Raw genomic sequence first — 72,089 nt, forward strand, 5'->3', positions numbered from 1 at the left:
AAAGTGTGGCTATGCCACTGTGTAGTTAGAGCTGTACTTGATCTCGTCCCTGTCTTCACTTTGTCTTATTAAGTGAAGGTAGAAGTGGGGAGTCTGTGAGCACTGCTCCTAAAGGTTGTGATATCTGTGTGACACAGGGCCTCACCCATGCAGGGCTCTGATGGGAAGGCAGGATCACATGGGTGTCACTGGAAACAGCAGTGGTTTTTCCCTACAAACGAACTAGGTGGAGTCAAAAATTAGATTCTCCACATGCACTAAACTATTTCCCATGAAACTCTAAATTATTAATATAGTTTGAAATGTTTGCAACATCTGAACCTCTGTGTTGAGTAAGTTTTCTACATATTATAATCTCTCACAAGGAGAGCTTAAGCACTGCACTGAACAGTACATAGGATTCTATGCTCCATTTTGTCTTCTAAAAGCCGTCTCATACCCTGCCCTTCACTCCTTCAAAGAGTAGGGCAAAGGCTGACTTTTATACTTGCTTTACTCATAATTAATTCTGATTTTTTTAAGTCTTCAAATTTTTTTAATTGTTTTTACATTTGTTTTTATTTGCTTTGTGATAAGATCATTAGCCAAAATCCTAGCTACCAGGGGGAAAATGCAGTTAGAGGTTAGACTAGAGCACCGAGGTCTTCCCGCCTGCAGTGTTCACAAACACAGAAGTATGTGCGAGCAGAGACTTAGATAGGGAAGGGGCAGATCCAAAGGACGCAACGTGTTCAGTACTCGGTAGCGTGCAAGCCATGCAGATCTGAAGCTTGTGGGAATTATCAGAGGAGCCAAGAAAGCGTGACCAAGTCTGGATGTCCCTGCTGTGTGGGCGCTGCCTGGCAGCTTCCTGGGCAGTCCTCTAAACAGAGCTGGGAAGGAGTGCGTGCGTCTCCTGTCACCTGATTTTCTACAAGTACTGTAAAAAGGTTTTATATAAATAAAAACTGTGAATATATACAGACAAATTTTAAGTATTCCCCCTTTTTATTTTTCAAAACCAAAGGCTTCGTGTGCTGGGGGTAGGGTGGGGCTAATACTGGGTAAAAATTATTTTGAAAACAAAAGTGTTTAGTTCCATAGTTGGGGTAGTAAGAGAACATTAGAACATTTATGGTATGTACACTGAAGTCATTAGTAGTGAGCTGCCTTTGCTTCTTTCTTCTCCATTCACAAGGAATATGAGAGAGCCAAGTATGTGTGTCCATATATATTTAAAATCGAAACACTTAACAATTTTAAAAATATCTTAATCTGATACTTGGAGAGGAAAAAAGAAAAAAGCTCAGGTTGATAACCTGCTTCGAGTTTTGCTTTTTTATTTTGTTTTGTTTTAAATCGTGGCATGTAATTCCAGAGACTCGCAGTATTTAAAGTGGTACTCTGCAGAACCTACCTTACCCTCGCCTGTGAAGACAAGCAGAAAACAGCACACATTCTTACTCGATGTGAGATACACCACGACATAATGAAGATTTCATTCTCAGCTTCTTCCTGCCACCTTTAACGTAGACGATGCGCTTCAGAACCAGGCCCCGTCACACTCCCGAGGCTGGGGGGCCTGCTCTCTGTGATGCTGGGGGCACTCACTGTCTTCCCACTTGGCTAGAAGGCAGTGTGATGGCCATGTACCTCTCATCAGACTGGGACCATTTGGGAGTGAAAGGAAAAAAATTCCCAAATTAAGGGGTTTAAGGCTCTGTTTTTCAAGTTAATATTTCTTTGAATTATTTTTCAAATTAGGTTGTTGCACCTTAAGGCTTACTTTTTGTGTTCCTTCTGTAGTTTATTAAATAATCAAAGATCCTTTACCTCAGGTTTTCCTATCCTATGCAAATTCTGATGGTGAGCTGTTTTGTCAAATCTTAAAATTCAACCGCAAACAGGCCAGAAAAATGCATCCTGTGGGTAAAATGCACCTTGCTGGTATGGCTCATCACTGCACATCACAGAAGGGACCTGTCCTGATGTCAGTGTCGTTCAGTCTGTCTGCGTTCATCTGAAAGGGAGCAGTGAGAGGCAGCCTGCCGTAGCCCGAGGTAGAGAGACGCCTGAGGAGTGGGGAGAATGGCAGGCAGCCGTGCACTGCTACAGGGTCTGACAGAAGCCTTCCCAGGACACAATGTTTATAGATTTGACTTTATAGCTTAAACCTATGTGCTTAGAGATCTGGATAAATAATAACCTATGTCAGACTTCTTTTCTAATATTCACTAAGGTATTTCTAAATAAATATGGTCCCAAGGATTTTTAAATTGACTTTTCTAATTTTAAAAAATGGAAAAATGCTTTATTTTTTTAACATCTTTTAAAATGGACATAAAATTTTAAAAAGCTATTTTGATTAACTATTTCATTATGTGTGCTGTACTAGCTACGTAATCTTGGTAATGGTGGACTTGAGTTGTCAATAGTCTTCCCCAGGACACCATAGTCCCTAATCTACAACACAGGTACAGTTGAATCATCCACAGTGTTTTGACAGAGGACCCAGAGCAAGGAGTGTCTTCAGAGGCAAAAATGGTAAATGCCCGCCCAGAATGCTTCTGTGTCTAAGTATTAAGCTGTGACTGGCATCCTAGACAGCTTAAGGCAAAGGCTGGCCTTGTCACTAGAACTTTGTCTTTCAAAGGCTGCACTGGAGAGAACGTAGAAGGTATTGAATCTGTCGGGATTTTGTTACTGTTTGATTTTTTTTTTTAACCTGATACATTAGGGCATTGGTAATGCCTCATCTACCTTTTGACAAAGGTCCCATTTGGAGAAGAGGAATTAAAGATTGTCTTTCTAATTTCAGTGTGTCCATGTAGAAGTTCTCCATGACACTGAGGAGAAGCCATGGCCGAGCCCCTGTAGGTCCTGCCACAGCACCACGTGTAAGGATCTGAGCCCCTTAGGTTCCTGGAGAAGGCTGCTGTGGCTGTCCCCTGCCACACAGCTTCTTACACTCTGGGAGCTGCTCTTGGGGCTTTCTTTTCTGAAGCTGTGTTGGCACTAATTCTTCTTGGTGATGACTCATAAAACAAATGTTGGTTTTCACATAGTTCCTGAAAAAGAGAGAGAGAGGCGCTAATGAAAATGTCATTTTTGGTTTATATTGTACTTGAAAGAAATCTGCAGCGTTTTAAAAATCTCCCTAGGGCTGTCATGGTTTAGGTCATGGAAAAACATTTTCATGGTGAAGCCTTAATGTGTTAAGAATTCTGATATGTACCTACAGCCTTTGGGCAGTCTCCGACAGAGAACAGAGTTAGGCAGCTGTCCTCAGAACGGGGCCACAGCACCCCTCATTACAGGCCAGGACTCCAGGAGTACTTTTTGTTACCCACCGAAAAGGAGTCATGATCGCCCCAAATCCAGATTCGTTGTCTTGTGTTTGTCTAGCTCCCCGTTGTGCCTCTATTCTGCCTTGCTCCTCATCAACAGAACGTTGTTTCCACCGGCATAAAGTATGCTCTCCCTTTTTATTTAGCAGAAGGGAAGGCTTTGAACCTTCCTCTCTTCCACAGGGAACGGAACGGGTCATAGCGGGCACTGTGGGTGGAGCTGGATGTTACTCTGGCTTCTAAGGGGCTTGTGCTTTCATAGGACAAGCTCAGAGGGACGTAATTTGAGGGTGTGCTGGTGAGAAAATAAAAAGGGAGACAGGATGGTAGCTGAGGCAGGAATTGCTGATCTGTTGTTCAGCAACTGGAGTTCAGGTTTGGAATCCTTGATTCGCAGAATACACTGGGCCAGTGCTTAGAGGGACTGTGGTCTCCGGCCACGGTACAGGGGCTACTGGAAGCATGATCTTCACAGATGCCACCAACTAGAAGTCATAACAGAAAGCGAGAGGTGGTGTGGAAGTATCTCAATGAGTAGGAAAGTCAGACTCCTTGGGAAACTGACCGGTGGCAGTGGGTCCTAACCCTAAAGGAACTGGTCAAATCCCATTTGTTCTAAACAAACTGAGAAGTCTTAAAGGATTTCCTAAATGATAGACAGGATGGAGGGTGGATGGTTCGAGGAGCAATGAATCTAAGCCAAGGAAGAGAAGTGAGGCTGTAGGTGACAAGCACTCTGGGGCTTCAAAGTCCTGGGCGGGAAAGGCTGAAGATCTGTCAAGCACAGCACTAGAGAAGGTCGGCAGGTTCCTGGGTGGTCTGTAGCCATGGTGAGTGGAAGGCCAGCCAGAACCTTTGTTCTCCACAGCAAAACCACAGGGATGTCTTCACTTGGGTTCTCTTTCCCGGCCCTTCAGTCAGCTTGGCCCCTACTTCACTGAGACTCCTGGAGTCTCAAGCCTGTCTTTTCCAACCCATACTGTCCCGGAACACTTGACTTCAGTAATACTTTGTTCCTTTGGCTTTTCTCCATCCTCACCATCGGCTCCTTGGTGCTCAGTTACCTCTTTCCTTTTTGGGGGAGCTAGGGGGGCAGTTCAAGACAGGGTGTCTCTATACAACAGCCCTGACTGTCCTGGAACTCACTTTGTAGACCAAGCTGGCCTCAAACTCACAGAGACTTGCCTGCCTCTGCACACTGCCCAGCAATCTCTTTTATCTCTAAATATTGGCATAAAGGAAGGTTTGTCCAGTCTCGGGCCCCATTCTTCTCTGCTTCTGTTTCATGAGGTCAATGGCCTCCCACATTCAGCTCTATACAGACTTACAGACTTGCACTCATAGCTGCCTATCAAATGTGTCTCTATTTAGTGTCTTAAAGGACATCTCCAAATTAATCCATCCAAAATGATTCTAGCTACCCCTGCACCCTGAAACCTGGGGCCCTCCAGGCTGGCCCATTTTACTGTTCATTCAGTTTCTCAGACTTCAAGCTTAGATGTTATCTGGACCATGCCTCCCTCCTATATGCGGTTCCTTTGTCTGTTTATTCATGCATTCGACAGTGTGCTTCCATTACAAACCAGGGGATCATTGTTCTAGGTTTTGAGGAACAAGAATGAACACAGTGAAAAAAATCCTGCTCCTCGGGGTTTCCTTGTTAAGATTGTTTTCTCTGCAAGAGAACCTGGGCATGCTTCCCAGTACAGGGCAGTTCACAACTGTCCGTAACTCCAGTTCCAAGGGGATCTGATGCCCTCTACTGGCCTCTGCAGGTAGCAGGACTTTGTGGGACATATACACTCATGCAAGTAAAATGCCCCCCCCAAGAAATTAAGCGTAATGAGAAATAGTTAATAAGCCAAAGGAATGTTTCAACTCTTGTTAAAAACTGAAATGAAGTAGATGCAAAGTCTGATTTAGAGTAGGCTGGCAGGGAAAGAGGGAGGAGGCAGATACCTACCTAGGGGAAGGGCATAAAAATAGTTGCTGCCTTGAGTATGCCTGCTGAGTTCCTAAGGTCAGGGTGGCTGAAGCCACTAAAGCAAGTGGAGGGGAGTACAAAGCACAAACTATATAGCTTTTCCTCTACATCATGAATCCCTAGGGGACTGGAACAAAGGAACAGAATGGGGTGGGGGGAAGGAAGGAAAAAGGGACCAGGTAGGTGACCATTACACCAATGAAGAAAGGAGTTCATGGTACCTCAGACCATGATAGCCTGGAAGAAATTGATGCCTATGGAAGGAAGCAAGGCTTACTAGACTGGAAGCGGGCGTGAGAGGGAGAGATTAGGGCTGACATAGGCACACAAGGAAGGAAACTAGGTCTGGAGTCAATGTGTAGACGTACTTTTCTGGGCTGCCATGGGTGGAATTAGCATATTTAGCTTTTCTCTTAACCTGAGAAGAGAGGTAAGCAAGACCTGAGCAGCCACACCTCAAGTTTAGGAGGGAGATCAAAACAGGTGGATTCCAACTCCTGGCATATGGTCCAGAGGGCATGATCTGACCCGGATGAAGTAATGAGTGTGACAGAGAAGTTGCGAGAGGAAGCCCAAGCTCACAGAGAAAATATGGAACCAGGTGTGGACAGGTGTCTGGTGAGAAATGCGACAATCAGAAGGGAGGTACCCACATGTGGCAAAGCTATTACTTCAGGAAGGCATAGTCCACTAAAACAAGCACTGACCCTTGCGTTAGCCCTATTCAGGGAAGTGGTAGCCATAGGAGGCTCACTGGAGCCGTTCATGAGAGGGGGAATGAACAGGACTAGTAAAGGACTTTGTTAGAAATAAAGAAGTGGCAAATTCAGAAGAAAAATGGCACCAACACTCTCTTTTTAGGAGATGGGAGAAATGGTGTGTAATTCAGTTGGCAGAGATTTGTCTGGCGTCCAGGGAGCCCTGCATTCAACCTCCAACACTGTGTAAACCAGGTGTACACATGGGTATGCTTGGTATACAATCCCCTGCCCTTGGGAGGTAGAGACAAGAGGATCTGGTGATCTAAGTTATTCTCAACTACGTAATGAGTTCAAGACCAGGCATGGATTCATAGAGCCCTATCTTTAAAAAAGGATGGGGTAAGTGGGGAGATCCCAGCAAGTTTCTATTTATACTGGTGGAAAGTACACCAGCAATAAAATAATAAAATAAGGAGAGTGAAGATGTAAACAGGAAGTCTTGGAAAAGGGAGAAGAGATGAGGAATAATGTTGAAAAGAGAGAGGGCCTGCTTTTCCTCTTGGCCACCCGGCTAGCTTACACACGAAATAACCACACAGAAATTGTATTAATTAAATCACTGCCTGGCCCATTATCTCTAGCCTCTTATTGGCTAACTCTCACATCTCGATTTAACCCATTTTTAATAATCTGTATTCACCACGAGGTCATGGCTTACAGGGGAAAGATATAGCATGTCTGACCTGGTTTAGCTCCATGCTGGTTCTCTCTGACTCTGCTTCCTTCCTCCCAGAATTTAGTTCTGTCTTCTCCACCTACCTAAGTTCTACCCTATCCGGCCAAGCGGTTTCTTTATTGATTAACCAATAAAAGCAACACATAAACAAAAGGACCTCCTACACCAGAATGATGGGGCTGATGTCACAGAAACAGAGCTGACTCTTGGAGCCTGAGTGACCCCTGCTAGAACAGAAGACTCTAAGGGACTAGTGATATCTGCCCCTGCCAGGTAGCATGAAGGGTCATCTGAGGCCAGCCCTGTGCTTGTGAATCTCCCCAGCTTCAGGCTGCCAGGTGGTTGCACATGCTCATATCTGGCTTGAAATGTCGATCATGTCATGTCATGTCATGTCATGTCATACCACTGTCCAGACTAAAACTCTGGGTCCTTTCCCACCCAGCGCTAACTAACCAACTCCTTACTCAGCCTGCTGTATCAATCACAGTGGCTCTGACCTAGAGCACTTTGCCCTTCCAAAAACAGGTCGAGCCTGTTCCTGAGTTAGCCTCTACCTGCATTCTCTGTGCCCCTACCTTCCCGGCTTGTCCCCTTTCCCAGATTGTATCCTAAAGGTTATCCCAGCACAGCCTTCTGAAGCCTGCCCCACCCCAACTACTTAGGAGCTAATAGTTGTCCTGGGTGTATTTGTTTTTCTCATTGCTAATTTGGTTGCAGCACCTACACCAGTGGCTGGGGCATAATAGATGCTCAATTAGTGTGCACTTTTCCCCCCCATGCTTCTGTGGAGGCAGAGGTCAACACTGACCGTCATCCCTCCCAACACCCTCCCTCCACAGGGCCTCTCACTGAACCTGGAGCTCACAGACCTGGCCAGCTTCCTGTCTTTGCTTTCCCAGTGCCGGGATTACAGGCGTCCGTGGCTGTCAGTCCACTTTCACACTTATGCTGGGGATCAAGCAGGTCCTTAGGTTTGCATGGCAAGCATTTTTCTGACAGAGCCACCTCCCAAGCTCCCATGTTTAGAAGCTGCCCGTTTGCACACAGGAATGGACACACAGCCCATTAACTGCTAACAGTACAAAGGCTTCGGCACTAAACTCTTTATAAAACACTCACTCATTTGTTTTTGCCTGAGTGGGTGGGGGGGGGGGGAGAGTGAGGAAAATCCCACTTGGAAAACGTAAATACTGCAAGCATCCCTATATCAAATGAACTTTAAATTTGATACTACACCTCGGGGTAGTAGTTGGCAGGGGAAATATTCCAAACAAAGCCCTTTCACAGTACATGATGGCAGCTATGTTTCCTGGCTCTCAGCTGAGTCACTATTTATTTTATAAGGAACTTAGCCTCCTTGGAAGACTATTTGTTTTCTCAGCTTTGTAAAAACTGGGGCTGGGGTGGGGACCAACTCCAAACAGGGGAGAGGAAAATATTAAGCAGCATGTAGGATCGAATTTAAAATTAATTTGATATTATAAATAGTTTCCTTTCTTAGTCCTCAGGAAAGCTATTGGGATTTACACATGGGGACTGGTTTCCCTGGTGATCAAAAGTTGATTCATTTGTTTTATTAACTTCTAAATTCCTAAAGACTCCCTGGGCTCGGCAGTAGACTTCCTCGATCAAGTTTACTTCAGTCTCTATGCACTAACAAGTTCCACGGGCTCTCCACTGCCCTACATTTCCTTGGTTAATCTGATACTGTACTCCGATCACCATTTTTCGTCTCTGGCATTTTTCTCCAGGGAAGCTTGCTTAACACTATGTTTCAAACGCTTCGTGTAAGGATTCAGGTTGCTTACACATTTTCATGTTGAAAGCATTTCTCAACCTACTGCAGCAAGCAGACAAAAGCTTTCGGCTATTTAGTATTGTGTAATTGGGAGCTAAGGAGCCAAATTCTTAGTCCTTTCAGATCTTGGCGAGGGGCTTCCCCAGCTGCAGGCACCTGATGGGTACTGCTGCTGCTCTGATGAATGCACAGACTTGCACGCCATCATCTTCCTGTTTCTCTGTCCTAAGGTCCTTATCTGTTTTCGCTCGCAGTACTATTGAGGGGTCACAATGACCTTGACGTTGACCCCCTCCTAATTGTCAATGCATGACTGTCTCAGACAGTGCCTGGATTAAGGTTTTGAGTAACTGCATGACTCAAAAGTATCAAATGTGGTTTCACAGACAATCTGTAAGCCAGACGTGTATCCACTTAATATTCTCCCCCCACACACAGAATGCTGAATAAGTTTTGCTGAGCTTTAAATACCCAAATCCTACTCACTACAGGAACATTCTAGAAGCCCACTAAATAGAAAGATTCTGTCTTCAGGTTGTCATGATTTGCAGTTTGCTTTACTTGACAACTCTACCTGAAAGCCACCTAATGAGAAAAGGTTTCAAAGTTTGGCTTTCTGAAGGAAATATGGTATGTTAATAAGCCCTTCGTTTTGTCCACCTTGCTAAATGAAAGCAGTTCACCTAGCAGCTCCATATTGCTCTTCCTTCAACAGTCTTTCACTATGGTTCACAAGGTGTTTTAACAAACCTTTGCAAAACACACTTTGTGTCTTGAGTTAAGTTAGGAGTGTTTTTTTTTTTTTTTTGGTGCACGCCTGAGGTCTCTCCCCTGCTCAAGCCATGGCGTCACATCCACTTCTGCACTGATGATTCTCCAAAGTGTTTCTCATCCCGCCACTCCCCACATACCGCGTCCCTATGTCCCTGTGCTGGCTACCAGATCCGTAGAGAGTTTCTCCTGAGTCCCAGACGCCTGTGCATCCTGGCCTTCCTTCCCTGTTATCACTTGCACGTCTCATAAGCCTCTCAGAGGGGATCTGCACAATTGGAATTCAGAGGCCCACCCCCAACCCCCACCAGACCCTCTCCCAAACCTGCCCCTCTTTCCCGACACCTGAATGTCACTACTGCATACATAGCAGGTGGATTCTGGAAGCCTGTGAGCAATTCTAATTCCCTCTACCCCTATGCAGATCCCAGTTTCATAGGCCCCATTGTGACACTACGCCCAGCTTCATACCATCCCCTCTGCCACCTCCAGTAGCTTCGTTCAGTGACTCTTCTTTTTATTCCTTCTATTTTGTCAGAAATAAACTTTCATCTAAACTCTGGTCACTCCGTATCATTTTACTTTAAACAGTTCTACTAGGGCAGTGGCTCCATGGGTAAGAACATTGTCCACACAAGCATGAGGACTTGAGTCCAAACCCTCAGTACTTTCCATAGAAATTGAGCGTGGCTAAGCATGCTTGCAACCCTAGCCCTGAGGGGTAACCCCCTTAGCAAAACAGTGACCATCAAGCTCAATGACAGCCATTAGCTGAAAGCAATAAAGAAAGATGCCAAAAGCCCACCTGTGACCTCCATATATGTACTCATGAACATAAGTATTCAAACAATATGCATGCTTCACACATACTACACATGCATAAAAGATATAAAAAAAAACCACTACTGCCTTTAATATAAAGTTCAAATTCTTTACCAAGATAAAGGCCCTTCCTGACTCCTCTTGGTTCTGGGTTCATCTCCCAGTCTTACAAGTGCCTATTAACCTTTGTAGCCCAGCCCTGAGTGCAATATTCCTGTACATGACCCCACCCCCATTCCCAATATCTTCTTTACCAAAATGTCTCAAGATTCAGCTCTGGTATTCTCTCCTTTGGCATGGAGGGATTCTTATACAATGAAATTTTTTAGCAAGAAGAGTATCTATCTTTGTGCTAACCAGCAGGGTATACTGCAATGATCTGATTTCTTGCTTACCACCTGAAGTCGAAACAGTTTCTGTTGCTGCTTCCTAAATTTTCAGTTCTTTATTGGGGATGGGGAGGGGCAGTGAAACAGGTCTCACGGTATAGCATTGGCCAGCCTGGAACTTGCTATGTAGACCAGGCTAGGCTGGAACTCAGAGATCTCCCTGTCTCAGCCTCTCAAGTGCTGGGGTTAAAGGTGTGCTCCACTGCACCTGGCTTCGGTTCTTTCTTGGCTATTGCCCAGCCAAGTAGAATTAAATCACAGCTGACAAAGTCGGCAAGGCAGTGATGAGGGTAGCTGGCAAGGCAGTGATGAGGGTAGCTGGCAAGGCAGTGATGAGGGTAGCTGGCAAGGCAGTGATGAGGGTAGCTGGCAAGGCAGTGATGAGGGTAGCCGGTGTACGTCTCGCTCATTTTCATCCTTACCACTCCCTCCTGCATCCTTACCTCCCTATTGCACGAACTGTGAGAGACGACAGATGGAGCTACATCTTATGACCCTCCATAAAAACCTGCTCTGCTCGGCGGGTGTTGGGAGGCGGAGACCGGCCAGAGGATTGAGAGTTCAAGACCAGCCTGTTTTGAGAGCCTCAAACAAAAAGCAAACCTGGGCTAAAGGCTGTCCAGCAGGTAGGAGGAAGGGTGTGTACATCCGTACCCAAACTCCACTTGCAAGTTACCTAACCAATCAAGCCTGCCCACCACTGCATTTGCTTCATTATAAATTAGTTAGTCATTTTCATTTGGTTTTCTTAAAATCACCTCATCTGCAAAAAAAGCACAACCTGAAACTTGACATAGTCAACTTGTGATTTGAACTGAGGAAAGTTTTGTTTTTGTTGTTGTTGTTGTTGTTGTTGTTTTGATTTGTTTGGTTTTTGTTTAGCAAAGTAAACTACTTTTAAAGATTCCAACCATGTCAAGGTTCATAAACAAAGCAGCTGTTTCCCACGAGTTTCCTCACTACAGCCCCTGCTAGCACAGAACTAAGGGCTGGCCTTCCCGAGCATCGGCACACATTGTCTCACCACTGGCTCATCTATCAGCCTGGAGCCTCCCTCAGATGGAAGCAAGTGTCGCTGTCACAATTTCTGTGACCATACCCAGTGCTTGGGACATTATTTTTTAAAACAACCTATTAAAAAAATAACGTGGTTTTCTCCTTTGCAGTAAAGCCCAGGACTAAGCATGGCCCCAGTTCCACTGCAATTTAATCCTAAGAAGAACACGTTCCCCTTCATTCCTAAACTGCAGCCACCACAACCCTCAGGCCATGAGTTTGATCAGTTAAAACTCAGCGCCCTGCCTCTGACAGTTGTTCATGGCCGACTTGCCAGTTAAGTTATTTATCTCATCTCCCCCACGTGAAATTCACTTAAATGCCTAGAATTTAATTCTGAACACCTAATCATGTAAGACACTCCTTACCTTTGCGAAAATTAACTTGAATGTGCCACCTTGTAAAGAATTATAGACATTTAGAACCAAGAGTTTTTCTGCCAATTGCAGCCTTAAGTGTTTGGGATCAAAAGACGCCTGAGCCTGTTTTAGATGAAGGACTGAAGTCATCTATAGTCCCAGCCCAAGATGGGCATCATATCCCAATGCCAAGTTAGTACCCCCAAACAAAGGTAGACTACTGGGTGAGGAGTTAGAAATGAGGAAGTTCTTTCTTGGGAGAGAGAAAGAGGTTGAGATGAGGTCTTATAAAGCTAGTCAAAAGCTGCATAGCTAAAGGTCACCTTGAACTCAATCTTCCTGCCTTTACTACTGATAAGCAATAGTTCACACACACTTGAGACAAGGCTAGGGAACTGGAATTATGCAAGCAGTCTTGTAGAAAAGGGAATATCCTAAAATAACTTCAAATATTAATATTTACTCGAATATAACAACTGTATTTTGACCAACAACCAATGGTAGGGTACTTACGCTTTTGCTAGCTCCATTGATATTTGTTCCAAAGAGCATCCCTTAGTCTCAGGTATAAACAGAACAACAAAAACCAGGGATGCTAGACTCATGATCGTATATATGAAGCATACCCACGACAAGCCAATAAGATCTACAGAAGACAAAAGAAAACGATTAGGTATGTATTCTGTGCGCACTGATCACTGATCCCATTCGTGAGTATCTCTTCTCAAATCCTATAGGAAGCTAGTACATGCTAGTAGTCTCCATGAAAATAAGACTCACCAATTCAAAATGTGGCCAGGTTTTTTCTGTTTTGTTTTACAATTCTACCCCAGCTTTCTTAGGTAAAATGCAAAGCTGTCTTTTAAACATCACAAATTAAACTCAAGGCTATTTTCTGGGTGTACATTTTTCTTTTTCAACACGATAATATATCTTTATTAATGCAAAGAGCACATGTTCATTTATGTTCTAGTTTTATTTCTGCTGCTGGGATAAAATACTCGGACTAAAAGCTTCTTAAAGAAGAATGGGTTTATTTGGCTTATGGTTCCACATTATGGAATGGAATTGTAAAATCTATCACTATGGGGAAGCCAAGGCAGCAACTTAAAGTATTATATCCACAGTCAAAGGAAGCAAGAATAAATACATGGGCCCTTGCTTGCTTCCTTCCTAGTTCTCACTCTGCTTCCTATACTACAGACTACTAGCATGTTTCTATACAGTCCAGAATCCCCTGTCTAGGGAATGATGCCACCCACACTGAGCGGGGTCTCCCCATATCAATTGACAAGTCAATCTTCTATAGACATGCCTACAAAACAACACAAAGTAGACAATCCCTCACTGAGACTCTCTTCCAAGGTATTTCTTAGGTTATATAAAGTTGACAATTAAAGCTAAACATCACCACTGCAAAAATAAAACTTCAATGCAGAAGTCTATAGACCCAAGGCCAATTTTCCCTTACCCTCCCCTGACTCCCTCAAGGGATCACCCCTGTTGTAGTTTGGCCATTGTAAATGACACATTTGTGCACGTGGATGTTTCTGGAAATGAGTTCATCCTTTTTACTCTGATTTCAGTAAGTTATTTTATTTATTAAATAATTATTTCACCATACTTAATAGTTGACAACATATTGTAAAGCTTCCTTCTAGGTTCAGCAGAAAACATGATAGTGGGGCCAATGAAAGAAATATAATCAACCAGAAGCACAATTCTCAACATTTTGATGGATTTCAATTGTCAGCTCTCTTGGCCACTTCTGAACAAACATATACTTCCTTTCTAATCACTGGTCAAGTTCAGGGTACATTACCCTAGACACCACCCCATTCAGGTGCATGTAAGTTTGTCCATTTATATCGTGCTGGCCTCTGAACCAGCCAGCAGCAAATGTCCAGGATGACAGGGAACAGTGGAGAAGTATCTAGCTCTTTTTACACAGATGCGAAGACCAACTGCAGGCAGGATTTGCAAATAGCCCTTAACAGCTACAACCACAAATCACAGTTGATCAGGGGAAAAACTGACTTGAGTCGTTATATGCTGAAGTCATTTTTATACCTGCTGTGTGGAAGGATCTAAGCATAGTAACCATTTGTGGGTGAGCTGTGCTGAGGTGGGAACAGGAAAAAGGAAGACAAACGTGTGTGTGTGTGTGTGTGTGTGTGTGTGTGTGTGTGTGCGTGTGTGTGTGAACACTGGAGTCTGAAAGCATCAGGTCTCATCCTGTATGCTCTCTGCATATGTTGGGGCCCAGTTCTAGCCTGGACCATAAATTATTTCTCTAGACCAGACCCCAACATAAACTCTCTCTCTTGACCAACGTGGAGGAGACGGAAATAAAGACACAACTCACATGGCTTAATTGGGAGGGAGATTCTCAATGGTCCCTCAGGAAGTCCTGAGTTCACATCCTGAAGAATTCCTCTCTTTTATTCTCCAAACAGCTTTTATACCAACCCATAAACTGAGCGGGAAATACACCAACATTTTGTCTCCTAGGTAACCAGGTGAATGCGTTTTGTCACGTCTGCATCTACCTGTCTCCTGTGTATGCTAGCTGTCACATAGGCATGAATCAGCATCTCTATAAGGCATTCTCTAAATTACAAAGAAAGGAGCAACAATATCCTGACCCTTTGTTAGGCAGTGATAGCCTGACTGCAGGGCTACGTGACCACCTCAGGTGGGGCCTATGGCTTTAGAGCCTGGCTGCCACACCATATAGAAATATGGGCCTACATGCATATTCCTTTGAGTCAGGGTCTCTCCCAGAGCCTGAGTGAGGTTCATGTTTTCTCAGTTAGGATGGGAGCCAGCAAGCCCTGGTGATCCTTCTGCTTCTGCCCCAGCTCAGAGTTAGGGTTACAGGTGTGTGCCAGATGTCCAGTTTGTTAGTTGTATGCTGGAACAAAACCCCTGGTCATCATAATTGCATAGCAAGCCCTCTTAACTGCTAAATCACCTCTTTAGTGTCAAGGCAGTTTTTTCAGGCAATTTAAATCAATCCTGTCTCTGATCTTTTATTGCTGCCAGTGCAAGGTTTTGCCAGGTGGGTTGCTTAATCTAATACTTGTAGAATTAGTTGGAATTAGTGAAACCCACATGATCATCTCATTGAACTTGTTTCACATTCTGTTGAAACACTTGCAGTAACAGAGAGATCATGACCTTACTGCCACAACCATCTCCCTTATTCAGACCCCAAATCTGCCTTTCAGGATGTTCTGCTTTGCCTTGTAGGCAGCACACAGTGAGTCATACCTCCCAACCTGGCTCTTTGTGATACACACTCCAAATATTTGTCTGCATCTTCACCTTTTCTTTGAGAGTCCTAAGATCCAGCTCAAAGACCCAGAACTCTCCGAGTCATTCTTCACAGAGCATAGGTACCAGGTTCTTATTATCTGAACCATCCTCTCTTGGATAGTCCTTTTTTGTTTGTCCTTTGAAACAAGGTCTTTCTATGTTGTCCAGATGGTCTTAAACTCACCCTTCATCCTCCAACCTCAGCATCCAGGGTTGGGTTTATAGATGTGCATTACTACAGCCTAATATGTACTGCAATTTTCAACCAGTTTTGTAATCAAAATAGTGTACTCAGAACTGAACTCACTGCCCGTTGTGCTATGTTTGTTTACCTGAAACAGTATGTTTACATTGATACAGGTGCTGTTTCATAAAATGTTGGTATCCAAAGACTTATCACCAAGATAAGATATGTAGAAAAGCCTCGTATCTTTTAAGTCATTCCAATCCATGCTTAAGAATTTGATCTTTGAAAATACTTAGAGATCTTTAGACAGCGCAGGTGGAGGTTAACTGAAGACTTTGGGTCATTCCAGGCTTCAAATACTAATTGGATCTGGTTGTGCTGAATCTGGTTGTGCATAGCTTGTGCTTATAATCCTAGCTGGGGGAGGAGGCTGGGGCAAGAGGATTGCCATGAGTTCAAGGCTGGACTACCCTACAGAGTCATTGTTGGTTCTCAAAAGAGACAACCACTACTGAAAAGAAAAAGAATTTGCTTTACCAAGAAGCATGCTAAAAGCCCATTCAAGGGTCTACCTCTTCCTTGGTAAGCTTCCAGTATGTCAGCCAGTCTTCCTGTAAAGATTCAGGTAATATGTTACCATTTTTCATCCATATTTTCTAATTAAATAACACATGGTATGTGTGTGTGTGTGTGTAAGGTGAAGGGTGCATGTTTCCTTGTACTACCAGGGTAGAAGATGTAGGATTGATGCTAGTAACTAGGTTCTTTGTCTCCTTTAAGCCTGGACTATTTCTTAAATTCTAAGATGCAAGCATTTAAAAATTTTATAAATATCCCAACTGCATTTAATTAGCAACTTCCAAAGTAATTTAAAGCATGATGTAGTGAACATATACATGTATGTATATGTATATAGCATACTCTTGAGTAAGCATTCATTTCTAAAGGTTAAATATACATACATGAAATGAATGATGAAATGAGTTTACACTTTGGAGTATTTTTAGTTATGTTGTCAAGTGCATGTGTGTGTGTGTGTGTGTGTGTGTGTGAGAGAGAGAGAGAGAGAGAGAGAGAGAGAGAGAGAGAGAGAACTTGGTGGTCAGTTTTGAAGGGTGCCAGGGAACCACTTCATTATTTTGAGAACTAAAAATCAAGGTTTCAAGCCCTCATCTTGCCTTATGTAAGATCCACCTTCAGAGCAGCTAAGTGGCAGTGAGAGAAATCTCTCATTAGAGAAGCATTCCAGGTTAAAAAAAATAGGCAGACTGAAAGAATGAAAACCTTGGGTCTGGGTGGTGAGCATCAAGGAAGCTCAACATGGCTGGGGATGGGATGGGACAGCCAGACCGGGAGGATGACAGGCCATCCTGTGGTCACTCGTCAAGGAGTGTGCTAATGGGTTAGAGACTTGCCCTGTTCAAGTCTCCATGTGGATCGGCACAGAAACTCACAGGGAACACAAAGGACAAGAAGATGTGTGACCTGAAAACTATCTATCAAGATCCAGATCCTGAAACAATCCACGCCACAGACCAGTGAGTCCCTTCCCATCTAGATGGGGGTGGTGTGGGAGAATTGTCTGTATTCTGTCAATCATATTTTAATAAAACGCTGATTGGCCAGGCGGGCAGTATAGGCGGGAAAGCCAGACAGGAAGTAGAGGTGGAGCAAACAGACTGGGAGTATTCTGGCAAGCAGGAAGCTCCCTCCGCATTTCTGCCCAGACCACCGGAGAGGAAAGATGTAAGCTGCCCCGTTGGAAAAGGTACTGAGCCATGTGCTAACGTAGATAAGGATAATGGGGTAACATAAGTTATAAGAGCTAATAAGTTCCCTGACCTAATGGGCCAATCAGTTTATAATCTTATGGAATCTTGTGAGTGATTTTCTTTGGGGTTTGCCGGCTGTGGGGTAACGGGCGGAACAGAAACCCCAACAAGCCGGCCCTCATGTTACATGGGGGGTGGGTAAAAGTCTGGTAGGAAGAATGGAGATGCAGCCTACAAATGAGGAGACATACCATCCCAGTGTAAATTACATATTTGGAGATAACTGCGAGAATAAAAAAGTAACTACAAGGTAGAATGTGAACAGAGTGACACTTGAAAAGATTATTCATATTTTAAGGGTGATAATTATATTGCAGACTTAATTTCCAGAGATCCATGCTGAAATTCGATGAAGAAAATGCATATATATGATAGGATTCAAAATTATCTGATAAGGGGAGCAGGTGAGGTGAGAAAGGAACAAAGCCTGGAAGCTGCTGAAGTTAGGTAATTGACATAGCTTGTTCAAGACCAGTCTCTCTCTACTTTGGGGTATGTTTTAAAATCTCCACAATAAACACTTTCATGAAGCTTATGAAGACACGAATACACAAGACTTCTTACCAGTCACCGTCAGAAATGTCAAAGAGATGAGAAGATTAATACCCCAGTTCATGCTAGAAGTCAGGGCCATGGCTCGGCCTCTAATTCCGCCAGGAAAGATCTCACTGAGCAACAGCCAGGGCACTAGGAAAAAGGGAAGAATTGTGAGACAGCAAAATTAGCAAAGACCCCATGATGCCCCTTCACTGGTCTCTCTGCAAGCTGTGCCTGCCTCTGGGGTTGGAGGTCAAGGCTATCTCTCACTTCAACAGGACAGCCCCGATAATGGCACACCCCCTCCTCACCAAGGGAAAGACTTTAGGATACACACTGGATGGGCTTGACAAAGGCTTTCATAATTAAGAGGAGGTGGTACAACACAGCCCTGAAAAATGCCTGTGGCGCTTGTGAATGAGCTTTGAAAATCTGTCTGGCACATAAGCCTTGGGCCCAAATTCCCAACTTTAGTGGATCCAGAGTGGTGAACTTTCCTACACTTTCCTCTCTTTCTGAAGTCATAACCAATGAGTGCGTAGTAAACAGAGCTGGAAAGGTGAAAGGTCACATATCTCTCCCTTTTCCGAATGGGCGCCACGGCCCAGGGGAAGTTGGGCAGAGAGAAGTCCTAAATTAAATATTGCTCCCAGATTTGATTGTCAGACCAGACTAGACATCTCAGTCTTTGGAAGGAGACTCTTCCTGTATCAAAATTGATCAGAGGACGTTTTATTATCTGAGTGACAGGGAGCATTATGGGCTCTGCCTGATTAGATTAGGAAGGGCAGAAGACAGTAAATTAACTTGTCCTCTGCTCACAAATTTGGTGCGCTCAAACAGGGATGGGCTCTTGCTGTGGGCTGATCCGACGAACACCCCTACATTTTCTCATTTGACTGTGGCCAACCCCAACCAAGTAGAACTATTGCTGTCCCTCGGTCATAGAGGAAGAGATTGCGGCTCCGAAGAGTTAATGACTCGCCAAGGTCACAAAGCCGCTAAGTGACAGAGGAGGCACTGAGCCCTGACTAGTCCTTGGAACTCACTCTTTAAATCAGTATGCTTTCTCGGTTGTGGCTCAATAAACACGCGTTGGTTAATGAAGAAATGTGAATGTAAGTGGATCTGATTGGACAGAAAGAAGGATTTAGGAAGAGTCCTGGCTCTCTGCAGATGAGCAAACCCGTTGGAAAGATGCTCTTTATGTAGCCACCAACCATGTTATCCGAGCCTGGAGGAATCTGGGGGAGGCTCAGGACTGAGCAGTCGGCAGAGTGTCCAAGTGAGCAATTTGACGCTCATCTCACAACTGTGCTCTATGGAGAAAATATCTACTTATTATAAACATGTTAAGGTTGTTTTTGTTTATGTATCGTGTGTGTGTGTGTGTGTGTGTGTGTGTGTGTGTATGAAAGCCTGGTAGGCCTCCAAGTGAATCTATACCAAGTTACCCTGAGGACCTGGAGGATAATTATAAGAAAAGCACCAGAATTGTTATTTTCTAATTTAAGGAGAAGATATGAAAATAATGGCATGCGTCCCATCCTCTTGAATCTTCACTTCTTCTTTCCCACCCCTCCCTGCACTCAAAGAGGCAAGTTATGGAAGATCACATACTTGAATAATAATCTCTCTCTCCCTCATTATTTTGAAATCTGGTCTCACATAGTCAAACCTTGAAATTGGCCTTGAGATCCTGATTCTCCTTCATCCACCTCTCGAGTACAGGTATTATAGTCATGTGCCAATCATGTTCCTCTTAATGAACTCATCATCTTACTGTTCCGATGACCTTGTCTTGGGCTTTTTAAGAGGGAAGATCCAGCCCTGGGTAGATGGTAATTGTGTATTAAAAAGGAAACCTTTATAATAAAGATTAGACCCTGGGCAAATACAGCAGAAAAGTATGTTAAAAGCATTTTGCTTGTTCTTTTATAAAGCATCTTGAGTGCCTGGGTTAAGGCTATGTGTCACCATGCTAGGCTTAACGCCAGCTCTTAAAGCTAAACATTCTCCCCTTCATACTACAGGTTACCGTGGGTATTGAGAATGGTTATCAGTGGAGCGGAGGGGTCTCGAGGGCCTTGTGTTTTAGCAGGCAGAAAGAGAAGATGGGTCCACCCTTTCGTTTTAGAGGCATTGGCTCAGATTTTCATGATTCAACTTCCAGCCCTATTTCAAAACCTGTCCGACCTACTTCCAACGCCACGTCCCCTCAGGATGGCCTGACAGAATTAATCAATGGCTGGGTGTTGCTGAGTTCTTCTGAACCATAATGGCCCCAGATGAGAATGAGCTGACCTGGCTGTTGCAGAAAGCAGTGGGTGCCACCGAGACAGGATGGGGCCAGGATATAGCACAGCTGCTGAATCACGTGCCCAGCATGTGTGAATCCCTGGGTTTGATCCACACCACCACATAAAGCAAGCACAGTGGCACCTGTCTGTGATTCCAGGTGGAGGCAGGTGAATCAGAAGGGCAAGGTGATCTCAAGGCCATCCTAGAATACACGAGCCTCTGTCTCAGACAAACAAATGGAGCTGGTCATACAAAGTACTGGTGATAGCTTACGTGTGCTGCATCTGAAATGCCAGGGTCTTATCTCAAAAAAACTAAAGATCACTCAGGATGTCTAGCCTAGGCAAAGAGTGAAGCAGCTGAACTGCATCCCAGGGCAATTTAACCAGCCCAGGTATTGAACTAAAGACTGAAGAACAGGCCTCCCTCAGTCTATGCCCTGGTGGGAACTTGTCAGTCGAGCCCCGCATCTGACAGCTCCAAAGATAAAGCACATCATTGCCGGAGCTTCTACTTCCCTTTTGATCTAATGGGAAGAACTCAAGAACTGATGTCTTGGCTGATGCAGTATTGACAAAATTAGACGTCGTAGCAATTGCCAAATGAATGATGAACCATTCTGATGTAGAGCATATCAAATCAAAGAAAGAAGGCTATTATTTTAATAGTAGTGATGGAACTGTGAAATCGCAAGCTTTCGGATCCCAAGAGAGCAAAATAAAACCCTGAACGTATGGCAAGAACAGCTTCCTGTGACAGACTGAGGAGCAAGAGAGAGCAAGAGTCTTCTGTGTCTTGATGTTTTCCAGAAAGATGCTTGGAGTGCCCAGAGCAGAAAGAACAGAAGAGCTCATCCTTAGTACGTAGGGAAGGAGCACAAGCATGAACTGCCACACGGGGATTCAATATGGCAATCCATCTAATCACAAAGGCGATATTTTCTTTTTAGCCTCAATGAGATGGCCCATTTCCTCTCCAAAGAAAATCAATCTATTGCCACATGGGACGGCTCTCTTTCACTGCCACAAGGAAGAAATGGGGGCCCTCTTTGAGCATCCTCTTTCTCCCCTACCCCAGTGATGGACCAGCAGAAGAGGCATTGTCCTGTTTACCCCACAGAGTACTCACAACAGATACGGGACAACAGGACTGTGTCCACCACCACTCAGCAGGTAGAAAACATCTCATCGGGACTCTGTTATTCTCCCTCTCTGTCTTTCTATCACAGGACCACTGCAGCAATCTGTGCTCCTATAAACGACAGTGTCTGCGATGCCCCTAATGTCAGCTCTAAGCTGTAAGGACTGTGGAAATCTGAGTTTGTGGCAGTCTAGAGTCAGTAACAATTCACAGCCATGGAGCTCCTGTATCACACGGCATCAGATCATCAGGGCCCCATAAGAACTTGCCAGATCCAGATGGAGTCTACAGACACGCTGTTCACGGCTACGCAGAGTGTCACAAAAAGACCAGGAAGGACAAATATCTTGATGTCACTCTGTGAGGACACCGCCTTGGATTAAGAGGGATAATGAAATGACAGTTCTGTCCCATGTAAGTCACCCTGAGTGTTTCCTGCCTCCTACTTATTCTGGCCACTGCCCCAGTTTTTCCTACAAAACCTGTCATTTAACCCCCTACGCTTTGAGATTTAAATCCTACAGCTCTCCGGGCACACTTTCCACTTGGCATGAGTTCTTCCTCAACCACCTGGCATGTGAACCCGAGTCTCAAAGACTCACTGAGGTCTTGCAACTCCTGCCAGGGAACTTCTAACAACTTCAGATGAAGTTCTGCACTGGAGCCGCAGGGAGCCCAAGAGCTGGATTTGCCAAGGGAGCCAGGCCCTGCATGTGCCATGTAAATCCAACTCCCATGGCTTTATTGCCTCTTTAAGCAGCACATGCCACACCTGGCTCTCCTGAAAAAAGGTGTGAATAGGAGAGCTGGAGAGATGGCTCAGTGGTTAAGAGCATTGACTGTTCTTCCTAGAGGACCTGGGTTCAAATCCCAGCACCCACAGGACAGCTCACAACTAGACAGACCTCTGATTCCAGGGGACCTGGCAACCGTGGGAAAACACCAATGCCCATAAAATAAAAAATCAGTTTAAAGAAAGGATTAAAGAAGTGTGAATATGAACTGAGCTATGCCTTCTCGCCAGATGCTTAAATCCTGAGACTTACATCTTTTTTTAACAACAGTCTCTACTGTGAGCCGCCTCTCCCACATGAAGAAGAACAGGTAGCTTTCCTTTCTCTGTTGGTTTTGGAGTCTCACCTCCCTCATTCTCCCTGAGTTGTGGTACTCATGGTCTTTTGTAAAATAAATACCTATTTCGTGAACATGATCCCGAACTGCTTAGATTACAAACAGAGACAGGCAATGAAAGAGTCGGTGTTCCCCAATTAAGGATTCCTAGTCAAGATCAACCAGATGATTTTCCAGAAGAGTGTACTAGGGGAAACTGAACTAAACAGAATGATGCTTAATATGAAACAAAATTAATTTAAGAGGAACACCCCTGCCCCGCTGCCTGTTTTTTAGACAGGTTCTCACATGCTGGTCTCAAACTGTCTGAGAAACACCTGCCTCTGCCTCCCAAGTGCTGGAATCAAAGGTGTGCACCACCATGCCCAGCCAAAAAATGGACAGACCCCGTTTTGCTAGGCACTGAAAAGGAACAGGACAGAGCTGTGTCACTGGGAACTCAATCTTTCTCACTCAGGTAGCCTAAAAAGTCATTTGAAATTGGAGAACTAGGTATTTTTGTTACTTATAATTACGTTTTTATCATAAATTTACATACGAGCAGAATATGCAATGTCTATCATCATGTTCAGCAATCACTCTTCTAGATTCTTCCAGTAGGACTTAATACCATCCCTGTTTGATTCCCTCTTGGTCACCTGAGCATAGTATTTCACCTGCTGCCTGAAAAGTCCACCCGAAATGCTCTCACCAAAATCCCTGCACACTTCAGTGGAAAAAGTCACAAACTTAAACTGAATTAAAGATTAGTTTTATATACTCTAAGATAGCTTAAGGGTTTTTTTTTTAATGTGTCAACACCATAACTAGTACAAAAGGGGAACAAAAAAAAATGGAAGCGTCCCAAAATGCTTAGAAATCCCAGCACAAATGTACTGCTGATACCTTCGTGTGAGGGATGAGAGATTGTTGTTTATCATGTTGCTTGGGTGAATGTCACTTATTTATAGAGTGAGATGTCATTCTTCCACTTTTGAAACAGATGAAATTAACTATTCTCAACAATAAAAGAGGTGGGGATCTGAAGGAAATCAGTACTAACATTGTCACTCAGCCCTTGTGGGTTAACGACAAAAGTTGTGTGTTGATCTGTCAGCTGGTGATTAGGTCATTCTTTATGTTTTTGTTGAAAGCAAATCACAGGAAAGGAGAGGACGATTATCTCGTCTGTTGACTCATTTCTCAACACCCACATAATATTTTCAAGTATTCTTTTCATTAGTGTTCTTCCTATTTTATTATTTGCCATGTCTATAACAACAGTAATTCTGATGAAGGAATAAATGGGCTTTCTTTTAAGCAGGAGAATATACATAACTGAAATGATCGGAAGGGGCTATTTCAGTTTATTTTTACTCTGTATGGTGTGTACGTGGGGAGCATGTATGTTAGTAGGTGTCCACACCCATGTGTATGCAAGTGGGGGTGAGAGCAATGTTAGCTGCCTCCCTCTACCTCCACTTGACTGCCTTAGAACACATCACTAGACTGTCTAGGTGGGTTGGCCAGTCAGTTCTCAGCATCTCACTGTCTCTGTTTATCAGTGCTACAGGAGTTACAGGTACAGCTGTGGGCATACTCAGCTTTTTACATAGATGCTGGGGGTTCAAATGCAAGTCCTGTGTTGTGTTGACAGAGCAAACAGTTCCATTTTCCAGCCCCTATTTTTAAGATTTTCGTTTTTTTGGTTTTTTGTTTGTTTGTTTGTTTGTTTTGAGACAGAGTCTTGTGTAGTATGTAGCCAAAGATGTCCGTGAACTCCTGATCCTTTTGCCTCTCATTCCCAAGTGTTGGGAGTGCAGACATGTGCCACCATATCTGGCTTAGAAAGGAAAAAAAAAGGTAAGAAATATATTGTTTTAAAGTTGGGACTTTGGAAACTGATTCCCTTTGAAATATCTTGGAGGACCCTCAGAGAGCACAATTCATACACCCTAAAAAGACAGAAGCAGCACTCAAGATGCAAACAAACAAATACAACAGCAAAGACTTGCGAGGACTTTCTCTTTACTAACTTGAGTTTGAATGACATGGTATTTAAAGTATTGTATGTAGATGTAATATTTTGTACTGTACCGCTGTCATTATCAATGCTACAATTAGAAAGCTACTGTGGTTTTTATTGCTCCAAATGCTCCTTGGAACGATTCTTAATGTGTTCTGGAAAACAGTTAAGTAACAAATGAATGTCTGTGCTTATTAAGATAATGTTAAAACCTCAATCTGTTTCTTTAATGTCTGTGATATGCAGGATTTACAGTGTTCCAGGACAGATGATTAAAATGGAAGTACTGTCTGGAAGCTGAACACATGTCTTGCGCGAGCAATTGCTAATGGCCACAGAGTGGATGGTGCCATTTCTCTGTGTGTTTAGTTCTGCTCCTATGCAGAAATGCCATGGAGAACTCTTTGGTTCCATTAGTATCACAACTGTATCTTCTAACCCTAAAGAGTAAGGAAGATTTCATTTGCAAGATACATAGATTCCTCTAAGTTTTTCCTCTGTGAAAAATCCCCACAAAGTTAGTGCAGAATGAGGCAGGGGTAATGCCTCTGATACACTGACAAGTAACGCCAAAGGGCCAAATAACCCCTTCAGTCGGTGAGATGAACCTAGCTACCCCGGGACAAAAGCACAGTGACGATTGTGCAGATATGGGTCATAGTTGAAAGAAAAAAAAAACATTTTAAAGATATTAAAGGGAGGGACACTTAACACAGCCACTATGTGAATATTTCTATGGATTGCCTACATTTGATGTTAGAATTCTACCACTTAAAGAATAGTTTCTGTAATGTGTCCTGTTTTTGTCCAGCAAACATTGTGTCGCAGGAAGATGAACATTTGAAAAGCCTTTGACGCCAACGTTTCTGAACACTAGCGGCCTGGGGCCCAGGAGGAAATGCAGGGCTGATCAAGATCTCTTCTGAAACACACGATGCACTGCTGGAATGTCAACCTTTGTCTTGAACCCAGCATGGGTTTGGCATGAAGCAGCGAAGTAAAGTTCCAAATTAGAACCTGCTGTTCACATGCCTGGAACTGTCATCAATTGTAGCTGTGTGAGCATCACATGCGCGGCGGTTTAAGGGGGCAAAGTTATCTGGATATAACGTCTACATTTAAATATTATGGCAGATGACTCTTCTGCTTCTCACTGATACTGTCGTCCAAAGGGCTGGCTCAGCTCTGAAGAAGCAGAGCAACAGGCCAGGCAGGAATATTTTGAAGCGCTGGGACACTCCTAGAAACAGAAGAGGACATCTGAGTTGGGTTGGGAGACAGTTTTCCCTGTGTCTAGCATTCCTTCATGCCAGTGAGCAGAGACTCTGACAGGTCTTTGCTACAGATCCCCTAAGGCTGCTGATTACACAGTGAAATTATCTCCCTGTGAAGAAAGGAACAGCTTTGGTTATTGTTGGGTAAATAGACCTATTGCCTCTGGGAAAGAAAGCAGATTGGCTTATTGTCTATATTATCAAAGATTTGGGTTTTCTAAGCTCCTTGTTCCTCTGTCAAGTGTCCCAGCAACTATAAGGATAGTTTATATATAACCATGTTGGCCTATGGGGCTTGGGCATCTACCATAAGTGCTGACATCCTCAATGTTACTATGAATAATAAATGGCCTTCTGTTCTGATCAAGGAGTCTTACATTTTTTATGAACACCCAAGCTAACCTGTTAGCTTGCAAGTGGGCAAAACCACAGGTCCTTTCCAGTTACTGACACCTTAATTACTTGTGGTTAGGGTATGATCTCTATCTAATGGTCTTTCATTACAGTTATTAACTGTACTTGCCCATTCTTACCAGAAGAATTGAATGCAATTTGGGGGGGCTCAGATAATTCACTAAAACGTGTCTACAAGCTCTAATACTAATCAGGTAAGCAAAAGAGAAAAGGAATCTTTCCAAGTTCCAGGTTTAGACGGTCACAAGATTTTCTTAGAAAAAAATTACAAAGGGCTTGGACTCAAATCTTGTTTGGTTTTTTAAGAGCCAAGTTTTAAGAAACTTGGTTTAGCTGGGCACAGTGGCTCATGCTTTTAAACTTAGTATTCAGGATGGCTGAGGCAGGAGGATACATGTATTTGAGGCCAGCCTAAGTTATATAGTGAAAGCCAGTCTCAAAAAAACAAACAAAAAGAGGGTCTTAGATGTATAGAGACACATTATATATCATTGAGTTAAAGAAACCGTGAAAGTAAAAGTAAGAACAACTCAGAGGGTAAAGATGCTTACCACCACGTGCCTGCCACCATACCTGATCACTTGAGTTCAAACCCTAAGGCGTCCACATGGGGTAATAAGTGAAAATCAACTCCCAAAAGTTGTCCTCTGACCTCTGAATATACACAACACATATGTACCATCACCCCCTACCTACAGACAGACACACACACACCCAGAAAGAAGTGTAACTTAAAGAAATAAAAAGGAAAATAAATTTAAGTAAAGAAAATTAAAGTAAGCATGATTAATCCAAGATACTGCTGAGCGCAAGCCTCATACTTGGAGAACAAAATGGAAAGACTTGGAAATCAGCATTTTTTTTCTAGCACCCTAAAAAAAAAAACGGCCTTAATTCTAAATTTAAACTTCCTTAAGCACCAATTTTTAGAGATGGCCTTTGACCCTCAATTGAGCACTTTTATTGAAGTAGGCATTTGGTCCAATGCACGTGGGGCTCCATGTGAGCCACAGTTTCCCCCACCACTGATTCCCAACCACAGGAAACCTGGGTGTACCAGTGCCACCCCAGAGAGCTCGTGCGCAGCCACAGAGTCTGGATCAATTGCACAGACGTAGACGAGTGAATGTCTGTGCTTCTTGGCCACGTTCACACTCTCACCAGCACGGCACAATTTTCTGTGAAACCTTTCTGCATCCCTGGGAAACCCTGGGAAACCCTGACTACAGGCACTCCATGACTGGATGGTGCATCCCAAAGCTACATGTCCATTTCTATAGTGTCAACCCCACGGAAATAAGAAGGGCAGTGAGGCTGGCGATGACATCATATATCAGCAGCAAGCCATGAGCACTTCCTGTGTGTCCCTGGGTGACTTAAATAAAGTCCTTGCTGACATCAGTGCTGGCAGGATCTGAACTCCTCATGTCTAGACCATAACCAGAAGTCTGACACCACGGCCCCTGAGTCCACCCTGCACAGCAGGGACTAAGTGAAGGACACACTGTACAGATCACTTCATTAGCTGTGCGATTACCCAGCGAGGTGGATACCACCAGCCTACTGTCCGGCTTAGCATACGGAAAATTCCAGGGGTGAGTTTATTTGTCCAGACTCCTCTCCTGTGGATCTTGATAGAGAGAGGATGTCCCAGGCAAAAACCCCATCCAAATTCCATCACTGGGATACAGATTCAATTGGCTTTTTTTTTTCACATTCTCCTAATCGTTCATGCTCATATCCATCTTCAGGGCACGTGACCCACCATCCTTTATCCCTGCAGAAAATCCCCCACCCTCTTCCAGATGCTCACACTACTTTCTCAATACGAAACTCACCCCAACAGCACAGTCTCAGAAACACCCTCGCACTTTCCTCCCTGAAGGAGCCCCCTTCAAGGATACCGTTCCTCTTTACAGTCCTTTACCCTCTGCTATTCTTGCTTCCACATGACCTGAGCTCTGCTCTGCCCTGAAATCGTATGATGTTTACGTTCACTGTTTGTCCTTATCGCTTGTTTGTTCCATCGCTAGCTCCGCAAGGTGTGGCCTCTCCTGAATGCCCAGCGCCTGGCCCAGGCCATGCGGAGCCACACCTCCCTGCTAGATGAATGACTGAAGAATTTCCACCACTTTCTCCCTCTGGCTTCTCTTCTTGGCCTTTGCAATATACTCCTTGCTGCCCATATGGGGCTCCAGAGTTGGGAGACAATATGAGAGGAGATGCTCTAGGGTCACCTGTCACTCAGATTTTGGTGTGGTGTTCCACTTGAATATGTGAAGCAAGGGTAGTTTTTAGTTGAAGGTGGAGGGTCACAGTCTCACAACCTAACTTAATATATGACCCGGAGCAGGGCAGAGGTGGCGCACATCTTTAATCCCAGCACTCGGGAGGCTGAGGCAGGTGGGAGGTGGGTCTCTGTGAGTTCAAGGCCAGCCTGGTTTACAGAGCAAGTTCCAGGACCGGCTCCAAAACTATAGAGAAACCCTGTCCAAAAAACCAGTATGTGTATATATATATATATATATATATATATATATATATGTGTGTGTGTGTGTGTGTGTGTGTGTGTGTGTGTGTGTGATATGTATGTATATGTATATATACATATACATACATATATCACATATACATATATAAAAAATAGACACACATATGAACTGGAGAAAACTTCCTTACTGGTGAAAAGAGAGTTAGGAATGAGAGGAGGGAGAATGAACTAATTACTTTATGGACATATGAATTTTTGGACTAGAAAGCCTTCTGGGAGATGCTGATGCTCTCCAGCGAATGAGGAGTGGAATATGAAACCTAGACAGCTGAGTTCACTAATGGAAAGTCAGGGAAGAAGCTGTTAGGGAAGGAAAGCATGATGGAAGACGGACCAAACGAACAGGAGATCTAATTACAGGAGAGCCAAAGCATATAGGATGGGGGCCGACTGTGGTGCTGAGACAGTGGCATAGAACGAACTGGGGCACTATGAAGGTGTGGACTGAGAAAAAAAAGAATCATTGTGATATATGTTACATTGTATGCTGTATCATTATGCAGTGATGTTTGTTAGTAATAAAGATGTGCAAACACTCTCCTCAAAAAAAAAAAAAAAAAAAAGAATAGCCATCCATAGTTGTTTCTACGTTCCAGTGTACCGGTATTGTGGGGAAGACTGCACTTCTACACAAACATCACCTCAAATGAACTCATGACATAATCGCAACAGGCTCTGAGTTTTGGCTCATCTTTGTTTGTGGGGCACAAGTAGATGTTCTCATAATGACAAGAATCTGTGACTCTATGCTAAAAACTTCCTAGTAGTTAAAAGGAACTAGGATGCTGGTCAAGACCACCTTGAACATGCGCTGGAAAGTCAGGTTAAGATTCTGAATCTATGCTGAAGTGGTGAGAAAAGCATGAATAAATGACTATTTAATAAATGCCATGAATAATGGCAGTGGGGTTTATGTCCTGATTTAATTCCATGCAAGACTCTTACTATTAGTTACACAGAAACGAAAAAGAGCTCTTTTCTCTTGTGCCCCATGAATCTTCAGCCGACGGGCGAAGCCAGCAGACTCCTTCTCAGGATCCTATTTTAAGTGCACAACAGAGAGTACATAATATTACTGGATGCCACATTTAGGTCCCTTCCACTTAAACTCTAGCTCCTAAGGCAGCCTTGTCATTTCACAGTTAGGAAACCAGAGGACCTGAGATGGAATGACTCGGGGCATCCACTTGAACCTAAAAACAGAAACCCTTTCCTGGCAGAAGAAAGCCACACTATGACCTAATACAATGAAAGAATGTTGCTCTTAGCCAACTCATACTTAAGGAGATTTAATAAGGATAGTTTAATCTTCCTCTCAATGTTGCTTTAGAACAGCAAGTACTTTCCCCTTTACACCTCTACTTACACAAAGGATCTGTTTGTTTTACAAGTTATAAACTCTCTAAACTCCATACTTGAGCAATAATCACACCGGGCTAATACGTTTTATAATGGGTTCAAAATCTGGTATGAAAAGCTTGCTCCTAATAATATTTTTAAAGCTCTAGCTGGTTCTTGTAGTATATGCCAAAGCTTACAATATGATTTTTGAGTATTGAAATGGAATGCCTCATGGCATGTTTTCTTTAGGAAAGACAAAGAAATCACAGCACAGATATAGACATGAGTGACTAATTCTTTGCAAAATAAATGAAGGAAAAATTTCATTTTTTTTTAATTTTGGTTTTCTAGACAGTGTTTCTCTCTGTAGCCCTGGACATCCTGGAACTCACTCTGTAGACCAGTCTGGCCTCAAACTCAGAGATCCACCTGTCTCTGCCTCTCGAGTGCCAGAATTAAATGATTGTGCCACCACCACCTGGCCAAAGGACAATTTTTTTAGATTCTAAAGACAATAGGAAAATGTCTATCCCCAAGCCATGGTACGATGTTATTATTGATGTTAGGAGGGTTGATTCAGATGCTGGACTCTGACACAGTCTAACCCAGTCTCCCATGTGAGACCTAAGCCAGGTCTTGGAGCTGCCATTCTTAGACACCATGGGATGGATGAGAGAGTGAATTCCCTTCCCATACCTAAGGGCTTCCATCCTCAGCTTCCCCAGCCAGCAGCACTACTTTGGACCCAGAAGTTTCCAGAAAGACTAACTGCTCCATGTTGTGGCAAAAGCAAAGGTGTCCAAGAAAATCCAGGATGGCTTACAGAGCTCTGTGTCCAGTTCTTTGGGATATAACAAAAGGCAGGCCCTAGCTGCCTCCCGTGTGCGGTTCTGAGCATGACTGATTCCCAGCTTCTTATAGGCAAAAAAAAACCTGATTTTTGAAAGTTGTATTCAAGGGATGTATTGTTCTGCAGAAAGCCCCGTGACAGTGTCTGGCAGAGAGGACTTGCTTTGGTCCTTAGCATTTCTAAGTTATTGGGTCCTTCGCCCACCCATTTGAGCTGACTTTGAGCTCCTTCCTGCACTGCAACTGAGTTTAAATATCTTTTCCCATCTCCCTTCACAATCCAAATGTGACCTTGCATGGTTTATAATCAGAATTATAAGGTGCTCACATACAAAGGACAGAAAGAGAAAAAACACAAGATGCGGTTTCCTTTTTCTAGGAACATATGATCTACCAACTGTTCTCCAATTAATTAACCTAGGAATGTACAGTGGCAATACAAGCTACCACTCACGGACTGAGTTACACCATTGTACTGTCATTCACATTGGCACTGTGCTCTGTAGCATCCAAAACACATTGGCTCACCTGGCATGCACCTACTCTCTCTAGCAGACACCACACTGCTGTGCCCATTTCATAGACGAGAAACAACCGAGAGTGGAAAAGTGGCTTGCCCGTCAACAAATGAATGGTCCGGGATTAGAACCCAGAATTCCTTTCTATCTCTTAACTCAGACACTTTGTATCCCAGAACTGAGTAACTCTACATGAGACATGCATTAACAGCTCATACACACAGAGGCCCTTTAAGAATTGGAGCGGGTCCATAGTGGAGATTTTCAGGAAGCCTCAAAGGTAGAAAAGGTTGGGATTGAGTAGAGAGGGAAGACACTACATGCGTTCTGGGCTTATCGACTGGAGATGGGGAAAGAGTGGAAGATAAAGAAATCCTAATGGGTGAAACCTCACCCCAGCATGCAAGGCCTGCACTTCACTTACTGTGCACACCGTGTGGACTTTCAATGCACAGCTACGTGAATGACAGCTCCAGAGCCCAATGCTCTAGTCACCAGGGTCACCAACCACACACACACGCATGGATACAGTACAGGGAGGTGACAGAAGACCCCGAGAAACTGAGTTCCCCTTTCAGGAATGGGGGAGAGCATCGTAGAGAGAGGAATGAGCCCAAGGAATCTGGGCCTGTGGACCTTAACCAGCGTGACCTCAGAATACTCTGCAGATTCTTGTTTCCTTCCCATAAAAGAAAAAAAAAAAGAATTACTGTCTTCTTTTTATCTTGGCAAGTAGTTGATTTCTCTGGTACAGTATAAAGCTGGCGTGCAAAAAAGATGGCCAGATGTGAGCCAGGCCTGGCATGGAGCGCCTGGGAGACTCTCCCAGTAACTTAGTAATAAAAACACAGGGCCAGAGGAGGACGGCAAAAATAGAAAAGAAGCAATAAAGACAGGATCCACGGTTGAGGGGAAGCCCAAGTATTTGGTCACTGACCAAACTAAGAAAAACCTCCTAAATCAACCCTGAGTGTCTGCAGGTGTGGCAACCCCATGGAGAAATGGGGAAGGGATGGTGGGCCCCGAGGTAAGAGGAATAAGAATTCAGCCCTGGCCTTTCCTCTCTGACTGATCGCGAAGCACTGAAGTAGAAAAGTCTCACACTCATGGGGCACAATGAAACAGGAAGCCAGGAGTGACCAGAGAACTGGAGATGAGTGAGAACCATCGGCTTAGGGGAGATGCTTAACATCCCTGAGAAAACAAACACCAAAACCTCTACAGTGCAGTAACCAAAAGAAAGGAAATCCATGAGATATGAATGAAATAACCTCATCTTTTATAGAAATGGATAGAAGGAAAGCTAGCCATACATATCGACAACTAACATTTTATTTTTTAAAACCAAAAGATTAAATTCAAGATCCTTAACCTTAACCATTGAAATACATTTTCCATATTCACATGTATTCTCTTTTACGCCATTATGGTGATTCTGTGCTGCAGCACTTTAGCTACAATGGGACTACATTTCCCAGAATCCCCTTCCTATGCAGTCCTGGGTGATAGTTTTCAGGAAGACAAATATGCATGAGTTCGAAAGCCCAAAGTAAAACCATGGGGTAAGCTTGCTGGTTGGTGCAAGGCCCTCAAAACCACTGTAGCTTAGACATCGCACGGTTAACTACTGGATCCCCATACAGATAGTAGGAAGAAGAAAATTTGCCCAGATCTGCTTTTAGCACTTCTGCAAGGCCAAGGCCAAGCATCCTGAGGGCTGGTGTGGGCAGACATGGCAGCAGGCTGCAGTTTCCTCCCTGACACTCTAAGTTTTCTACGGCAAGTCCATTCAATTTTGCTTCAGCCTACTCTGACTGAAGCTCCTCTTCTGCTCTGCAGATACTCCAGGCCATGGTTAAAGAGGCCACAGCCTTCCACAGATGTCTCTACCAGCTTCTCTCTGGGGCCCTGGTTACTAAGTCTTTTCCTGTTCTCTCCCAGACCTTTGTTTCTTCATCTTATCCCAGTTATGAGATGCTTGACCCCTATCGGAAATTCCTTACAGGTTGGGGAGATGGCTCACTGGGTAAAGCATCTACAATCCCAGTGTTCATGGATGCAAGGGGGAGGCAGGAGAAGCCCAGGATGCACATGGGTCAGATGCCTTACAACATGCAACTAACTGTAAAAGAGCCAGGAGATTCTGTCTCAAACAAAGTAGAAGGTGAAGGCAGCCATCCCAGGTTGTCCTCCAGCCTCCACATGAATGCTGTGATACACACATGGCCCAGCACTCACACACAAGAATGCAAGAGCACACGTGAATACATGCATATACATAACACACACACACATACATGTAGTGGCAGGGTGTTGCGGGAGAATTGTCTGTGTTCTGTCAATCATGTATTTTAATAAAACGCTGATTGGCCAGGCAGGAAGTATAGGAGGGAAAACCAGACAGGAAGTAGAGGTGATGCAATGAGAACAGGAGAATTCTGGGAAGCAGGAAGCTTCCTCTCCATTACTGCCCAGATCACTGATAAAGCAGCATGTAACCTGCCCAGCTGAAAAAGGTACTGAGCCGTGTGGCTAACATAGATAAGGATAATGGGGTAACATAAGTTATAAGAGCTAATAAGTAGCCTGACCTAATGGGCCAATCAGCTTTATAACTTATAGAGATCTCTGTGTGATTGATTTTCTCTGGGAAATGATGTCTGTGGGGTACCAGGTGGGGACAGATACCTCAACAAGCCGACCCTCATGTTACAGGGTGTAATAAAAAATTCCAATCTATTCATCACCCGGAGTGGTCCCACTCTACTGCAATGACCCATATGGCCATGGATGGCCCACCTGACATGACCTTTCTCCACCTGACATTCCTTTAACCAGCTGTACTGTGCATGCTGATTCTGAAAGGCTCATTAACTGCTAAGAAAGAATGACAGCACTGTTAAATGCATCTCCATATTTAGACAGCCATCATGACAAAGGAGGGGTGAATATTAAAGAATAACCTAATATAGGGTCTGGGGAAGCTGTAGGCTCCCAGAGCCTGACCCCGGGTACCACCCACCATAGTATCCAGAACTATAGAGCTCCAGCTGGTAAGCATTTAAAAAAGAAGAAGGAAGAGGAGGAGGCGGAGAAAGAGGAGGAAGAGGCGGAGGAATAGAAGGAGGAGGAGGAGGGAGGGGAGAAGAGGGGAGGGGAGAGAAGGAAGGAAGGAAGGAAGAAAGAAAAAAAGAAAGAAAGAAAGAAGGAAAAAAAGAAAGAAAGAAAGAAAGAAAGAAAGAAAGAAAGAAAGAAAGAAAGAAAGATCTAGCTTTTGTTATCTTGGTCCTGTTATATCAGCTGAACTTGAATTCTAACTGATGCAGATGTTCAGTGTTTTCTTAAATTCACTTATCCAAGTAGACGTATATCCAAAAAATTTTTAAAACAATCATTATTCTTTTTTTCTGACAGTGTAGCCTCAGAAAAAGCACATACTTACCTACCTATAGCCTGTCTTCAAAAGAGACAGACTGTGTCTCTTGGGGTGGATACAGGAGGATGATACACTACTTTTATTCACTCTTACTTCTAATGCCTCTTCAATGGGAGGTCGGAGCAAAAAATAATTGACTGTTGTGCCTGTGTTTAGAGCGTCTCCTAAAGGCCCATGTGCTCAAGGCTTGCTTCTAGCGTATGGTGCGGTGGAATTAGAAAGCGATACACCCTCTTAGGAGGCAGGACTTATCAGAGAGTCATTAGGCCTTAGGAATACAGCCTTGAAGGAGATATTAGGATCCTTGCTTCCTCCTGCCTTTCTGTTTGTGTCAATGAAGAGTATGTCCCTCGGTGTGCACTGTCTGTCCTGCTATGCACTGCCTCACCATTGGCTCAGTGGCAAAAGGGACACACGATCATAGGTGGAAAACTTAGACACCATGAGGCAAAAAGAGTCTTTCCTCTTTTTAAGTTGATCTTGGATATATTGGCACAGTGACAGTAAGCTGTCTAGTTCATTAACATTTACTCTCAAGACCAAAGGGAAACTGGATCCACCAGCTGAGGACCAAGCCCTTCAACACACGAGCTTCTGGAGGGGGCAGCCTTCATATCCAATATCTAACCCTAAGTTCAAGTACATTTTAAAAAGGAAAAGAGCAGAGTACCCTTTACGGGAGTATAAAGGTTAAGTAACAATAAACCTTCTAACTGTTCCCGAAAGTCAAACTGGATTTCCTACAGAGGGGAACTCTGTTCTAACACAATGAGATAGCAAGCGGCATGCTGGAATAGAGAATCTGCTGCATTCAAAATATCCCCAGATCTAGAGAGAAGCGTGACATCATGCTAAAAGGCTCTAGTGGTGAATAGGCTTATCCATGTCCTGAGTGGCTTGGGTCTCTGAACCCTGACGAGGGGTAGCAGGGAAATGAAGAAAAGACAGATACTGTACAGATACATGTACAATGAAGCTGGAACCAGAGTGGAGCAGAGATTCTCCAACCACTGGCAACCTAGAACCTCAGGGCATTTACTATGCACAGTATGGGGGAGGGAGGCGGAGTTGGGAATTAGCTAGTCTCTGTAGGGCTCTCTGCAGGTGAACAGTCCCAGGCTGTAAACAGAGAAGAGGAAGCTGCAATCGCTGGTCAATGGTTCATAAGCACACATACCCAGACTTTGAGAGGAGCTTTGCCTGACCCAGATGGGTAATGGCTTTGCCAATTTATTGTGGGCCATTGGCATCTGAGCCATGGACATGCTTTGTTCATGTCAAAATACATATTCACTCAGGACTCCACTCGCTGAGGGCTTCCTCCACTCCCTACATAGGTTGCTCCCCAAAGTCTGAGATCAACGACTCTCTTATGATGCCGCGTACCACAGCGTCAACTCTTTGAACTGAAGACGGCCTCTAAGTTAAAACCACAAAGGCATGCCTGGTTTACGAGTTTTCTCAGATTCTTAGCTGGCCCTTGATAATTCAAAGAATTGGATCAAAAAATAGTTATACAAAATAAACATTTTTTTGGTTTCATGATGAACATAGAAGACAAAAGATTCTGGCAAAGAAAGCCAGTAGATTCATAACCACCATGTAGCATTTATCAGATGAACAAACCTCACTGTACTTTCTTACACAGAAAAGTATTGCAAACAAGGTCGAGTTGTCGTCCTTCAGTATATGATAACACTCATATCTTATTCTCCTATAGAATATGACGTCTTTCTTGAAATGAAAATATACAAATGATGGTTCACCAGCTGCATTAGTTTAAAGAACCAGAGCAGTCACATACATATATCATGGGTGAACAACTTTCTGAAAACAAGCTATATCATGTCTTAATAATCAGGATCAATAATGAGACAGACTAGTCAGACGCTACAGTATAGTAATATTTAATCTATCTGCCCCTTCACAGCGTATGTGGGAAAATCTATGTACGTATGGTACCAGAAGATTGCCTCCTTCTGGCTACCCAACCTAGTTACAGCTGCTTAGTCCTGAATTGCTTCAGCTGACTAGGCACAGTGTAGGGTCCACCAGATGGCTATCTTTCTACCTGTCTGGAATTTGGAAAAAAATCATATCTAGAAAGTGATATTTTAGAAGTAGGTGTAAAATTTAAACAATGAGGTAGTAGGACTGGGGCAGGAGAGGCTAAAGCAGCATGTTCATGAGTATTGGTTAACTGAGATCAAGCATGCCGACTCTGCTGGTTGGTGATAAGAGGCCAACACAGGGGATATACCATAGGCTAGTCAACTAGTCTCTTAGAAGATGAGAACAAGGTCTGGCCTGCTCATGACGGTTTCCCAGCATCGAGCATTGCTCCTGGTCAGTAATAGCCAAGTCCCCTGCCAGACATCACCTGAATACATAGTTAATGCATTAGCAGTGGATGGCTAGGGTGTGTCTTCTTTCTAAAAACTCCTTTACATGGCCATTCCTCCACAGAATCCCTTCTTCAATGGGTAGCCTATGCATGCCTCTTGGTCTGAGACTGGGAACAGTTCCCTTTTTTAGAGAAGACTGATCACCTTGATCCTTATAGTTAGTTCCAAAATTAACTCTATTTAATAGTGGGGTTGAGGAAGGGGAGGAAGATGGAGGAGAAAAAGAGGAAGGCAAGAAGGGAGATGGCAGTTGGAGGGTGATCAAATCTGAGAAGAGAATGTTAGAGAAACACTACCTCCACAACCTCCCTACAAAAAGGTTGAGAGTCCTTGTGAGGTTAAGGCTACAGAAGAGAAATAAGCAAATTATCTCATCAAGTGACTCTCTGAGTTTGAACAGTCCAAGTCTAGAAAATGCAAGAGCCTTGTAGGCAGAACTCTGTCAATTGTCCATTTGCATTGTGTTCTATGGAACAAACCACACATTCATTCTCCCATTTAATGAAAGAACATGAAATTCCCCCAGGAAACTTGTTTAGTAAAAAAAAATTACTCAAAGAAATAAGAAAATTCTTCTTCCTATCTCATAATTCACTTCTAATTCATTATTACTGAAATGCATCAATCATATCTTTCAGAAAATCTGCACAATTGTTTTTCCTTCCACCCATAAAAAGAATCACAGAATGTAATGTGATCTCAATAAAGTTGCATTCATAAAACACTACAATACCTTTGAGCAATGAATTCTTGCTAGGTCTGATTCACATCTAGTCAATTGTGCTAAAGTATGCTCATATGATGAGAACAGTGATGAGTAACCAATTCTTTGAACAAATATGGCTTTGTGCTTTTCAGAAGCAGGTATACACGAGACACATTTCCACCTTTGCAGACCATCAGGGACCACTAGCCTGCTCATCTGCATCTTGTATTTACAAGAGTCTATCTTAATAGATTGCTTGAACCGATTAAAGGCAGCACAAAACAATTATCGAGTGAAAGAGAAAAAGGAATAAGAAATGAAGTACTTACTTGGTCCTAGACCAATTGAAAAAGCAGCAACATACACAAGCAAGCTGGCCAAGGACAGCCATTTGTAAGCAGCTGGGACAACAGCAGGGTCTGTGACTACCTGGTGTTCAGTTTGGCTCAGTCCAGCATTTGGTAAAGATGTGAGGGTCATCTCCCCTTTCTGCTCCATGCCATGTCCCATAGGCATGAATGAGCCCCTGCTGTGTGGGGGGACTCCTTTAAAGTGCTCCCCAAGACTACTGTTGCCAGTTGACAGGTTCCCGGTTGCATAGAACACAGGCTCCTCCAGGGACTGGTTAAGAGGGCTATGGCTTCTGCAGATATTGGTGAAATTCATGTTGATGTTGAGATTCACAATACCCATGGTCAACAGTGAAGCAGCCATCACGGAGGAGCCAATGCAGAGGAAGGTTTTGCTACCAACGTGGTCCACAAGGAGGGTTGCTGGTATGGTGCTAACCACCTTGACCACTCCAACCCCAGTGGAGGCGAGGCTGGCTGCCTCATTGCTCTGGAAGCCAACGGACTTCAAGACGGTTGATGCATAGAACAGTATGTTTGGCTGGCCAGTGGTCTGTACAAAAAACACCAGCGTCAGACCTATCATGATTCGGGTCCTCATGTTGTCCTTGGAGCGAAACAGATCCCAGAAACTATACTGATACTCATCTTTCAAGGAAGACTTGATCAAAGTGAGTTCTTCGGTGGTGTCTGAGATCACTCTTAACTTCCCAAGGACTTTGCCGGCAGCATCCTCTTGCCCTTTCATCACCAGAAACCGAGGACTTGGCGGAAGAAAGTACATCGCGATTGCTTGCAAAAGCCCCAGGGGAATCACAAGACCAAACATATACTTCCAACCATTGAAGACATTGGCGAATGCATAGTTTGAAATGTAGGCAAAGAGGATACCGATGACAATCATCAGCTCATTCAGGGACACAAGGAGGCCTCTTCTGTGCTGGGGAGCAATCTCTGCAATGTACACACATGTGGCAATGGAAGACAAGGAAATGGACACCCCGATGGCAATGCGTCCCATAATAAGGACAGTGTAGGACAAGCTCATTATCAAGACCAAGCTTCCGAGTCCTAGGACGCACGACGAGAGGATAATGGTGAGCCTTCTCCCATACCTGTCTATCAGCACGCCTCCAGTGAGAGAGGCCAGGAACGCCCCAATGAGCAGGGAGCTCACGACCATTTCCTGCTCGTGGCAGGTCAGGGCTAACAGGGTTCTGATCTGAAGAAGGGCTCCAGAGATGAGCCCCAGTTCGTAACCCACCAGGAGGCCGCTGACGGCTGCAGTGACAGATGTCAGGAAGGTGAACATGCTGCAACCTGCAAGCGGAAAAAGGAAACCGTGAAATCAGTTCGGAGAGATCATTTCAAACATGCCCTATCCAAATGGACACTTACCTTTGGGTAAGACTTTCATAACGTTGACTTTAGACACACACACACACACACACACACACACACACACACACACATACAAAACCGTGGTAAACTAATGTGCCACGGTAAAATAATACACTGTCAAAGATAATTCACGACAGAATAAAAAATCATTTTTTTCTTTGTTGTTTAGGAGAGGAGTCACGAAGGTGTTTATGAAGTCTGGCTTCCTTCTGGCTAGGATGTTGGTGTTGTTTTCAGTCAAGAGTAAGTAGCTGTACAAGATAAGCAGCTGGCAGACGATAAGGACTGAACAAAATGGTTAGCTGCTAGAGTGTGCCTTTGGCATTGGATTAGATGTCCTGATAGCCTGGTTGTCCAAGCCCAACCCAGTTCTCTAGAGACAAACTTCTGAGGGCAGATAGATAGGGGAGAAGGGACCTCTAGAAGAAGGTGTGGGCTCCTGGCTATGTGGAGCCCACAGAAACCAGCCCCTGAGGCTCTTGCCTTCAACTCCTCAGCAGCCACCATCAGGCTTCACTGGGCCTTTGCCCGTGCTCACAGGAGTCACTGAACAAGGAGTAGAAGTGGGAGCAGGAGGCGTGTGCAAGCTTGAACAAAGTCAAGGCTGTGTTAGAAATAAGGAAGGGAAAAATGGATGCGGGGCAAGCAGCCTAAAATGCATGTTGCTCATGAGAGGAAGAAGGAAGGTGGAATGCAGCAGAGAGGAACAAAGGGGAATTGGAAGTTTTTTTAATGTAAAATCTTAGAGAAAAGGGGGAAAGTGAACAATTACTACTTTTCAGTAATGGGTATTCATATATACATATACAATCATCAGCTCATTCAGTAACACAATATACATATATATATGCATATAATAAATATACATGCATTCCCATTACTGAAAATAATATATATTAATATATATATATGAGTTTGCAGATATATAAGTATATGTGTCTGTGTGTGTGTGTGTGTGTGTGTGTGTGAGAGAGAGAGAGAGAGAGAGAGAGAGAGCATCTTGTAATGTGACAAAACCAAAACTGAACAAACAGGAAGTGGTGACAGGGATTATATATAGTGACAGTCATTTCTTGGACAGGACAGAGAAGCTCTTGTCATGTCTCAGGAACAGTAAGAAGAACAGCATGCAGGGTGTGTGGCCCATAAGCCTGCCAGTAGGGAAAGGCAGAGAGTTCAGATAGATACAGAGGAGGCTCCCTGAATAGGGTACATGTACCTGGGGGGACTTCATGGGGACACCTTTCACTGTGCTCCAAGGATAATGGGCTACACACCTCCAGAGTAAGTCAGAGTATGAGCACCACAGCTTTTTTGGTTTGGGAGGTGCTAATGCTTCATTCAGTAGGGAGACTAGACTTCCAAGCACCAAGGCTGGTCATTGGTCCCAAGGGCATCACAAACAAAAGATGTTGTCAGCTCAGACTTGAGTGCTCAGGTGGAACTGGAGACAAATAAACAAATACAAGACTTCCTGTCAAGGCAAACAAGTGCCCATGACTGCAGTTTCGCATGAGTTGGAGGTGAACTAAACTCCCAAGTGGTTGGTACCTCAAGTAGTGCTTTGGTTGAACAGTTAAGTAGATGCTTCTACAATAATCAATATACGTGTGCATGTTTCTATAGACTGCCTGGTGCAACAGAGCCCTCTAGTAAAGGTCAGGAACAGAACTGTTTGTGTGTAGTAACAAGAGACATGAACATCAGAAACTTCATTCTGGACTTACTAAAACGTTTTCTTTATTTCCCCTGTAAGATAAAAATGTCCGCTGGGCGGTGGTGGTGCACACCTTTAATCCCAGCAGTTGGGAGGCAAAGACAGGCAGAGTTCTGTGAGTTCAAGGCCAGCCTGGTCTACTTAGCAAGGGCTCCAGAGAGGAACCCTGCCTCAAACAAACAAACAAACAAACAAAAAAGCAAAATAAAACTAAGCAAACAAAATAACAACAACAAAAACCCTATTCAGCTCTCCTGAAATAAAGAGGTCAAATAAGGTGATCAAGTCATTTCACATCACAAACAGCCAAGTTATTCTCCACCACCAGGAATTTAGTGGCGTATGTGAAGCGAGTGAGCAATTAAAAATAAATAAGTTGAAGCTGGTGTTGTAAGCCAGTTGGCAGCATCCTTGCCTAACATGCTCAAAGCCCTTGGTTCAGTCCCCAGCAATGCATAAAAACTGAGTTTGGTGCACATGCCTATAAGCCTAGTACTCTGGAGATGCAGGAAAGATGAACATAAATTCAAGGTCATCCTTGGCTACATAGAGAATTCAAAGTCTGCCTGGGCTACGAAAGATGTCAAGGAAGGAAGGAAGAAGGAAAGAAGCAAGCCACAAATAGTAAGATAAATGAGAGAATAATTAAATAATCCACATCAAATAAAGCTAACTTATATGGATTAAACCATTAAGTTAAAGCTGAGTCAGTAATTCACCTAGTCAGAAAATAGCTATGAAGCACCATTATATAGTAGGTGCTTTTCTAGGTGCCAAAATACAAATACACACATACACATAAACACACACACACAGAGTGAAATAAAATACCATAAAATTTCTTGGCCTTCAAGAAATTTAATCACTTGGTAACATTTCTCTTATTTATTATCTTTGCTTTGTTTTAGTATATATGAAATGACTTAGTTGCTTACAGATTCATTCATGTCCTCAGTTTCCCCAGATGGCCTTAAAACATTCCCATCAGCAAACTCCTCCACTGCAAAGAAAATCAGATGAAATCCTCACAACTGGGTAAGAACTGTGTATTCTTTGTGTGTGTGTGTGTGTGTGTAATGAAGTGTGCTATGTGCAAATGTTAAAAACAGAGGACCACTTTGGGGGGGTCAGTTCCCTCCTTCCATCTTGAGATACGGGGCTCAGACTCAGGCATCCGCTTTGTGTGACAAGCGCTTTTACCTGCTGAGCTATCTTGCCAACCCAAGGACACTATATTAGCCGGACTTTCTTTAGCTGCTACTTATTTTATCTTTGCTTGCTGTACAGACTTGTGTGTGCATGTGTCTGTCAACTGGTAACTAGCCTTCGTTGTCCTGATCCATGTGGCTGGTAACTCTTGAGCATAAAACCTTGGAGGCAGACCAGGTGAGGCAGCAAAGAGGGTGTTCACAGTGATGGGGTAGCGAGGGACAAGTTAAGCATGTAGCAGAACTGCCAGCTGAAACAGCTTAGGGAACAGACTGTCCCTGCCATCTTGCCCTTCCTTGCTTTCCCATTTGGTAGATGTGAGAGTGTTTTTCTACAAAGGGGACTTGTGGTGATTGGAGGGCCCCCTCCTTAGATGCTCTACTGTTCTGCCCTGGAGAGATCTGCAGGGGTGGATAGGGTGGTAGCTTTGTGTGGTCTGGTCTAGGAAGATCCACTCCTTACAAAAGAGGGGCCCGGCTCCTGCTGCTGCTTTCTGGACTTAGATAATTTGCCTCTTTCCTTAGACAGGGCACAAAACACTGAGAAACAGGGATGTGCCTGGAAGTCATCCCAGTTTGTCAATGGCCTTGCGCCCTGGAGCACTGACTATAATTGTTCGGTGATAATTATATCACCGAAATGATAGCATTTCTCTAGGAAATCATTGAAACATTTTACTTTAACCTGTGTACACCACAGCATACTATTCTCTCATTAGCTGTCCTTCTATTTTATCTATCCCTGGACAATTAGCCATTAAAAGGATAAGACCTTGCAGTAGACTATTCGATGACCTTCGCTCTGTGGGGAGATCTGACCAACAGTGGTAGGAATTAGGGACTTAGCTGTTACAAACCTGATTTGTCCCCATTGTGTCATTCAAGAAGCCCTATCCCAAACTATTATCCTCACCTTACTGCTGGGACTTACGACAATAGAAGTTCCCATTCACCCTGAGGCTGTCCCATTGGGTTTTGACTTCTAGTTCAGTGTACAATGCTTCCAAGATGGCCACCGGTGACTCCTGAAGACTTCCAACAGAGCACATTTCCTGGTACTGCTTTCTCACAAAAAAGTCACAAAAGAGAGACACAGCATGGCCTTTTCTTGGACCTACCGTTGGTTAATGATGACAGGAACAAAATGCCATCCTATAGAAAGTAGGAAGTAGACATAACTTTTCTAAGAAAACTGACCATGAACAGAATAAAAGTGGATGTAGTCTGAGGTGATGGAAGAAGACAAAGTTTGGGTTTGTCACAACACAGATGGAAGAGTTTGGGGCAGCTGGGTGGTTTGAGAGACAGCCATGGCTAGAGCAGAGAAGAAGAACACCCAAAATTAATGTAAAAACAAAAGCCACTCCTTGATGCCAAGTTAAAAGCTTCATCCAGCATCCCAAAGCATTTTGTCATGGCCCTGCTTCCAGATGCCCCCCCTTTCCACATTGCTGTTCTCCATAAACTCTCCTACAGGGGAGTCTCAGCTTCCTAAGCTGAGGCAAGAAGAGGGTGGACAACTCATGGCAGACACGGAGACCATCAGGAACCCACAGGCTGTTGGGTTCTGCTTGTCCCTGTGTCTTCTGGCTACCTTGTCAGAAGGCCCACACCCGCACCAGAAAAAATCCTGGTGCCTTTTGATTGAGTGAGGACCCCTTCCCAAGGTGATATGAAGACACGGTCACCATCGAGAGGCCATGTGTAAAAGGGCTCCAAGTCCCACGGGAGCACACAGAGCCAGTTGACAGGTGGCACTGGGCAGGGGACAGCAGCGCTGGCTACCACAACAATAGCCGCCCTGTGTCTGCTAGCTAGCGGTGAGTCACATGAAACCATGACTGTAGGCCACACTCAACGCAAGATGCTCCATTTTCCACCATATTTGAATTTCTGCCTGCTTTCTCCTTCTCTTTCTCCCCCAGATGCCAGTCCGGGCGTACGTACATAATGGGCACACAATAGATACTTGCCGCCTCACTAAATCCCACAGTGGGCTGAAAAGCATGCACGCACAGGTCTCCTTGGCAAGCAGCCAGGTAATTATACAACTTGACCAACTGTGAAAGCTTCTCAGATTTAAGGAGCCCTCCTCCGTACATTGTTCGAGAAAATCTTGCAGTTACCCCTCAAGCAGCCCGGCCATTGTGTTCATGGCTGTTTGCTCATTCGCCCCGGGTTCCTTTGATCCCAACTCATCTTTCAACGGCCACCTCAAGTGCCACCACTCCTGGGGAGCCCCTCTTTAGTGCTGTCGTTACTCTGTTTAGCTGCCGTTTGCTGGCTCGTCCAGCCCCTCTGTGCAAAGACTGCATAGGAGGCCTGTCCCGTGAGAGGTACCGGTTCCTGGGCCTAATCATCCTTACTTGTAGGCTGAAAATTAACTTGGAAGGTCAAGTTCTGCTCTCCACACTTCTCTAGTCTCACTCTTAATCTTCTGCACCTGGCAAGCTAATCAGTGTTTGCTGATATTGTGACTAGAAACAGTGCTGCGGAACGCTCTTCCTACTTCCTCTCCTTCACATAGCTGCAGTCGATACTGCTAACATGCGGAACTTTGCAATTACATACACGCTTGCTACTTGAATAGCATACTGCCAGCATTTCCAAACCATTGTCAGAACAACTATTAGCTTGCTACTATCACACTACTGCAGGGACTACAGTCTTGTGAGTACCTGGGTTCCAGGAGCATCAGCCTTGTGTATGAGGCTGCTCTGTGTGACTGTCAGGCTGTTCTCACTCCCTGTTAGCAGTTCCCTTTCCTGTATCACTCTCCAAGGACCAAATTCTCTGGCCCAGCTATACATCATCTACTCTTTCCAGAAACTTCTATATTCTTTCCCGGACTTGTGCAGCTCTGCGCCGTCCCCATCCCCCATAATCCACCAGTGTTCTTCATCAGCGCTATCTGTCCCAGGAATCTTAGTCATCTTTGCGGGTGGAGCTCAAAGGATCCCCCTACTTCTTCAGAATCGCCTAGACTTCTCTTCTTTGGTTAACATTAATGGTGTATTTGTAGCCTATAGTGCCCAGGTGACAAGCAGTCATGGAGTCACGTGTGTGTGGCCTTAGGCCTGAAACACTGACAACAAGAGGGTTCATAGCATGGACAGAGAGGCTCTAGGATGGCTCATGATGGAGGGAGTTCGGCTAAGCCAGAAGACTGCGGCACATAAACTCCCAGACCCTGAGTGTACACAGCTTTAAGAGGCCACATCCCATGGAGAGCTGTATAGTACAGAGTTCCCAAGCCCCAAGATGCTGCTTTTTGGTCCTGTGATGTGTGTGGTGGCCATATTGGGCACCAGCTTTTGTCTATCTCCTACAGGCCTTCTCCTTACCTGCACCTTGTAAGGAAGGCCGTTTGTTGGTTCCTGGCTGCTCAACCCCAAAACAATCACACAGAAAGTTATTATTTAAATCACTGCTTGGCCCATTAGCTCTAGCTTCTTATTGGCTAACTCTTACATCTTAATTTAACCCATCTCCATTAATCTGTGTATCACCACATGGCTGTGGCTTACTGGCTAAAGTTCTGGCGTCTGTCCCTGGCAGGGATTACATGGCTTTTCCCTGACTCCACCTCTTTTCTCCCAGCATTCAGTTTAGTCCCCCCCACACACACCTAGCTCTGTTATAGGCCCAAAGCAGTTCCTTTATTAACCAGTGATATTCACAGCATACAGAGGGGAATCCCACATCAACACCTCTAATTGTCCCTCCAGCACCCAGCAAGACCCAGACCAATAGAAACTTGACCTCCCTTAACAGCTGCTACTGTTTGACTTTTCCAGGAAGGAGGATAAAAACATTGTTTGCTTACACTTTCATTCTTCCAGTCCTCATCAGATGTTGCCATAGTTTGAATGTTGTTAGTCCCTTAGATATCTGTATGTTGGAGGCTTGATGCCAGTGTGGTAATTCACGAGGTGGTTATTCCAGTGGAAGGTTCTTAGGTCATAAGGAACCTTACCAATGACAGGGAGTACCAATGACAATGACAGGGAGTACTGACGTCAATGACAGGGAGTACTGATGACAATGACAGGGTGTACCGATGTCAATGACAGAGTACCAATGACAATGACAGGGAGTACCGACATCAATGACAGGGAGCACTGATGACAATGACAGGAAGTACTGATGACAATGAGAGGGAGCACTGATGACAACGACAGGGAGTACCGATGACAATGAGAGGGAGCACCGATGACAATGACAGGGAGCACCAATGACAATGACAGGGAGCACCGATGACAATGACAGGGAGCACCGATGACAATGACAGGGAGCACCGATGACAATGACAGGGAGCACTGATGACAATGACAGGGAGCACTAATGTCAACAACAGGGAGTACTGATGTCAACGACAGGTAGTACTGATGTCAGTGGTACTGATGTTGTGGAATGGGTTTTGTTTTGTTTTTCTCTCTTTCTTCATTTTTTAAAGACAGTGTCTCACATGGCCCATGCTGGCTTTAAACTTAGTTTGTAGCTAATGATAACCTTGAACTCCTGGATCCTTCTGCTTTCAAGTAGCAAATGCTGGACTGACAGGCATGCACCACCACATACAACTCTACTGTGAGCTTTGGTGTGAATGAGTTCTTACGCATGCCTGATCCTGACCTTGTACTTTTTTTTTTTTTTGGATTTCTGGTTTGTTATAAGATTTCTTCCCCCTCTCACATGTGCTCCCAACATTATAACCTTTTGATCCCCACAACTAGCCAGATAAGGGAGATCCTCAGCCTTGGACTCCAGCCTTTAAAAACATAAGCTAAATAAATGAAGTATTTAAATAAACAAAGTATAATATAACTAAACATTTACCTCAGGTGCTTAGTTATAGTTAAATAACAGCCACCTAATACAGACATTCCATTAATTTTCTGTAATCCATTGTTATAAGATTTACTTTGAGAACAAAATTAGCTTTCTAAAATTTATGATTTTGGTAAAAGTGGGGGGGGGAAATAAAACCTCACTCTTCTCTACCATATTTGGAATGTACTGGCCAAGTACCAGATTTTCTGAGTTCTTTTTTTTTTTTTATTCACAAGTCCGTTATGATGCCTTTTACTACAAGAACAGGAAGACCTGAAAACCAGGGGCTTAACGCATCAAAGAATCTATTTCAACTTCAAATATATTTAATGAAGATATCCCTGTCGGGTTTGGTGTCTCCAGTGATTTCCTCAGCCTTCTTCTCCCTTCCCCTGTCTTCCCCTCCCTTCCCCTGTCTTCCCCTGCCTTCTTCTCTCTGCCTATCTTAAAGCCCCGGCCAGACTTGTGGAAGTTCTGAAAATCTCAGTGATGAGGAGGTGCAGAAAGAAGTAAAGATGACAAGCAGTGTGGAAAGAGCTGCGCTGTGGAGCAGAATGCTCGACCCTCGGGGAAGTCAGCGCCTGTGGAGTTGCTCTCCTTTGACTCCTCTGTATCTACAGCAGGACCTCTCAGGAGTCCAACATGTCACTCCCTGGCCTTAGACATTTTTGTAGCGTCTTCCTTTTACTCACTGTTGCACCTTACTCTCTGACGACTATGTCTGGTTTTCAAGGTTACTGCCATTGTGCATGTGTTTCTGTGTCTACATAGGTTTTCAATAGATGGTTAGGAGGAATTCAATAAAAACAAACCCCACAGCCATCCTGCCTAGCCACCTCTGATGTTTCTAGATGGAACTTCTTAGCATGTGGGAGCTATGTTAAGATACAGACGTTTGAAAGTCCATATTGTCTTGGAAAGAATTCCCGTGAGTGACTATTTAACAGGTTTTTCTTTTAATAGTAACATACCTTTTGTTTTACAAAATTCCAAATGTAAGGACATTTGTTTCACATACAGAGGGGTAGTCTTCTGCCACTGCATTTTTTAGTTAATAAGTATAAAGTCACAAAGAAATCATAAGAGGATTTGATGCTTTTCTACTTTAAAATGATTGAAAAATTGCCCTCTTGTGGGCTTTGCTGTTGTTGTCTTGTTTGTTTTGTTTCTTGAGAATGGGGTCTCAGGTAGCCTGGACTGGCCTTGAACTTGCTATGTAGACAAGGAAAACCTTCAACTGCTGATATTCCTGTCTCTACCTCCCATGTGTGGCTGGGACTATGACAGTGCACCACCGCACCTGGGTCCCTTTGTGCTTTGTAAATTCTTAAATAGGGCAACGAGGTGGGAAGAACATAAGTAATATTGTAAATCCTATAATGGGGGTAACTTTAGAAAGAGCTCCTTTTTAAAAATGTAGGCCTGAATGGTCACACAGGCACTGAGAGAGCTGCTCACGGGGAAGTCTGCCAATGCACAGATGGACCAGGGAGACAAAGGGAGAAAAGACTGAAATACTTTCTATGATAAGGAAAAATTCAGAGAGAGAAGTAGGGAGGAAGGAATAAAGAAGGGCTAAAAGTCCAAGACGGAGGAGCAATGGAAGAAAAGGGTAGAATATGTTGTTGGCGTGCTTTGACAAGGATGGGAAAAGAAGCCAAGGGCCCAATTTGGTGAGGAACCCGAAGATTTTAAAAAGCCAAGTTTGCAATAGATTTCCTGCCGTGGATGTGACAAGAGACCTTGAAGAATGTACCCGTGTAATAGTCAGTGAGCTCGGCAGTCACTTTCTGAAGAGCCTGTGTGGTTGGGATTTGAGAACAGGGAGGGGAAAGGCTACAGAGTTCTTAAAAGCTGCAGCAGGGACAGGGCCACCGTTCTACTGCTGTGAGGGAAGGGCAGGGATCCAGGGAAAACAGAAAGTCGGGCAGGAGAATCAGAAAAGTCACAAGTCCTTCAGAGCCTCTGTGCCTGAGGGCAGATGTAAAGGTAGGGAGTCTGGGGGCTTCAGGATTTAACCGCAGAGGGCTGGGCCAAGCTTTACTTTCCTATTGAAATCCTGATGACCTTCGAGAGTTGGAAAAGTTGAAGTCACTTGGTGGACTTTTCTAAACTGCTGTAGGCTGTTTCCCAGGAGTTTCTCCATGCCGCACACCAAGCTCCCGGCAGTCCCTGCATGCAGCTCCAAATTCCTCTGTTGTCGGCTTTCCCTGCTCCATGCCCGCTGCTCCCCTCAACTGGAAACCCTCGCCATACCCTGGATGTGTCATCCTCTTTCCTCGGCTTCCATCTTACCTATTTTCTCCCATTAGAATGTTCTGCAAACCTACTGTCCTCAGTTCTCAGTTGCACTTTTGTCAAAAAAGGTATAGGTGTGGGGGGGGGGGCAGACAGAGCTTGACATAAAGTGTCTTCTGTCATTGTTCTCTGCCTTGCTTTGTGGGACATGACCCCCATTCTTTACTGCTTCTGATTTGGAGCTCTAGACCAGGGCCTTGGACCTGGTGGGTTTTTAGGTTGTTATTTCACAGAGTAACATGTGACATGTTAGCCCCATGTGACAACTACAAAGCACCCAACAAAGAAATAAATACATAGTCCAGACCTCTTACTTTAAAAAAATTAAGAAAATTGAAAAAAAAGTAGAAAAGAAATACATATACATTTTGTGTGTGTATGTATGTATGTATGAATGTATGTATAGCATATCACAGAACCAAGTATTGTAGACAAATATATCATATATCTACAAGAGCATCTGTATGTCTTAATCAAAAGACATCCTGGAATGTTTGCTATAACCTCCTATATATAACCTGTCATACAGTCCATAGTTGATCAGCATGACAGTAGGCAGTTTATATCTTTAATCACTTAGATTTTTATCTTTTTTAATTTTATGACAAGCTGGTAAAAATCTATAGGCAGGGAACTACACTAGATTGTTATCTTGAAGCATCATACAGTGTGTCTCTTGTACAGTTAGCTAACCAGTATATTTCTGAATGCAAATCCTCTTTTGATGACTCCAATAAGTCCTTCTTTATTCATCTTGTGCATTGACCAATCATATGTGTACCATGTGTAGCCCTGTCTTGGGCACAGACGGTAGACAAAGCTTATCTTGATGGTCAGCCCCACCAGCTTTGGTGACTCCAGAGAGCACCAAGGTCCCCAGGATACCGCTGGTGGCGATCCTTGTGCTATACACACAGCATCTCTGATATTCATGCTATAATACAGAGAAGCATAATTCATATTATTAACTATGCAGAACTTTATAAGCACTGCCAGTCGGCTAAGAGCTCTGATGGGTAAAAAAAAAATACGCTATTTATGAATTTATCATATCCTTTATGGCTATGTGTATGCAAGCTTGTGTGCGTGGGGGAGGATGCATAGTGGGGGTGCATGCAGAAGACAACCCCAGCTGTCATCCTCAGGGATGCCCTTTGAGATCAGATCTCATTGGCCTGCACCTCACAATGAGGCGAGACTGACTGGAGAGCAAACCCCAGAGACCCTCCACCTCCCCGGTGCTAGAGTTACAAGTGCATGCGACCATGCCTGGCATTTTTACATGGATAGTGGGAAGTTAGCCCAGGTCCTCATTTCCTCAACCATGAACTTAGAATCTTATAGAGGAAAAAAAAATAACATGAAATTAAAGGGATTCACTAATGTAGAATGCAGCCAAGTCCTGAAATGAGTTCAACCTGCACTCCTGGATTGGGCAAGTAAGGAAGTTGCAAGAGTGCTGGTGGTCTAATTGATTGGTCAAGATTCGCGAGTCTGTGGTTGGATTCTGGAAAGCCACCTACTCTTTCTGTGGCCTGGGCAGCAGGGCACTTTGCCTCTCCCTCGATACCTGGGGCTCAGAAGTGAAGGCCTAGGCTACAAACACAGGGTCTGGTTAGTTAGTGGCTAGACTTTGACAAGATCAGCAAGACTTACGCTTTGTGTTCCTCTGTGACCTCGGTCAGAGGATTAAATAATACTTCTCAATTCAAGTGCTGGGAGAACGGCTGTTGGATGGCCGCAAGTACACGGTGAGCATCAGCTGATCTTTGCTCGGCTTCTGACTCTGTATGTGAAACAGGGTTAATCTCCCTCCAGTGGTTATTACGAGATTAGAAGGGATGTTGTGCAGATTGGAGAGGTTGCTCAGCAGTTCAGAGCACAGATTGCTCTCCCAGAGGTCCTGGGTTCAACCCCCAGCACCCCCATAACAGCTCACAGCTGTCTAACTCGAGGATCCAACACCTTCACATAGACACGCACACAGGTACAACACCAGTAAAATAAAAATAAATAAATTTTAAGAATTCTAATTAAAAGAGACATTATCATTGAAGTACTTTGCCCATGGTACTCATTTCACAGAAGTCTTTTTAATCTGAATTGATGTAAAATGGAACCGCGTGGGGATTTGGCAGGAGCTAAAGCTGATCTCAAAGAAGAAGAAAGAAAATACAAAAGGCTTCGACTCTACACCTATCAAAGGACAAAGAACTCTTTCAGGCCTGAGATGGGAGACAGAGAGAACAGATTTATGAACCTCTGGGCCTGGTGACAGCATCAGTGACTCCCAACAAGCACTAATAGCATCAGAGTCTCTGCAGCTCCTGTGACAGGCTCATTCCCATGGTGAGGAACCTACACCAGCCAGAGCCTGAAGAGTCAACTGGTCATGTAAACACAGGACTGAAGTGAACATGCTGTACTAACTCACCAGGATCCAGACGGCCAAACCCACACTACAGGAAACTACAGGAACAAATCACTTGATCCATTCAGCAACTAAAAGGAACAAGAGAGACTGAGGAACAAGACAATGTGTGTGTGTGTGTGTGTGTGTGTGTGTGTGTGTGAGAGAGAGAGAGAGAGAGAGAGAGAGAGAGAGAGAAAGAGAGAGAGAATGGCAGAGACACAGAGACAGAGATGACCACACGAGAGACAGCTGGCACCAAATCCAATCACAAAAAGTATAGACATCACATGGGTCTTCATTCAGATAAAAGCATACTTACTAAACTATTAAAAAAAAAGCCAAAAGCCTAAAACAGTTACTTATATGACATCACAGGAAATAAGATGATGCCTTTTTATGTCCAGTATAACGATCATGCCTTTTTTTTTTTTTACATTTGTGGATTCCCTTGTTTTAAAACCCATATCCCTTGATAATGGAGTTGCATCTCCAAAAATCATTTTTTTTCCCATAGTTTTTGCCTTGTGTGTTTCTACAGTTTAGTTCCCATTGGAAATGAAATATTTTATTAGCGTGGGAATGCCCTCTTGCTGTGCAAATTGATCCTAATTACAACTTTCCCCCCTCTATTCTTAAAAAGTCTTACACATCTGAAGCTTAAGATGCTATTTCAAGCAGGCTTCCAAATCAGCTCACCTCATGGCTCCCAACTCCAAGGTCCACAAACATGTGGAAACATTGTGTGTGAAGTTATGTGGACATTGCCTTTGGCCTGGGGCCACGTTAACAGCTGACTCACAAGCTTCTCAAGAGGCAACAGCTTCCAAGAGGATCACGGTTGAGTGTGAAGTTAAATCGCAATTGTTTATGAAGGGAAAGACATTACTGTAAGTCCAATCAAAGGGGTGCACTTTCTTCCCTGACACGTCTCTAGAAGTGAGTCACTCTTCAAATATAATGGAACTGGCTGGCATTAAAATGATTGCTAAGGTCTGTGAAGAATTAGTGGTGGTTCTTCCTTGAAGGTTTGGTAAAATTCACCAGTGACTCTGGGCCTGAAACCACTAATTCTTCACAAACCTTACCATAAAGAAAGAAGTAACATCACCCATTTCTTTTTACTCTAAGCTACTAGTACCCTGATACCAAAAGAAAATGAAGACACAATAACAAGAAAAAGAAAATTAGAGATGCCTGTGATGAAATTACACACACACACACACACACACACACACACACAAAATGATTGCTAAGCTATTTCAGCCTTACTGCTTTTGTACAAAGTACATAAACAATTGGCATGTCACTGAGACATAGCCATTTAGCAACTGTACATATGAATGTGTTATCATGTAGAAAGGAAAACCATGTCAGTGAACCAAACAAACCAGGATGAAATAGAAATGGCTTGTGTGAGTTTGATTTATGATGCTGGTCATTTGACTCCATTTCAGCTGGAAGTATTTTGAGAGCATTCAGTGTCTGTGGCTGAAACTGAAATTGGATATTTTTTGAGGGACTCCAAGATGAGAAATTGTCCTCATTTGGTATTTTGCAGAGTCCTTGGGGAAGATTGAAAAAGTTATGCAGCTCACCCCTTTCTCAGCCCCCAAACTTGCTGCTTTTTTAAGTCATTTGGTAGTGCACTCCTCTGGCAAAGTCTGCTCACAAGGAAAAATGGACAGAGGGAGCTCCGGCTGCTCACCTTCAGAATCTTAGAAAACCAGTTCTTGCTCATACACTCTGGGTAAAAGGTTGCTTCAACTCAGCTGTGGGAGCCCACTGCTCCCAGGTGGAGGTCTGTGTCATGTTCTCAGGAGTTTTTAACGAGGAGTCCAAACAGTACTTGGGTTCCTCTCACTGAGCAAATGCTCCCTATGAGGCATCTTTAATGATGTACATAAAAAAATAAAATCTTCACAAATCTAAAGCTGCATTTCAAGATCAGCAGATTCCTCTGCCGTTATGTAGCTCATAGCCTTGGCCCAGGCCACTCCATGACATTCCGAGAGCTACTTCCATCAGCTAGGGAAAGGGCAAGAACACTAAGCGTACCCCGGAACGTCCATAAACAATGTTCTCCCAAGCTCACCTGAGAGTCCTGTTCATTACCACTAAGCATGTTCTCGGAAACTGCTCCTTCAGCTACTGTGGCAGATCTGGCCGAGAGCAGGGCAATGTTGGAAATATTTAACACCTGGGATGGGGCAATGGCCTATCAGAAGGGACCCTGGTTATAAAAACCAGTTCCAGCATGCAGGTGTAAGTCTCGGCCCGCACAGGTGGCTTGGCTGGTTGTTCTAGCCCTAGCTACGGCCATGTCTGCCAACTCCCTGTCACAGCCTGCATGCCTGCCTTTGCTGCTCCTGCGGCTGGATACTCGTGTGGCTATAGTGGGTCCAGGATCTGTGGCAAAGGAACAACCTCTCTGCATTCTCTCTGGGTGACAGTGCGTTCTTAGAAAGGGACAGGGCGCTACTATTGCTGTGTGTGCCTTTGTGCTGGAACAAATCCCAGCAGCCTCTTCCAAAGAGGTCCCCTTGGAACCACTTTCTCAAGCCTCACATTGAACTAAAGTCCCAAGTTAGAATTCTGACGTGATTTCCAAGTGAGGTTAAAAATGTCCAGTGTCAAAGAGGTGCTGGCTGAACCCAAAGGAAGGTGTTTACCTTTCGAACTGGTCTTATCATACAGAAGGCCTCTAGTTCCTTACAAATCCAGGTCTCCAAATCCTGCCACTTCCTTATGGACATGTACAACTTGCTGTCAGCCATCCATTTGTTAAATACGTGGTTTTAAGATTCAGCAATTTTGTCATTTAAAAAAATATTACTACATTTACTTAAGTTTTTGTGTGTGTATGTGGGTGGGTGTGAGTGCGCACACACTCATGGACACTCACTATTTTTGCACAAGATAACAGACCTATTGTTCCAATCCATCTTCTCATAATTCAAATCTCTGTCATCAGGCCCAACTGGTTAGGCTGACTCTCTCTTTCCTGAAAATGCATTGATTCCCCCTCAAGTTTCCTCCATGAAGACTTCCAGGTGGGCAGCCCAAGAAAGCCAGACCAGACCAGCTGCATTCAGATATTCCAGATTAGGCTAAGCCTGAGGGAACACCCGGGACCTGCACGTATTAGCTCAGCACCTCTAAAGTCTTTAAGGACAACTCCTTAGGGTGTACTGATTAGTGGGAGGATTCTGAAGTCCCGGCCTTTGATGTCTTCAGAGGGATGTACAACAGACCTTCCAGAGAATCTGTGCGTCCAGTTCTGAGTTGGCTGGTTCCAGAGTGTTTGCTTCAGTGCTAAGAACCTGAACTCAGACAACAAGCGCTGCTCCTGATTTCTGACCATTTTAGGCAGAAGAGAGATGAAAATCCAGTGATGATGAGACAAAGGAGATTTCGAGTACTCTCTCTGGCCAGGAATTTGGATGTCAAAATAAGGAAAGCACGGGAGCTAATGATGAAGGAGCAGACAGCAAAGCTCCTAGGCAGGGAATCTCCAAAGTCAGACCTGTACCAGCCTCTGGCAACTTGCCCCTTCCACCCTGGGAGAGGTGCCCTGTCTGGGTAGTCTCCCTTCACCTACGTCTGTCAGCTCGAGGCACCAGGACTTGAAACTGAAGGTCAATTAGGATGTGTCTATGAACACTGTAAATTCTACTGACAATGTGTTCACTTTGAGTCACAGATTCTAGGAAAAACAATGAAGCTCATTAGCCTCTATTGATAGAGACAAAGCAGCCTTTTTTTGTTTGTTATGTACATAATGTTCTGCCTGCATGACAGAAGAGGGCGCCAGATCTCATTATAGGTGGTTGTGAGCCACTGTGCAGTTGCTGGGAATTGAGCTAGGGACCTCCGAAGAACAGCCTGTGCTCTTAACCTCTGAGCCACCTCTCCAGCCCCACAAAGCACCCTTTTTAATTAAATAGTTGACCAAGGAAGATCAGTCAAGATGCTTTGTGTGTGTGCAGGAGCACTGGGGGTGGGGGTGAGGCGCTGAGAGTTTGTGGTCTTTTTGTTGTCAACTGTTTGTTTGTTTTAGTTTCTCACATGGTTTAATCATCTTAACTTGAGTTACAGACCTTATTCCCCTCTTCGCTTGCTTTATTTTCCACCTAGAAATATAGAAAAACTTTAAAATCATAAATATGCTGATAATCAGCATATCTGAAATGCTCTGAATTTCCTGGGTAAAAGAAATTATATAAGCTTGAAATACAAAGACACCAAAAAGAGTACTTGGAAAATGTTTCAATAAACATCGACCTCTTGATTAAAATGAATGAAAATGGAATCCAACATTAGAGAAGGAAACATTAGATGATTTCCTAAAAACATACAGCAAGGCTCTATAATACATTTATACATTTACTGTATAAGGTTGCTCTGAGGTGTCAAGAGATAGTTAAAACAATTTAGGGGAATTTAAAAGGGTTTTTATTCATCTAAATGCAAACAATACCTAACAAGACCCAAAGCAATATTCATCTGAGATGCTAGGGGAAACTTAGGGTTTTTTTTTTTCTGCTATATAATAAAGATTCATCTGGAATTAAATTTGATAGATTGTGGTATTCACTATTTCTTTACAGTGATAAAAGCAGAGCACTTTGCAACGAATTCTGCATATATGTTCAAGACGTATATCTACACACTACCTCCCATGGAGGTAATTGTAATGTGTACAATGCATGATATGAAGGTACACTGTGCTTTCAAAGTCACCTTAAAGTTGTGTGTGCGTAAACATGTGTGAGAGTGTGCGCGCATGCGCATATGTGCGTATGCATACGTACATGTGCATCTGTGTGTATGTGTGTGCTCATGTGTGTATGTGTGCTTGTCTATGCATGTGTGTGTGCATGCATGTGTGCGTTGCAAGACAGGGCTTCACTTCCTCATCCAGGCTGGCCTACATCCTCCTGCCTCCTACTGACATTACAAGTGGGTGGTAGAAATTAGTCCATTTCTAATGCTCGTTGCAAGAGCCGGGCTGGGCAGTTACCTTCCTCTCCATTATGACAGGGTGACACAGCGACTCCATTTAATTGACCCTTTGCTTGTCAGCAGCAGTTCAGAGCTCTGCTGTCTCCTGCAGCTCATTTCTCAGGAATTTGTAGATAAGACCTCTCTTTAACCGCCCATCTCATTCCCCTTGCCTGCTCTTTCCAGTCAGCCAGCAAGGCCCTTTGCAAAGAGAGAGGCCACATTCAGAGATGGCCCCAAGTATTGACTAGACATGGGAAAGAAAGAGCAGGCTAAGCCCAGAGCAAGGCAGGAAAAGAAGGCAGCTTCTCTGTTCCTAGGATGGGACCACTTGACTTCCATATGATGTTTGGTGGATTCCGTGCCCAAGGGAGGCAAACCCACTGCGTAAACAGCCCATTCCCAGAGGAAAGGCAATGGGTGACTTCTGTGTCCACGAGCCTTGGTGACTGTTTGTGACATTCTACTAAGCAGCTTGGCAATGGAATGTATCATGGAAGCATGTGGAGCCGATGAAAGGATTAACTGTAAGAAGGAGAGGTTCATTTGTATTTGGTATCTTATTACACAATTAGATGAATAAAAAGAGGCACCAACAAACAAACAAACAAACAAACCTGGGATGTATGTTACCTGGGATTGTAAATGCGGACGCAAAGACAAACATCTAGGCTAGTGCAGAAAATGCAATGAAAACTACTGACGTTCTCTTTGGGGAGGAAAAAGTATTCAATGAATCTCATTTTGAACGGCAAGTCCCCAGGAAAGCAGGGACAAGAAAAGGAGGCGCTTGGAGCACAGAATAACACAAGTTAAAAAAGAAAGTTGTGTTGTTCCTATAACCAATAACTGTATGATGTCTACTTAAAAGGTTGGTTTTTCAAAAGCGATGCTCACAACGTCCACTTGTTCCACACGGTCCAATTGCGACAATAAATGAAAAAAAAAAAGTGGGTGCTCACAAATAAGGCTCTGATCCGCCTTTCCAAGAAAGAAGAACGTATGCATTGCGTTACGTAAAGCAAACTGATGAAGCCCATCGCAGCAGTAGCGGGAATGTAACTCACGTTTTAACACATAACGTCCCAAGGAGACTTCAGTCCTCACGTGTACAGCTCTGGGTCACTCCACGTCGCACCAAACCCTGTGTTCCTTTCTCCACGCACCCAGCGCGCTCCCGGGTTGCGCGCGCACCCGCACTCCCACACACGCACAGTCCCGAGGGGCTCACGGGGACGGCTCTCCCCTCTAGCGGTCACCCGAGCCAGCCCCACGGTCTCACTTTACCTCCCGCGCAAGCAGGATGCCGGCCGCCGCTGGCTCCACAGCTGCCATCGGTCTCCGCCTCTCTCCCCTTCTGGATCAGCAGATTGGGGCCCTCTGTGTTTTCAACAGGTACCATGGTCACGTAGAAGTTACAGCTTCTCCCTCGCCACTAAACCACCCCGACCTACCGCTCTGACAGCAGTGGTCCCGGTCCCCATGGGCAGCATGCTAAAGAAGAGTGGGAGGGGTTCGAGGGGGGGGGGAGAACCTTCGGGCAAAGCCAGTGTGATTTGTAACCAACTTTGTTTCTATTTCCGAAGGCTTTGCCCTTTTCGGTGACACAGGCTGTTGCTATTCCCAGCAGCCTATCAGGAGCAGGGGGAGGGCCGTGGCTCCTGGATTGTTTTGCCTTCAGACGCGAGTTGGAAGCAAGAGGTTAAAAGACTTGGGACGCAGAGGCAGTGTTTGGCCACCGGCTAGGGCTTGCTCTTGTGTTGCCGCAATTTGAAAAGAAGCTTAGAGAAAGAAGCATGAAGATTTAAATGCAAGTCTGCAAGCCGAGAGTGGGGAAACAAATACCCACAGATGGTATCAGTTAATCTCGCAGCGGAAGACTTTATGTTAAGAAATAAAAGAAGGAAAAGTGTTAATTTTCCTTTCCTTTCCTTTTTTTTTTTTCCTTTTAAAGCAAGCCTGTTACCCTAAAAGTCATGACACTCACCAGTTTAAACAAAGCATAAAATGTGTTTGTTTCAACGGGGTTTGGGTCTAGGTAAATGCCTTGCATAGCTTTCGCTCCAGGCCTGCGGGACGATTGAAGGCCTGCTTCCAACTCCAAACGCAACGATTCTTTACTAGACTCTTTCCAGCCGAGTTTATAGCAAAGTTGTCCATTTAAAAAAAGCACAACTGACCTGAAAAGAGGGGCAGACGGTGGATCTTACATCAGGTTGCTCTTGGCTTGGCTGGCAGGAGGATCCTCGCTCGGTATTCAGAGACAGCTTGAGCTGTTGTAACACGAAACAAATCAGGGCACCAGTGGGAGGGGTGTTTCACTGGTGTGTGAGCTGAACGTGTACTTCTATAAACAGTCAAACAGACGGGAGATTTTACCTTCGGTTCTGTCCTAGGAAACCACAGCCGTAGAAAACTCGTGGCGTCGTCTCAGAAATCATCCGGAGTGAAAACCAAAATGTTGGAAGTACTAGTAAAACAGAAATTACGCTAGGCACGTGAACCTGAGTGATTCTTTTCCCAAACAGAGCTTGCTAAGAGAAAATGGAAGCCAAGTAACTTGCCTAAATTCTTTAGAGCTGGGTGTGGCTCCCTGGTAAAGGACTTGCCTGCCAGACCTTAGTTCGGAGCCTCGGAACAAAACCCAACATTCTGGGTGCTCTCACTTGCTTCAAGGCTATCGGGAATGGAGCTGGGCTTTTGAAGCCTCACACTGTAATCCTCCTGCATCGTAACTTCCCAGCCTTGTCCAACGCCCTTTGTACCTTCTTGACCTCCAGAGATGCCCTGAAACACAAATTTTTCACCTTCGCTGTTCCCCTGTACCGGGAAGCAAGTCTGTGCTTGCCCAGGCCAAGACCTGTTCTTGCTGATGTCCCCCCATACTTTGGGTCACAAGTTTGTCACTAGTCTCTTCTGTATTATTCCCTGGGAAATACAGGAGCAAATGAAAACAAATCTGTAATAGTGCAACTAGTACTGATTATACACCTGTTGTATACATTCATGCTGTGTGACTGGAAAGAACAAACCAAGCTCTGCATACACAGCTCAGGCCTCGCCAAGAGAGTAGAAGTTCAAAGTCCACTCAGACCGATGTATCAACACCGAAGAACTCATAATGCAAAATGGCTGGAGAAACTGCTTTTACCTGCTCCCAAGTGTGTCAGAAGGACAGCAGTATTTATCTGTCAGGCTCACATGTCATCTCGTCATAGTCTCTTGCCCAGAACCTGTAATGAACTTAGCGTGGGGGTGGAACATAGGTTCTTAGCTTTGGTGACTTGTAGAAATACTTTGTTTTATGGCATAACCCCCACCACCCCACCCCCACCACCCACCAGCCACCAGGCCTATGTTAGCAGGAAGTCTTGGATTGCTTGCTGTGGCAGCTGAGTAGGCACAAGACAAACCCCAGTTCTAGAATGCTTTATGAAGTGGCTCCGTAACCAATGTTCTGCTCTTTGTAACGGTGCTGTTCAGAGACGCCGTAGGCATAAACCAGAAGTCAAAAATAACAAGGAAACAACGTGACGGACCACATTGCTGCCTGGCATCGGACTCTGTTTCTTGTCTTGCTGTTGTTGGCCTGACAAAGGCCACTGGCTATCTCAATCTCTGGCCTGCACTCACTTTCTTCTCTTTGATCAAAGTTGACTCCACCACGCGGCATCAGGGTGTGCTGTGTGTTTTCAACCCTCAAAGGCGGTATCTTCCACCTTGTCCTGCCTTTTCCCCCTTAAAGCAATTGATGGCAATCAGGATTCTGGTTACCCAAGGTTAGTCATAGAAGCTGGAGCCCTTCTTCAAAGTAGGCAATAAAGCCTGTGCCACCTTTCCAATTCTCACTTTAAGTGGGATCTCGCTCCATCCTCAGAAGGAATGCCGCACAGAAAGGCCAAGAATCTGAACACACAGGTCTTGCTGAGTTTCTATTTTAGTTGTTACCTTTAGACTACACTCTGTGGTCCATTCGCATTTGTACATGGCTCTCCTATCCATTCTTCACTGAACCCAAGAAGGGGAACAGTTTTCCTTGGGTCCTGAGAGCTTCATTTATGAAGCTCCCTATGCCACATAAAAGTTTAACCAGATGAAGATGCCATGGTTGCATGGTTAGCCAGTCTTTTGTGACGGTTGTTCCGGCCATGACTATCATGGTGTTGAGAAAATCTACCACATACTTCTGCCTCTCCAGCTACCAGACTAATCCCTGTAAATCGAACAAGCTTATCATGGCTAGAATGTGATCTTCAAGAGGACACATTCTTGTGTCCTCCATAGTTCTAGTTCCTGGGAGGATGCCTGTCATGCTATAGATGCTCAACAGATATCTGTCACATGAATGAGCGATCACAGTGAGAACTGTTAGTGGGTCAAATAACTAAAGCTCTTTCCGAAACGTCGAAACCCATCTTATGATTTCTTTTTAGGGAAAATACCACCACAGGATGCCCCAACACAGTCTCAGCCTTTAATGCTGATGTTCAAAGCTGTTCTTGCCCTCAGAGAATATATAATCAGCCACCAGAATGCAGGTACTCCCTTACTCATATCACTAATTGTTCAGAGGCAGCACTGCCAAGTCTTCAGACACTGCGGCTTGCAAAATGACAACATGGCACAGTAGATGATCTACTTTGTGAAATATTATTATTGTCTCCATTGTGCAGAAATAAAACTCAAAGCAGTATCAAACATGCCCAAGATCAAAAAATATTTTCCAGTGTCAGATTGTGAAAATTTCGAGTCACACAAAAAAATCCTACATTTTATAAGAGATTTTACTGTTGACCCACTTACCTGTTTATCTAACAATCCCCCATCTATTGAACTAATTAATTTTTATTAAAGTCAAAGTAAGAGTAAATGTCTTCTATGCAGTAAAATTAACTAGAGGTCTACACTCTTTAGGTTTCCTCTTTCACCAAAGTTTTACGTACAATGTTGAGCACAAAGTCTTAGAATGCCATTGTCCACATTCAGGAAGCACACACAGTCTGATCCCCGATTAGATCTCAGAACATGGCCAGTGTCCTAGAAAGTTCCCTGCATCTCTTCTGAGTGAATTCCCACCATGACCTCTGATTGTTTGTTTGCCCTTGTTATTTGGCAAGTAAAACACCTGCACTCGTTCAGAATACAAGGGAAGAATGTGGACTCTGGGGTAGAGCATCTCTTACTGTGCTTCGTTTGAGATTCACCCAGGGTTGCCCAAACACTATCAGTTCATTCTCCATAACATGAGTGAATACACCAACGTATTCGTTTCCCCTCGTGGACACCTGGACTGTCCTCAGTTCTTTTCTATAATAAATAAAGCTGTTATGAGAACAAGCATTTTTGCAGAACGTAACCTCTCAAGGCACAGCAGTGCAAGTCCATTTGACTCCAAACCCACAGGCTTCCTTTATAGCCTGCTGTTTCTCTGCAGTGCATCCTTGTGTTTATGTGGACATCTCTGAAAGGTTCAACCTAAAGGGGCTTATTACAGTATAAACACACATGGAGAAATCCAATCCCTAGACAAACACAATGTCCAGATACATTCAGTTCTGGCTTAATCATATGTCAATTAATACCCACCCTGGCATAAGGGTTTGGAAGGATATTTATTTTACCACTTCCTTAGGCTATCTGTATAATTTTGCTTTCTAATTGATACTTGCTTTTTGTTTTTGTTTTTGAAATAGGGTCTTGCTGCATAGCTTGTTGAACTGAAAAACACTATATTCACAAAAGGAAAAGGTGAATTATGAGGAAAATAAGAATATTGTTACTTCTAGAGTTTAGGATGGGAATTTCCTCTGAAGAGATGTAATGGAACTTTCCAGAATGATTGTGCTTTTTGGTGATTCTTCTGCCTATGCCTTCTAATTGCTTGAATTATAGGCATCTTCCACCACATCTGGATGCTAAGTATGTTCAGTGTTTCTTCCATATATTTAGAGCATTATGACTCATAACATTGTTTAAAGTTTCTTAAATTACAAAGTGGGCATAGTTAAATTCAGTATATGACTACTGTATTTAATATTATATATTAGTCATTCATAAGACAATGAAGCAATACAAGAAAATGTTGATACTGTTATTTGAAGTAAAAAAAAAATCAGTAGAAAATTACAAACTCAATATTTTCTGTTGTAAGAGGAGCAGGCCACATCCTGCCACCCAGCTAGCTTAACCCCTGAAATAACCACACAGAAACTGTATTCATTTAAACACTGCCTGGCCCATTATATCTAGCCTCTTCTTGACCAACTTTCACATCCTGATCTAACCCATTTCTATTAAATCTATGTATCACCATGAGGTTGTGGCTTCCCAGGAAAGATTCTAACCAGCATCTCTCTCAGGCAGGAGAACCATGGTGTCTTCCACACTGCCTTCTTCCTCCCAGAATTCAGTTCTGTCTTCCCCGCCTATCTAAGTTCTGCCCTATCAAAAGGCCAAGGCAGTTTCTTTATTCAACCAATGAAAGCAACACAAATACAGAAGGACCTCCTACACCATTTCCCCTTTTCTGTTTAAACAAAAAAGAAAGGTTTTCACTTTAATATAGTAAAATTACATATAAAAAAACAGTTATCAAGCAAGAATTACAGTTACAATATTTATATCTATTTTATCTTTTATTATAACTAAGGAAAACTCTTCAACTCCATCAAAGACTCCAGAAGGATATAATATTACCTAAGTTAGCAGGAAGTGTATTGTAAGCAATTTCCAAAACTCTAGAAATGACAGAGACATCTCGCTGCCTGGACAGTCACCCAAAGTTCTTTTGTACTGTTGGGGCATCTATCTTTGGCCCTCAAGCCCATATTATCCAGCAGACATTTTCATAAAGCAGGAAACTGTAAAGACAGTTTAGTCACTTTTTTTGGTGTCCTGCAGAATGTCTCACAGACTTTTTCATGAAGCAGGAACCCTGAAGGACCATCTCACCTTTAGGCAAGTTCAACAGTCCTCTCTCTGTGGGTTCTTCATGTCCAGTTTATGCAACAGTCCATGCAAGAACAGTTTCTTGCCCAAATAACTAACCAACTCCATAAGGAGCCTCTTCGATGCCCATCTTCCTCTTGAAGTAGCTCGTGCTGCCAGGAGCAGACATGTCTCATTGTCATGAAAAGCCCTAAGTTATTAAAACATTTTAAATGTCATATTCTATAGTCTCTGATAGATATGAAGAATGCCTATCTAACTGCAATATATCTCTATATATCTAGAAAATCTAATTAACATGACTATATGCTTGACTATTATAGATGATTATCTATTAACAACCTATATTTTCTAATTATACAATACATTTTTAAATGACCTACACAATCGCAATACCTTAATCAAGAGCAGGAATATATATATATATATATATATATATATATATATATATATATATAACAAGATTGACCTTAAATTTATATCAATAAAGCCAAATCTAAACCAATGCAAATTCAACCAATGAAAGCAACACATAGAAGAACCTCCTACACCATTTTTCTACAAGCCTTCAAAAATATACATGTATATTGTTCAAGACTACTAGGGAACTTTAAAAAATTAAATATAGCTGATATGTTGGGCTGACAAATCATGTGTAAAAAATATTGTCTTAAAAATTGTGGGATGCAAATACAGCCTAGTGGTAGATGTTTGTTTATCATTCCCAGAGTACCGGAATGAAACCCTCAGCACCATCCACACATAAACACACACACACACACACACACACACACACACACACACACACACTCACATGTTTTGCATAACCGTGTTATTGAATATATAATGACTACAGGTCTGAAGAAGTCATGCATAGTTGGGGCAGAGAGAGAGGCCCCTGGCAGTGACACTAGGATTTATCCCAACTGCTTGTACTGGCTTTTGGGAACCTATTGTCTTTGTATGGATACTTGTTCAGTCTAGATATAGTACAGACGACTTTGGACCTTCCCCAAAGCAATGTGCCTTATTTTCCCTGAAGAGTGGATGGGGGGATAGGTGGAGGAAATGGGAGGAGAGGAAGGAGTGGAAACTTGGATTGGTATGTAAAATGAAAAAAGATAGTTTTATTTTAAAAATAAAATAAAATAACTTAATAATGAAATAAAACCCTCTTTATAAAAAAAAGTCATGCAAACTATTGGCTGCCATAGCACACTGAAAACAGCAAATGTACTTATAAAACATTTTTTAAAAATGTAGCAACAAAAATATCTTGAGAAAGTGTCAGTATTTTTCTAATGCGCACAAGGGTGTGTTGAGGCTACTAATGAGCCTGCTCATTATTGTAATATCTCTTTAAATTACACCAGCATCTTCTCTATTAGTTTGGCCTGTAACCCTTAGCTACATAAAATGAGCACAACTTTCCCTTTTGATAGTTTTTTTTCAAATAAATTATCTCTAATGTTTAATATTTCCTCAGTACCATTGTCACAAAGCTTGAATGGAGAGTGTTACCCAATTACCTTTCCTTTAAATGAGTCTTCCTGTTCTAGAGGATTGTCGGGAACATTTACTTCATCACCTGTAACAGCAGGCTGTGTTTACTGGCTGGAGAGTGCTGACCTTTCTCATTATACCCCTCTTGTTTGCCAGTCAAGGAATAGGGTGCTATGAAGAAAAGCCACCATTTTCCAAAGCTAAATAATCTGAGCAACTGGAGGGCATTTGGGACCAGAAAGCTTAATGAAATAAGGCATTTCAAGGTTAACTTCTTCAGATCAACTCATCCAGGGGCAGATGTGGTGGCGCACATCTTTAATCCCAGCACTCAGGAGGCAGAGGCTGGCAGATCTCTGAGACCAAGGCCAGCCTGGTCTATAGAACGAGTTCCAGGACAGCCAGGGCTACATAGAGAAACACTGTCTATAAAACAGAATAAAATAAAAATAAATAGATAGATAGATAGTGAGAGAGAGAGAGAGAGAGAGAGAGAGATAGAAAGAAAGATAGATAGAAAGAAAGATAGATAGATAGATAGACAGACAGACAGACAGACAGACAGATAAAAAAGAAGATTAACAAATTCATTCATTTTCATTCATTAAATTTTAAGCTTGTGGTCACCTTAGAGCTTCGCATGGACTTTCCCTCCTAGACCCTCTAGTGTCGCCCCATGAGAGGACCTGAGTGGATAAGCCTGTATCCTAAGCACAAAGGGGAAGGCTTCTCCTTCCCCCTGCTCACTTTTTTCTTGTCATTATTCCTCACCTACTGCAAGAGTCACAGCCAGTATAGCTATAACAACAGAAAGGTGAGGACTTGGAAGAGGGCACAGTCAGTAAAGCTCAAGCTTTGTAGCCCCAGGGACCCAAGTTCCAACCTAAGGACCCACATAAAAATGCTGAGCAACACCACTTCATCCAAGTGTCCCAGCCAGCCAGACCCTGCACTTTCTTTCTCCGTGCACTCTTCCTATTCCCACCACATCAAGCCTGGGCTCCAAATCCAGTTCTCCAGCCTTGTTAGGCCATGCCTGCCTGCACTAAAACACACCTATAGGACTGGACCCATCTACCCCACAATGCAAATTCAGTACTCCAGCCTTATCAGGAGATTCCTGCTTGCACTAAAACACGCCTATAGGACTGGCCCCACCTGCCCCACAATACACAGGCCCCTCCCACGCTACATCCAGCTTCTCTACCCAGCCAGATCTACTCATCTACTCCAGGATTGGACTAGGATGTATACCCTGCACACCATCCTGTCATTACACCTAAGCCATTTCCAGTCTCTAGGCTCAACCTGCCCCAACCTGCTCTGTCCCTAGCAGATGCAGAGCTAACAAAAGAAGCCCATGTGATCAAATATCATTACAAAAAACAAACAATATAGTAAAACAATATAAAAGATCAAGCCAGCAACCCTCTCCCAAACTTATCAGTCCTATAAAAATGTTTACCAATGAGAATTACCTAAGTCAGTATTTCTCAAGCTCAGGGTCCCAACCATTTCACAGGGGTAGCCAAAGACCACTGGAGAACACAGATATTTACATTATGATTCATAACAGTAGCAAAATTATCGTTAAAAAGTAGCAACAAAAATAATTTTATAGTTGGAATGCCACCACAACATGAGGAACTATATTAAAGGGTCACAGTATTAGGAAGGTTGAGAACCATTGGCCTAAATGAACCCCAGCAGAATTTAAAAGAACAATCATAAACTTTATCAAAGGATTGAAAAGGTTAAAAAAAAGACACAAAGAAATGACTCAGAGAATAAGTGACCAAGTAATTGTCAAGAAAACAGAAATGTAATACTGATTGAAATGGTGAAGATAACCTAAGACTTGAAAATGGAATTCAGTGAGGAGACAGAAACATTGAAATCAAAAGTGGAATTGAAAAACTCAATAACATAGCCAGAAAACTCAGAGAAAAGTCTATAGATCTAAGCAAAAGACAGAATATTGTGATTTGAAGATAAAGTAGATGACCTAGACCAAATAAGCAAGGAATGTGGAAAATTACCACACACACGAGAGAGAGCAAGAGAGAGAGAGAGAAACAGGGACAGAGACCGAGAAATAGAGAGGGGGAAGGAAAATACACAAAATTTGGAACAATAAGAAAAGATCAAACCTTTTATATAGGAATAGATGAGGGAGAAGAATCACAACTCAATGACACAGACCAGCTCTTTAACAAGATCATACAGAATAACTTTCCTAAAGTAGGAAAAGACATACCCAAACAGATATAAGAAAGCAAATAGATAAGACTAAAAAAAAATCCCCATGGCATATAATAGTTAAAATATCAAGGATACAGACAAAAGAAAGTGTATGGAAAACTTCAAAAGAAAAGACACAAATCCCATATAAAGAAAAATCCATCAGAATAGCAGCTGAATTCTCATTGGAAACTTTGAAAGCCAGAAGAGCCTGGAGCAAGGCATTCCAAGTCCTAAAAGACCATGAAGGCCAATTGAGACTGATATACCCAGCAAAACTATACACCATAGCTGAAAAAGAAAGAAAAAAATTTTCACAATACAGCTTTAAAAAAAATTGTACCCAGCAAACCAAACCTAAACAAAATATAGAAAGCCATTTTCCAGACTCCAGAAAGGAATGAAAGCAGCCAAGATACTATGGGGGGAAAATTACAAAGCTATGATTACTAAGTACAAAGTACCATTAAGAACACAAACAAAACTGAAAATCAATCAAACTGAAAATCAATATGATAATGATCACAACACACACATTTCAATAATAATAATGGCAGTCATCACTATCCTAATAACTGAAAAAACAGACTTCAAACTAACTAAACAGAAGAGGTAAAGAAGGACACATCATCCTAACCAAGGGAACAATTAACAAGAAGACATTACTATTCCAAACAAACTCTTGTGCATCCAATTTCATAAAAAAAATACCACTGAATTGAAAGACATAGAGTACTATCAATCCACTAATAGTAGGTGATTTCAATATTCCATTTTCTCAAATAGACAGGCATTCTAAACAAAAAAAATAAACAGAGGGTTGGAGAGAAGGCTCAGAAATTAAGAACACTGACTGCTCTTCCAGAGGTCCTGAGTTCAATTCTCAGCAACCACATGGTGGCTCACCTCACAGCCATCTATATATAATGGCCATATATAATAGCTACTATATATATATGTGTATATATATATATATATATATATATATATATATATATATATATGCCATCATCTATAATGAGATCTGGTGCCCTCTTCTGGCATGCAAGCATACATGGAAAGAATGTCGTATACATAATAAATAAATAAATTTTAAAAATAAGCAGAGAAACATTAGAATTAAATGATATGATACATCAAATGGACTTAACTTGCAGTTCTAGAATATTCTATCCCAAGCCCAAAGAATAATATTCTACTCAGTAGAACGTGGAAGCTTCTCTAAAATAGTCTATATTATACACAAAACAAACTTTTGCAAATTGAAAAAGGTTGAAATAACTTTATGTATCATATCCAACCATAATAAAATTGACAGCAAATATCAAGTAAATACACAAACTCATGGCTATTAAACAACTCATAACTGAATGATGAGTGTTTCAAAGAAGAAATAAAAAAGTTTCCTGAAACTAAAAGAAAATGAAGACAAAACACACTAAAAGCAGTCCTACAATGGAAATTTATGGCTCTAAGTACCCACATTAGAAAACAAAAAGGAGCACAAATAAATGACTTGATGATGCAACTTAAAAATTTGGAAACAAGAACAAACTAAAGTCAAATCTAGTTGACAACAAGAAATAATACAAAATCAGAGCAGAAACTAATAAAATAGGAATAAAGAAAATAATACAGTCAACAAACCTAGGAGTTAGTTCTTCGAAAAGATAAATAAGATTGTTCAATTAAAAAGCCAGGCAGTGGTGACACACACCTTTAATCCCAACAATTAGGAGGCAGAGGCAGACAGATCTCTGTGAGTTCAAGGCCAGCCTGGTCTACAGAATGAGTTCTACAATATTCTGAGTCACACAGAGAAACCCTGTCTCAAAACACAAAAAATAAAAATAAAAGCAAAAAATGTTAAATAAAATATCTGCTAACCAGCTGGCTGGTAATGGCACATCTTTTTAATCCCAGCATTCAGGAGTCAGGAGGACAGCATAGAAGAAAGCAACTTTTTCAAAGATTTCAGCAGAGGAGGAAGGTCAGCCAGGTGCTTTTTCTGCCTCTCTGACCCAGCAGACTTTCACCCCAGCATCTGGCTCCCAAGTCTTTATTGATAAAATTGAATGATTAAGATATAAACACACACAGATGTGTGCGCGTGCACACACACACACACATTCACATTAGACTCAAAATAATTTAGGAATTAAAGCTAATCAAGCAAATGAAGGACCTCTATAATGAAAACTTTAAACTTTTGAAGATAGGAACAAAGAAAGACAATAGAAAACAAAGGAATACCATGCTCATGGATTGGTAGAATTAACATTGTGAAAATGGCCATTCTACCAAAAGCTGTTTACAGATCCAATGTAATCCCAATCAAAATCCTCAACTCATTTTTCACAGAAATAGAAAAAAAACTATGCCGAAATTCATATGTAACCACAAAAACTCCAAATAGCCAAAACAGTTCTAGACAAAAAGAATGATGTTGGAGGAATTGACAGTCCAGATTTCAAGATATATTGCAGGGATAGTTATTGTAATAAAAACAATATGGTACCAACACACAAAAAAGACATGCAGACCACTGGAGCAAAATAAAAAACTCAAATAAATATATGTAACTTCAACCACTTAATATATGACAATGATTCCCGAACATATGCTGGAGAAAAGAAGTGGTACTGAGAAAGTGGTACTGAGAAGCTGGATGTTCACTTGTAGAAGAATGAAATTAGACCCATATCTAAATCCCCTTGCACAAAAAATTAACCGCAAATGGGTCAAAAACATGAAACATGAAACACTAAGCTACTAGAAGAAAACATAGATAGTATCCTACACAATATAGGTATAGGAAAATATTTCCTGTATAGGACCCCCATTGTCCAACAATTAAGACCAACAATTGACAAGTGAGACTACATAAAACTAAAATCCTTCTAAAGAAAGAATCAAGGAAGAGGAAGCAGCCAGAATGAGAGAGAATCTTTACCAGCTATATATCCAATAGAGAATTAATATCCAGAATATATGAAGATTCCCCACCCCCCAAACAGCCAAAATAATGAGCAGCCCATTCAAAAAAATGGGCTTGGTACCTGAACAGAGAGTTTTCAAAGAGTTTTAGAGCAATTGAGTTACCGGTAAAGGACCCTCTCCAGCCTGCGGAGCTGTCTCCAGGCGACACAGTGTGCTCTGCAATTTCATCTGTCTTTACAGGTGAATAGTACTCCACAGTGTGTATATGTCACATTTTCATCATCCATTTGTCCGATGAGGGACATTTAGGTCATTTCCATTTCCTGGCTATCAGGAGTAGAGCACTAATGAACATGGCTGAGCAAATGTGAGTGGAGTCCTTGGACATATGCCAAGGAGTCGTAGAGAGCTTGGTTATATGGTAGGTTTATTTTTAGCCTTTCTGATTGGGGTAAGGTGAAATCTTAAAGTTGTGTTGGCTTGCAATTCCCTTGTTGCTGGGGACCATGAACATTTTTGAAGAATTGTTTAGCTGTTCTTTTTTAATGGTTGTTCTTTTTTCCCAATATAACATGTTTATTGATTACTTGGGAATTTCGTAAAGTACACCCAGACATACTCACTTCCCTTCCTCTCAGGTCCACCTTCCCACCCTTGTACCCATTTGTTTGTTTTGTATTTTGTTTTCTTTTGCATAAGCACAGACAGCTGAATAGACAATGTGATCAGGACAAACCAACATGTTCTAATATAACAGACTGTGTATATGCCCAAGAGGGGCCCATCTAGTTAAGGACAGGCCTTGATGTTTATTTTTGTGACTTTTTTTTTAAGTGTGACAATGGACTCTTTAGGAGGTGATTGGATCCATCAAACAGGAAAATAACTACTTTAATTTTCATTTTCCTTGGCTCTTTTCCCCTTCCCCTCTTCTCCACACCCCTCTCCTTATGTACTGAATCTATAGCCTTACTCATGCTAGACAAGTGCTCTACCTCTGAGCTATACCCCTAGTCTTCTTTTTCACTGTCTGAGGCACAGTCTCACTAAGTTGACCAATCAAGTCTTGAACCTGTGATTCTACTGCCTTAGTCTCTTTAGTAGCTAGGGTTGCAGGTATGCATCACTTCTGTGGGTTGATTTTGGCTTCTCATACATGGTTTACAGACATGCCTATCTATACATAAGCTTTTTCCATCCCCTCTCCCCAGGTAAAGGATATTCAGGAGTTCTGCACCTATGACTCTAACTCTTGTGGTAGAGACATGACAAGGCACTGAGACAGATGGTGTCTTTTGATATGGACCTGGCTTGTGGCTCCAGGGCTGTGGAGGAGGCTACACTAG

General features: G+C 43.2%; 1 protein-coding gene and 1 long non-coding RNA gene across 8 annotated transcripts; one reads left to right on the forward strand and one right to left on the reverse strand.

Annotated features, from left to right (window-relative positions):
- Positions 1–1,302: 1,302 nt before the first annotated feature.
- Slc2a12 (solute carrier family 2 member 12) lies at positions 1,303–59,398 on the reverse strand. 7 transcript variants are annotated; one of them, XM_085689204.2, is made up of 6 exons: positions 59,292–59,383; positions 58,399–58,491; positions 38,220–39,560; positions 17,847–17,969; positions 12,459–12,591; positions 1,303–3,047 (listed from the first exon to the last, which is right to left on the reverse strand). In XM_085689204.2, exons 3-6 carry the CDS (start codon positions 39,550–39,552, stop codon positions 2,894–2,896), a joined length of 1,743 nt encoding a protein of 580 aa, XP_085545330.1. In that variant the 5' UTR covers positions 39,553–39,560; positions 58,399–58,491; positions 59,292–59,383; the 3' UTR covers positions 1,303–2,893. The 7 variants fall into 7 exon arrangements, with proteins under 7 accessions (XP_085545330.1, XP_085545334.1, XP_048281447.1 ...); XM_085689208.2 differs by lacking the exon at positions 58,399–58,491 and having other exon boundaries at positions 59,292–59,398; XM_048425490.3 differs by lacking the exon at positions 59,292–59,383 and having other exon boundaries at positions 58,399–58,694.
- LOC125394573 (uncharacterized) lies at positions 58,375–59,027 on the forward strand. Its single transcript, XR_007230269.3, has 2 exons — positions 58,375–58,506; positions 58,698–59,027. It is a non-coding gene; the product is annotated as an uncharacterized LOC125394573 (long non-coding RNA).
- Positions 59,399–72,089: the final 12,691 nt, after the last annotated feature.

This window comes from Myodes glareolus, chromosome 1 (genome assembly GCF_982192425.1).
Source record: "Myodes glareolus chromosome 1, mMyoGla1.1, whole genome shotgun sequence".
Lineage (NCBI taxonomy): Eukaryota > Metazoa > Chordata > Mammalia > Rodentia > Cricetidae > Myodes > Myodes glareolus.

What these genes read in the sequence shown, in the direction of transcription:
- Slc2a12 (XM_048425490.3), bottom strand. Translation starts at nt 58,513, where the DNA reads ATGGTACCTGTTGAAAACACAGAGGGCCCCAATCTGCTGATCCAGAAG. An exon ending in TTCAATTGGTCTAGGACCAA is followed by an intron (nt 17,970 to 38,219) that starts GTAAGTACTTCA and finishes CCTTTTTCCTAG; the next exon opens with TGCCCTGGCTGTTGCTCAGT. An exon ending in TCAATGGAGCTAGCAAAAGC is followed by an intron (nt 3,048 to 12,458) that starts GTAAGTACCCTA and finishes TCTCTTTTTCAG; the next exon opens with GAACTATGTGAAAACCAACA.